Genomic DNA, 67308 nt, shown 5'->3' with positions numbered 1-67308 from the left:
TCAAAGGGAAGCTTGCTCCTCCGTTAATGATTGTTCTCCAAGTGTATTGTTTAGTAACTGGGACCCACACAGGGTCTGCATGGGGTCTGACGGGCTCAGGTCTAGAAGACACCTCACTAACTACGCCTCCATGTAAGCGAGGTCCCAGCAAACACTGGTTAAGGCACGTCTCGGAGGAACACACCCTCTCTGCTTCTATTTTCAGAAAATTAATGAACGACTTCAGTTATGGCAAAGCAGCCCTGTAGAGCAAGGGTCAGTTCGCTCTTTTAATCAAGAAGCTTTGCCAAATATTTACTAAAATAGGGCAGAGTCCTTGTAAAAGTATAAATAGTTTTGTTTCTTATTTAAAATAAAAAGGTCCCCAGCACCTTATATGGTCCGCTCCTTTGATAGCGTTCAAGTGTTTCTATAGCAGGGTTTCATTGTGGCCTCTGCTGAGAGAAAAAAAAAAGAAAGAAACAAAATCATAGCATAAGGTCTGAGAAAAGGGATGCTTTGTGGTTAAAAAAAGAAAGAAGGAAAGGGGAGGAGGAAAGAAAGAAAATTGCAGACTAGGCTGAGGAGTAGCGTCGTCTGTGGAGGACGGAGCGGTGTCCACTCACGAGGGCTCAGTTAGGTGGTCCTGCAGTTGGCTCCTTTGTGACAGAGTCTTGATTATTCTGTTGTCCCTGGGTGTGACTCAGGGCTCCATGCTCCTCTTAAAGTGATGGAACGGTACAGTTTTAAATGAGGGTTCTGAAGGGTCTGGGAGAGACCTTCTTGCTCCCAAGGAGAATGAAGAAGGAGCAGATGACTCTTTCCATGGGGGTGTCGCCATGGTGGGGTCTCCACACTCTTCCTTTCTGGAGAGAAAGAAGGCTGGGCAAGGTGATTGTGGGAAGCGTTGAGAACAAAGCCCCGGCTTCACATTGGAAGCCCACCTGGCTTTTCCTTTCTTGCTCTGTGAAGAGATAACTTTCCTTAACTCAGTTTGAGTAAGTTATTCCAGCTGCCGGCAGCCTCTGAGCTGACCTAACACAGCTTCCACATGCACAGGAAGACTTGCCGTCCGCTCTTCTGTTACACCACATTGGAAACTGCACCCTTCATTTTGTCAGAAAGGCTTCTGAAAGGATAATGTTTCCTTAAATACCACAACCAAAAACTAATCTGTGGTCGATAGGTGTAAATGGTGACTCTCTGAATGTTACAGCCTGTTTTACTGTCATTGCTCAAATAGCACACATGTTTCCTGGGCTGTTGGGTGGGTCCACTCACACACGCTCATGTATGCCACTTTTAACCAGGAATATCAGGGCAGCTAGTGAGGGCCAGGGTTGGTGGCACAAAACTAGGATAATGGACCTTACTAGTTTTATCATGAGGCAGACCTCTGAGTAAAGCCTTGGAAACAAGTTACAGATACCCCGTCTGCTTGCCACTCCCAGTCCCCAAACTGAGATCTTATTAAAGTATCAATAACATATCAATAATCTAGGCTGTGCTTCTCCAGTGTTAACTTGACCTTAGGTTGCCCGTCTGCAGTGAGAGTCAGCCAAGGTGACAAGTAGCAGATAGACCTTTTACATTAGAATTCATTGTTTCCCCTTCATTGAATGTCTTTATGTAAAATATTCCAGAACCAATAAAAGGAACCAGGAAGAAATCTATTTGTTTCCTTTTTAAAGACCTATCTTATTTTTCATTATGTGTGCATGCTTATGTGGGATGTGGGCATATGCATTTGAGTGTGATTTCCTTCAGATGCCAGAAAAAGAGTGTCATATGCCCCTAGAGCTGGTAGGACAAGTGTTTGTCTGCCATCCAACACGGGTGTTGGGAACCAAACCGTGGTCTTCTTCGTCTCCGGTTCTTGGCCACGTTAACAGTATCAGGTATGGGTTCCATCTCTTTGGGCAGACCTTAAACCCAAGTTTTAAAAAGAGGTTGGAAATTCCCCTATCATACGCCATTGCATGGGCATATCTTGCAAGCAGGAAGTTACAGCTCACAGTGGGATCGCTGAGGCTAGACAGCCCAGCAGGGATTCTTCTATCATGCTGCCTGAAGGACATATCAATGAAATGACTCCTCGTGACATATGACTCGGGGATCTACGAAGAAAGGGGGTGAGGGGGAGTGTGTAAGAGACAGAGGTGAGAGTGATTTTAAGGAAGCAGCGTTTTCCAGACAGAAGAGAGCAGATTGACATAGGAGCTCACAGAAACTCTGTCAGCATGCCCAAGACCTGCCCAAGCTCGAGCCAGACAAAATCCCAGCACACAGGAGGAGAGGTGGGCACAGTGTCTCACCCCACCTAGAAAACTATTTTAAAAAATGATACCTGAAAAGAGAGAGAAAAGTTAGTTTCCCTAACTGAGTGACACTGAACTGATAACCACACTGCAGGGTGGACCCCATGCTCAGGAGCAGTTGGACAATATAACGGATTCCATGACTTTAATGTTTCCTCTTCCTCTTCCTCCTCTTCCTCTTCCTCCTCTTCCTCTTCCTCTTCCTCCTCTTCCTCTTCCTCTTCTTCCTCCTCCTTCTCCTCCTCCTTCCTGCTTCTTCTGCTGCTTCTTTTTCCTCCTCCTCCTCCTCCTCTTCCTCCTCCTCCTCCTCTTCCTCCTCCTCCTCCTCCTCCTCCTCTTTTGTAAGAGGGAAAGAATGTGAAGCTAGATGGGTAGGCAGCAGGGAGAGGTGGGAGACAGAAAAGAATATGACACACGCACTGAATGAAATTCTTAGAGAATAATAAAAATTAAAGCATCAGTAATGGCGGACCATGCTCCTGTTCTCTGCGTCTCTGATGAGTGAAGCGTTAGGGTCTCAGCTCTTCTTTAGATGATCCTGGATGTATGCCAGGACTAATGTTCTGGATTGGACAGTCAGTTCCGGTTTTAACTTTCCCAGAGCCTCTATATTGTTTCTGCAATGTTTGCACCACTTGTGTTGCCATTAAAAGTGAGCACATGTTTCAGGTGTCTCTCCAGACCCTTCCGAACCCTGGCCAACACCAGTCTTCCTTTTCTTTTTCCAGACAGGGATCTCTCTGTGCTGCCAAGGCAGGCCTTGGGCTTAGATTACTCTTGCCTCGATATCCCTAGTAATGGGATTACCGACGACGACACACGCACCTCTCTTTCTTTAGTTTCAGGCATCCTGACAGCTGTAGGAAATTTCTCATGGTGATTTTGATTTGCATTTCCCCGACTGTTACTGACAATGGATGGGTTTTCATACACCTGATGGTCACTCAGTACATCTTTTTTGGAGAAATGGCATTTCAAGCACTTAGCCTATTTTTAAACTAGTCAGTAGATTTTTTTTTCTTTTCTCATTGAGTTGTTTGAATTGCTCATATATTTTGGAAATTAACTCCTTGTTGGGCCTATGGCTTTTTAAATTTTAACATCTGTATCTGTGCAGGCAAGTGCAGTGAGTGCCCAGCTTCCTTCTGGATACTCGTATGTACGCCCGTAGACAAATGCCTCTCATTCTTATGCAGTGAAGCTTCTTCTCGAGAAGGTTCGGTGATGGACACAGAAGCACATGGCTGGTTGGGTGCTGAGGACAAGTGACAGCTCAGTCCTGAATAGGATTTCCATACCACCCTCTCTCCAAAGCTAAGGAAGGATGCAGAAGACAGTGGAAAGACCATAAGCTAGAGAAGTGGAGAAGGGCTGAGAGGTGGCATCTTGCAAGCATGACTCGGCCTGTTCAACCCTGGCCTCACAGCACCTTAGCCCCCTGTGAAGGGCCTGCACAAGACTGAACCAGTCAGCAGTCAATCGCAGACCAAGGAGGGATCCCTACGGCCCTACTCATCCCTGCTGAGCTATTGGCTCTTAACAGACTCAACGGTGTATCCACCAATGAACCCGTCAGGCTTTGAGGAATAGTTTACACGCAGTGGCCACAAAGCAACACGAATGTGGGAAAGGATTTGTAAGGAGGAAGGGGAGAGGAACATGGGTGGGAGGGAGGTAAAGGTGACCGCAGTCAATGCACTCTATACATGCATGAAACTGTCATACAACAAACGTATAAAGGATTTCTAAATCAAAACCAACAACCCCAAGCCTCACAAATCATACACCAAACGCCCGTGCTCCTGTAACCAAAGCAGAAAGAGTCCCAGGTTGCAGTGACATTTTGGCACACGTGACCACAATCTCTGGCGAACACTATTCAGAAAGAATTACTGCCCCATAAATGGAAGGCGGCACTGAGAGTCCTTTCCCTTCTCCTCCATCCCGGAAAGTTACAGTGCCTTCCTTGTGTGCTGCTCTGCCCAGGATGACATACACACTTCGCCCCTTAGCACACACACCCTGACCCCAGTTTCACGACTTCTGGGACTCTGCCCTTTAATGTGAAATCCAACCCCAGGACTCATGAGCTATGCTCTCCTGGGCTTTTGCCTATTGCTTACAGCAGAGGGAAAGTGGGTTAGAGCCACTTCTGCTGTGGTGATCACGTTCTCCAGGGCAGCCTCCAGTTGGTAAAAGTGCTTTCCCGAATGTTATCTCAGGAGAAATTCTTAATCCTGGTAGGGCTCTATAGACACGAAGAGCAGGAGAGATGTAAAAGCTCAAATTACTTTCTCAAGTTCATAGTCTGATGTAAGGCTGGCCTCTTTACTCCAAATGTTCTGTTTTGGTTTTGGTCCCTGACCCCTCTCTTGTCTCGCAGAAGCACAAGACCAATATCTGGTGGCTAAGAGCATCGGTTACATCCAGTTCTGCCACTTATTAGCATGGTGACCTCAGGAACGTTGCTAAGCCTCGGGGCCTGACTTGGCTTTCCTGCCTAGAGAACAGAAATGGTAACATCGACGTCATTGGGTTTGGAGTTAAGTGTGTTGGTGCAGGAAGAGCATTAATCACAGTGCTTAACACGAGGTGTGGAACTCAGTGCTCCTTAGTGTAGAGCGGCTGTCAAAAGAAAACGGCCTCAGCTAAGAACTTGGAATGGGAACCTCACACTTTTGTTGTTGATTGTGTTGATTTAAAATGGCTCATGAGCTTGTTTTCTGTCTCCCCCAATCAAAGCAATTGGGGCACAATAAGAAAAGTCCTAAAAACCATTCTATATGTTCTCCATTGCCTGGGGTACAGGCAGGGGTGTGTGTGTGTGTGTGTGTGTGTGTGTGTGTGTGTGTGTGTGTGTATCTTTGTCTATGTGTGTGGGTCTATCTGTCTTTGTGTGTGTATACATCTTAGTCTATGTGTGTGTGTACATGTGCATTTGTGTGTGTATCTGTGTCTGTGTGTCTGTGTGTGTCTATGTGTGTGTATATATATATATATATGTATATATATACATCTTTGTCTATGTGTGTGCATGGCATGTGCATTCGCTTGTGTATCTGTGTGTATCTCTGTCTGTGTGTGCATATATGTGTGTGTGCATATCTGTGTGTGTCTCTGTGTATCTGTCTGTCTGTGTCTATCTGTTTGTGTATGTATCTGTGTGTATCTGTGTCTGTGTGTGTCTGTGTCTGTGTGTGTCTATCTGTGTGTGTATCTGTGTCTGTGTGTGTGTTTACATGTGTGTGTGTGTGTGTGTGTGTGTGTGTTCCTTCAGCGTCTAGGGAGATGGATGTTGGGGGTGAAGGGTTTCAGTATCAAATTTATCATAATTTCCTTCAAGTTAACGTTTACCTCACATCCAAGCCAAACAGTTAGCAGTGCAGATTAAAACGCAAAGGACAATTGGACATCGCCACAACTCTCTTGGAAAGTGGAAAAGCCCACGGACAAAGCTGCTGTTGATTTCATGGACTTAGTTCTTGCATGGCAACAATATGACTGGTAGACAGATTTCTTGAGTTCGTGGGATTTGTTTAACATGCTGCAGGGAAAACAGTAATCATCATAAATACTTTGGAGGGACAAACAAGTCAGCTATAATACTCCAGCACCTGAAGGAATGTTAGTAAGACAGAAAGCCAGCTAGTGCAGGACATTTAGAGTGACCTCAAGGCTGGGGGCAGAGCCACTTCAAGGGCCCCTGGTCCTCAGTCCCAGTGCCTTTAAAGGAAACGGACTATTTGCTAAAGTTGCCACACAGAAAGAAATAAACAGGCGTTAGTAAAGATTCCTTCACAAGGCCACAGCGATCACCAAGGCCTGGCTGAAGACCCAGGTCCTTCTTGCCCAAGAGAAGCATGGCTGAGTCCCCAGAAGTCAACGCTGTGCGCTGTTTCAGAGCTCACCTCTTACTGGGCTGGTGTGTGATGTTGCGTGTAAGGGGCGGGGCTCTGCTGGGGGCGGGGCTCTGCTGGGGCGGGGCTCTGCTGGGGGGGGGCTCTGCTGGGGGCGGGGGCTCTGCTGGGGGCGGGGCTCTGCTGGAGCCCCTTCAGTTCCATCTTTCCTGACCACACCTACCTTCCCCACCTCTAAAAGCTCAGGCCCAGAATGGGTTCTAGGACCCTAGTGTGACTCCCTCCTTTCTCCCAGTGGCGGAGTTTGCTTTGGACACTATCCTTGTTCCTTTTTACCTCTTCTGGTAACATGGAGTCCCATGTAGCTCCTGTGTTCGAGGACAGCCACATTTTAAAAGGTTCTCGCGACCCTCTTAAGACATAAGTAGGTGGGACAGACTGACTGAGCCCCATTTAGACTCATTCATTCTTTCAACCTTATCCTACAGAAGGCTACAGGGTCACTTTAAACAATACTCCCGTTGAAAGAAATCCTAACTTCACCCAAACGAATGCCCCATTGAATTCAAAGTTCTGCGTACTATGCTGGGGAGATGGTGCTTGATGCACAAGCATAAGGATTTGTCTTCCACTCCCTGTGCCCTCAATAAAAACCCAGATGTGATAGCATGCACTTGGAATGCTATCACCAGGGAAGAGACAAGCACATCCCTGTACCTCACTGCACTTCACCCCTGGCCTACACACACACACACACACACACACACACACACACACACAAAACACACACACACACAAACACACAAACACACACACACACCACAACACAACACAAACACAAACACCACACACACACAAAAAACACAAACAAAAACAAACACACCCCACACACCCCAAAAAAAAAAACACCACAAACCCCACACAACCAACACACCACACACACACCACACACACACACACAAACCACACCACACACACACCACACACACACACCACACAAACACACCACACACACATACACATACCATACACCACACACATAGACACACACCAACACACCACACCACACACACACCACACACACACACCACTCGCACCCACACACACACACACACACCACACACACACCACAAACACCACCCCCCACAAACCCCCCCTATACACCTCCCACACGCACCACACACACACACACACTCACCACACACTCACCACACACTCACCACACACTCACCACACACTCACACACACACACACACACACCACACACCACACCACACATACACACCACACACACACATACACACTCATACACACCACACACACTCACACACTCATAGCACACACACACACATACTCATAGCACACACACATTCATACACATATACTCACAACAGGTACCTGTAGTATGGCTTCCTCCCTTTGGTTTAATACACTAATGTCTTCAGTAGTGCTTCTGAAAGTCAGTCCAATAAGAGCTGCATAATTGCCTGAGGTATAAGATCCTCCCCCTGGCCTAATGGCTCAGAAGCCCTGGTGGTGGGTCCAGAAATGGGTGTTTCACGGATTGATCCTGATCCCCACCAAAGCTGCCCGTGAACAGTGAGACTCCCCAATAAGTATTACCCACTCAGTTCCTGAGGACTTACTGAGGACTAGTTATGCACCAGGAATGCTCTCTGCTCTGGAAACACGGGGTGGGGTAAGTAGACACACAGAGAGGCACACTTCCCGCCTGAGGTTGGCAAATGACACGGTAAAGAGACAACTGCTGTGGTCTGAATACAAAATGTGCTCTCAGGGGGTCACGGACTGAAGAAAGCTTGGTCCCTGATGCAGTGTACAGAGGCAGGACTTCTGAGGAGTGAGTGGGTCAGGACTCTGGTTTAATCAGTGGATTAATCCATTCATAGATCCATAATTGTTTGTTTGCTTTTGAGACAGATTCTCTTATAGCCAGCTTGCTATGTGGTGAAGCCTAAACTTCTGATTTTCCCGGCTCTACCTGCCAATGCTGGGATTATAGGCCTTTGCTACCCTGTCCTGACTTATGCAGGGCTGGGAATCAAACCCCGGCTTTGTGTTCACTAGAAGGGCACTTTACCAGCTGAGCCCCAACCAGGTCCTAGATTCATAGTCACATGGGCCACCCAGAGAGGTGAGAAAGATAAAGTCTGGTTAGAGAAAGCAGACCACTGGAGGTAAACTTTGAAGGGCGGATCTTGTCCTTGGCTCTTCCCGATTCCTCTGTGTGCTTCCTGGCAGTCATGGGATGGATTTTACATGCTATTCCCACAATCGTACTCTGCCCAGTGATGTGGGAAGCAACCATGGACTCAAATAACTCCAGCAGCCCTTAAGTTGGTTCTCTCAGGTAATTCTCCATAGTATCAGGAAGTAACAAGAGAAGCCGTTCCAGTATGAGGCAGCGGAGAGTACTATGAGCAAAATAAAAAGATTCGAGAGTGGAGACCACAAGACCACCTTGCTTCCTGGAAGGATAACTGAGCGATGACTATCAGGTAGTAACGGGCAAGCACCCGCACAAAAAGAACAGCCCGTGCAAAGGCCCCAAGACTGGGAAGATGACTGGCGGGCTTGAAACGTGGAGAGCAGGAGGGTGTTGGGGAGCGGAGAGGGGGCAGAGGCGTACAGCTATGAGAAAGGAGAGCTTGTGGTCCACAGAAAGCCTTCAGAGGACTCTCCTCCTCCTCTAGGGTCATAAACCGCCAAGGTGTGCTCTACACAGAGGAGGCACATCTGGGTAGAACAGGCTCTGCCTGCTGTGTGCTCCGCCTGCTCTGTCCACCCCACCCCCACCCCGCCCCACCTTCTCCTGTTCTCACCCAGGTCTGTGGCTGCTAAGTGACCTTGGTTCAAGTTATGAAGAGTCCCTTCAGGACACATAACCTGCCATCTCTAGCCTTTGTCCACCGATGAGGCACGAAGTACTGCTGTACCAGGAAGAGTTTGCGAGCCCCACAAGACCAGCCGGGAGCCAACTCAGTTACCCCCGCGCTAGGGTCTCTTTATTTACAAGCTGGAGTCTGGGCTTACTCAACACCAACGCACATCCGGTTTGGTGAAGCAGCCCTGAACTCTCATCGGGACAAGTTTTATAGGAAATGGCAAGCAAGGGGTGGAGGTTCCTAGCCTGGCAAGCATCTATTGGAGGTTGGGGTGGGGGTTGGGAGGGCGCTATTGTGGCCTTTAGCATAATTGACTGGTGCTGGGAACCAAACCATAAACTCGACTTCTGGCCTCTTCTCAGGCTGCCAGGAAGATGGCAGGCATTCAGATTCAAGCGTTTAGCTGTTTTCCCCCTGACGCTTCAGTGTGGAGCTTATTCCTTGGCGTCCTCGTTATCGGTCCGAATGAGCTGAAGCGAGGATACCCGCCTATGCCTTCATCCGACAGGCGACGGAAACGTGCTTCCCAAAAGCAGCCTACAATCTTTCAAAACAAGAAGAGTGTTTTGCTGGGAGAAACCGGCAGGGAAAAACTCCCTCGGTACTACGAAAACTTTGGTCTAGGCATCAAGACGCCTAAGGAGGCCATTGAGGGCACCTACATAGACAAGAAATGCCCCTTCACTGGTAATGTCTCCATCCAAGGTCGGATCCTGTCTGGTGTCCTGACAAAAATGAAGATGCAGAGGACCATTGTCATCCGCTGGGACATTACATCCGAAAGTACAACCGCTTTGAGAAGCCTCACAAGAACATGTCTGTTTTCTTCCTGATTGGTGGTTGTTAGGAAGTAAAGTGTCAGGTGCAACCTTGTAACCCACGGGGTGCAGATTTGCTGGGGAACAACCTGGAAACTTGTGCTAGACACAGGCTTGTTGGGGGTAACCCGGAATCTGGTGCTAGGTAACCAGCCTATTAGTCAACTCGAGTTCAACCTTAGGTTCTCTAAGATGGAGTCTGAACCCACAAGATCTGGTCTCTAAGTACCATCTCATTCAGTTCTGAGGCAGGCTGGGTATTCCTGGTGTACTCCTGAGAGACCTGTACCTTAGGAATTCCACAGCTTAGAAACTGGCGAGGTGGGCTAATTTTAATCGGATCTCTGGTTTTTAATCAACATCTCCCACCATCTTCCCTGGGCCCACCACCAAGCTTCCCGGCAGCCTTGCAGGAAAATGAAGCATGAGAAGAAAGAAGAGTTCAAAAGGAAAGGGGGAGCTGGATTTATGACAGCCAGGAACGGTTAAAGCAAACAGGCATCTCACAGAGCCCTGCTTCTTTTCAGATGAACCCGAGACACGGTTTTACTAAGCTCCTGTGTACTCCACTGTGAGTCGCACAAGCCCAGAAGAGCTACCTAACCGCACGGACTCAAACCCATACAATTTCAGCCTGTTTGCTTGCTCTGCCTCAGCGGGCTCCGACCACAGCTACATCCCGCCCTATTAACCACAGCTCAAAGTCGCTTCCAAACCTGCTTGTTTTTCCTTTCTTCAAGCTGTACTTTCTGCTTTTAGGGAATTATCTCCCTAAAATTGGGAAGCAGCGCCTCTGGTTATTCTGTTATCCAGGAGGTTGCAGAGAGCCCCTACCAGAGGCCACCTACCTCCTCACATGGCTCAGGACATGGCTGTGTGAATGTATGTGTGTGCATGTGTGTGTGTGCATGCATGTGTGAATGTGTGTGTGTATGCACATGTGTGTGCATGAATGTGTGAATGTGTGTGCACGTGTGTGCACATGTGTGTGCATGCATGTGTGAATGTGTGTATGCACATGTGTGTGCATGCATGTGTGAATGTGTGTGCAAGTGTGTATGCACATGTGTGAATGTGTGTATGCACATGTGTGTGCATGCATGTGTGTGCATGTGCACATGTGTGAATGTGTGTGTGTGCACATGTGTGTGCATGCATGTGTGAGTGTGTGTGTGTGTGTGTGTGTGTGTGTGTGTGCCTGTGTACGACAAAGGACAACCTTGGTGTCAGTCGTCAGTACACTAACCACCTTGTTTATTGAGACAGGAAGTTCTGGGGTCCACCACTCAGGTTAGACTGATAGGTCATCGAGACCCTGGGCTATGGGTTTCTGCCTCAAGAGTACACACTGGCTTTTTTGTTGTTGTTGTTGTTGTTGTTTGTTTTTAATGTTTTTGGACCTTGGGCGCTCATGTTTGCAGCCTGTTACCAACTGAAAGTCCAAGGTAACTTTTGTATAGCATTCTGTGGGTAGCCATAGTCAGCCAGAGGCTGTCTAATCCAAAGCATGGAAGATGAGCTGATAGTTTAAAATTTTAAAATAAACAGGAGCTTTTAATTGGTAAATTAACATAACGAGCAGAAAGATCACCAGGAAGTCTTCCCTTTTACTAACACGGGAAAGTAGATTATTGGTCATCCAATCGCCCCCCCTAAATCTAATCCCTCAAATTCCGAATTAAATAAACTGCAGACATTTGTGCTAAACTCACCCAGATGTCAGCAGGATTTATAATTGCTTGACAGCTGGTCTGAGAGCGCTCTTTCTTTATTATTATTATTTTTTAATCTATTAAAGAAGAAAAAGGTGAGGGAGGAGCGGGTGGGAACCCAGCTGACTTGGAGCCAGCTGTGTTTCCTCTTCAGGAAGGGCCGCCGAGGAGGCCATAGCTTGTTTAATCTCAGAAATGTAAACAGAAGGAAGCCTGTCACAATTAAGCTAGAATTCAAGCACTAATTAAGTCTGATGTCCTGTAACGGAGATTTAGATTTAGTAAATATTGATCCCAAGTGGTTCTCCATTTTTTTACACGTCTCAAATTAATCTTAATGTAAACCAAAGTACACGTAATCTCCTTACAGTAAAAGCCGCCCCTATCTATATGCAAAGGGACAGAGATTGGAAACCACAAAGATTACATTTCCCAGGAATATATGTGAAAGACCACAGCCTTGGAACAGACTTATCTGTATTTCTGCCAGATTGCTGGGGGCTGCTCAGAACACATGAGAGCAACAGAAGATTGTTTTAAAGAAATCCTGCGCACCATTAAACACAGAGAGACAGGGGAAGGGGGAGGGGGAGGGGGAGAGGGCGAGGTGGGGAGGGGAAGGTACATGAACCAAGCCAATGTGTTACAGACACCAGGGGCTTCAGATCTACTAGACTAACTGGGATTGTGTGTTACAAAGATCTGAAGACAGCCGGCCAGTGGTGGCAGGCACTGTGCCTTCAGTCACAGCACTGAGAGGCAGGAGCAGGCAAATTTGAGTTCAAGGCCACCCTGGTTTACAGAGAGAGTTCCCAGACAGCCTGGACCTCACAGAGAAGCCCCTGACTTGAAAAATCAATATACGGGGGCTGAAGAGATGGCTCAGGGGTTAAGAGTACTGATTGCTCTTGCCAAGGTTCTGAGTTCAATTCCCAGCAACCACATGGTGGCTCACAACCATCTGTAGTGGGAGCTGATGCCTTCTTCTGGTGTGTCTGAAGACAGCAACAGTGTACTTACATAAAACATAAATATATATACATATATGACAGAAAAGGGACTTTTTAATGCCGTTAAAGGAGTCAGTGGTTGTCTGGTTTATTTCGGGACTGTCTTTGCCACATTAAAAGTAGAAAATTGTTGTCAAAGGTACTACACAGCTTTCTTTATTTACAGACACGATGGGCCTATACTATCTCCTTAAGGTTTTATTATTTTTAAAAATCGTCGACACCAGAGAGGCAAAGCGGGAAAGAGTCACTGGAAATACATATGTGATTTGTATGACAGACATTTTGTCATGCTAAATGGAATGGCTAGATCAAAAAATAACTTTAGTGATGAAATGTATAGCACCTTAAATTTTATATGAGAACCAAAAGAGCTCTGCCCCTGTTCCCCTGTTCTGGACAGGGCTAGCCCTGGGCACATTAGTATCATCCTGAGCTACTTAAATGATGACACACGAGCCAGCCTGGGCATGGATGAGCAAGTGAAGGAGCTTGGTACACAACTTGACCACCCGAGGCTGATACACAGAACACACCTTGGAAGGAAGGACCATGGCACACACAGCCGGTGGCTGGGTCTGTTTCTGTGAGTCCCTTACACAGAGGACAGTGTGGAAGACTCAGTGCTACATCTGTGCTGTGTAGCTGTCAGCTCCGTGCCAGTCCCTCACCTGAGAGGAAGGAATCCCACTTAAGAGCATGTCTCCGTAAGATACAGGCAAGGCTTTGGTGCGTTTACCTTGATCCTCGATGAAAGGGAGAGGGTCCAGCACATTGTGGGTGGTGACCTGTGAACTGGAGGTCCTGGGTTCTCTCCAAGAAAGCAGGCCAGGAAGCAGCACCCTCCATAGCATCCACTTGTCTCCAGGTGCCTGCCCTGTGTGAGTTCCTGTCCCGACTTCCTTCACTGATGGACTGTGATGGAAATGTGAGCCAGCCGGCTAAGTCCTTTCCTCCCAAGCTGCCTTTGGTGTTTCACGGCAGCAGGAGAACCCCTTATTAAAGGGAGGAGCCGTGGGTCTCCACACCGGGTGGGATGGATAAAGGAACTACAGGTGATTCCAAGTTTTGGGTTTGGGCAATCATGGATGGTAGAGTCTCTTCCTGAAATGGAGATCTCTGGGAGAAACAGTTGAGAAGGTGATTACAAAAGCATCTAGTGGGCGTCCGGGGACTGAAGTTATGCATCCCAGTGGGGCGTCCAATAAGCATTCGAATATGCGTTCTGGAAGCTGAAGGAAGCTCAGGGCTGAAAGAGAACAAAAAGATTTCCTGACAGAGGAGGGGCAGGCCTGATGTGAGCCCCTTGGAGGAAAATCAAGAGAAGAGACACTCGATTAGAGGCTCACTTACAATATAGTTTTAATCTTATTTTATTGTTCGTGTTTGCATATGGGTGTCAATGTGAGTATACGAAAGCAGGTGCCCTGGGTTCTGAAAAGGTTGTCGGATTGTCGGAACCCCTGGATCTAGAGCGCAGGTGGTTCTGTGTAGGGAGAATCGTTACCTGTCAGTAAAACAGCTTATGGCCAGTGAGCTGTGGCAGGGGAAATGGGAGGTGGGACATCTGGCAGGGATAAAGAGAATTCTGGGAAAAAGTCAGAGACCAGAGAGATTGGCCCTGGAATGCTGAGGAGAGGAGAGGAGAGGAGAGGGAGGGAGGGAAGGAGAGATAAGGAGGGGGAGGGAGAGGGAGGGAGAGAAAAGGTAGGGGAGGGGGAGGGAGGGGAAGAGGGGAGAGAGGAGAGGGGAGAGAGGGGAGGGCAGGGCAGGGGGGGGGAGGGGGGAGGGGAGGAGAGGAGAGGAGACCAGCCACACAGCTGAATTCAGGTTAGAATAAAAGGGATAAATGAGTTATGAGCTAGTAGGAGAACAAGCTGAAGCTATGGCCTAGGCATTCACTAATAAATAAGAACTCCGAGATAGAGTCTTTATTTCTGGGAACTAAGTGGTGAGAAGGAAAAGCGGGAAGTAACCGTTATGAACGACTTCGACGTGGATGCTGGGAACCAAACTCGGATGCTGTGCAAGAACAGGACACACCGTTAACTGCTGAGCCTCCTCTCCAGCACCTACAAAATCTTTATCACTTCGTTTGCACTTGTGGATTCCCAGAATAGAAAATGTACCCACGTTAAACACGAGCATTCCAGGGCCATGATACGAGCTTGAGTAATTGGTCCTGGGTTATTTTTAAACTTTACAAATTAAGAGTTTACTGTAGCAGTGTTTTCATATCCAGTTTAGAGTCAGACACCTAGGATTTACATGCTAGTTACACCAGTTAACTAGCTGGGTGATCTCATGCAAATCAAATCAGTTACACAAACCCCTGTGTATTTTAAGGTCAAACACCTGGGTCGATTCCTAGCGCTCATATCTCCTAAGAGGAAGCCCTAGTTAAGAGAATAATGCATGTTCTTCTCCCAGATGTTCAGATCGGGTGAGATGTGACAGACAAGCTAAGGTGTAGTGAGAAGACTGGGGTAAGCCAAGATCTCCTTCAGACACTTGAGCCTTCCAAGCAGCAGAAGTCAGACCCAGCCTGAGCTTCCGTGTTTCGGACCTGTTTCTTTGCTCACGAAGGACATGGACTCCTGAGGACAGAACGTTGGTGCCATCGTAGTCCCTTCCTGCCCTTGCAGGGATCAGCCTTCCCCACCGCCTGCCTCTCACCCGCCTGGCTCTCCCCTCCCCACAGGAGTCTGACTGGACTTGGTTCAGGGTAGCACTTGGTTCTTCACAGGCTGCTGTTTCTCTGAATAAGCAGCTTCAGTTCAGCCACGAAGGTTGCCATAGCAACCCAAAGGCACCCTGTTAGGTCCGGCTCTGACTACTGGGCTCAGATGCTGCTGGGTCACCCGGATACACAACCAGCCACTTGGCCCAGAGACCCTGAGCTCAAAGGCTCTGAGAAGATCAGGGTTGAAATCCCTGTCTTCATGGCCAGCTCCGGTCTAGGGCATCACACGTAATTCATAGGTGTAGACTCCCTCCCGAAAGACACAGGCTGCTGTCCTTGCTGGATCTGACTGCTTGGGCCACCGGCCTAATTCCCGCTGGATCCTGAAACATCTCTTTCTAGTCATCACAGCACGGCGGCTGGGAAAGCCAAAGTGTGGAACCTGAGCAGGGACATCGTGTACTTCCTGCCTTACGCTTCTCTCTCTGGCAGCGCCATCTGGATCCAGAGGCCAAGAGCAGAGCTCGGTTGCTAAGCATGGACTCAGCCGGTGTTGGGGATGCGAGGCAGCGGTGATCCACAGAGCCAGGCGAGGCGTTGGTGATGCACGGCCCCAGGAATTTACAGCTTGGGGAGGAGAGCCGCAGCAAAACTCTGCAAAGGCGAGCTGCTGCCCACCGAAGGCAGCAGAGATCCCCTCTAACAGAGCCTCTAACTGCCTTCTAAATGGATTGCATTGGTTACTATTGGGCAGATGACTGTCTTCCTTACCAGGTTTATTTTTACTTCTGATTCTGGTCTTGCTACTTTCCCACCCCGTGCTTGAAAAGTCAGGAGTGCGGCCTCCCTGTGTGCGGAGGAACTTGGGCCAAGCCTTGCCTCTCTACCATCAGACAAGGCCAACAAAGATCTGCTCCTGGGTGGAGCTTGAGGAGAAGCAAAGGTGGGTTTATTTCAGAGATAGGCTTAAACTTCGACCCCCTCTTCTCTTGCGCTGGCCTCTCCCCGGGCTCAGCGTCGGATTTTATACTGACAATTTGAGTTCTCGTTCTTTAAAGGGGGTAGAGAGAACATGGCGTGAGGCCTCGCTAAAGGTAGCCCAACCCGTTAAAGGACAGGCAAGTTATTTTGCTAACCCATCCCGGGTGGCTGGGAACTGAGCTAGGAATCCACACAGGGCATGGTCTCCTGTCAATAGCACCCAGAGCAATGACCGAGCACCATTTAGCCCAGGGCTCAGAACCCCAGAGAGAGGTTTGGAACACTTTAAAAGTAAGGGAGTCGCTAAAGCAGAGTGCTTTACAGCGGACTATTGGAGCAACAGGTTCACAGAAAGCAAGGCTGTGGGGCTAGTGATACAACTCGGCTGGTAGAGTGTCTGCCCAGCACGCACAAAGTTCAGTCTTCCAGTACCACACTGAACTAGGCAAGAAGGTGCCTATAGTCCCAGAACTCAGAAGGTAGAGGCAGGATGATCAGGAGTTCAAAGTCATCCTCAGATACGTAGCTAGCTTGAGGGCAGCCTAGGATACATAGGAGACCCACTCCCAGGAAACAAGACCAAAATCAGGCTATGGGGTGGTGCTGAACACCCACCCACCACTCAGGAACCTCTGCCATGTCCCCAGGAGACCTCTTCACCAGGAAGACTTATGTTTCAGGTCCTCTGTTCTTTCTGCACCCTTACTTGTCCCTGCCGTGGCTGTTTCTGCGGTTTCTGTATAATCCCAGTCATTTCCCCAGGATGCTTGCCAAGTTCCTAGCTCCATGTTACCTGAGTGGGGACCAGGGAATGTAAATAATATATATAGGTTCTGAACAACACTGTAAATGCTTTACAGACCATGTGTTCCAGGGAGTAGCTGAGCCGTAAAATCGAAATTAAAGCAACGTGTTTACAGAAACGTGCCAATTATAAAACTCTCTGCTTTCTAAATGTAGCTTTTGTGATATGGGACTTCGGGTCCTCAGAGGGTGGCTCAGAGCTGGGAGAGGCAGGGGGAGGGGGCCTCTGGTCGCCTTCTGTGAGTGCCTCAGCAAAACATCTTGGTTCCACTCTCCGCAGCACCCAGGAGTGACTCTCTTCGTGGGCAGTCGGTCCTCCCTGACTCTGCAGTGACTTGGAGATGACCCTTCCTATGTGCCCTTCCCAGGGTCAGGCAAGTGCCTCCCTCTGAGTGACTAGCACACTGCTGTCAACATCCTTCTCAGGATGCAGGTTATAAATGAGAACGGGGGAGCTCGCCCGCGGCCATGGTGTCCACCCCTCACCCCATCTAACAGGAAAGGTTTCTCTTCACGGACACGCTCACAGGAAATGCCCTTAGGTTCACCGTTGCCAGAACTGGGAAAGGCAACCTTTCTCCTTCCTTCCTCTTCTTCCCTCCTTCCTGATTCTGCGTTTCCTCCCAGTGCTCTATTTCCTGCTCTGCGCTCTCATTCTGTCCTGGCTTGGCTCTGCTAGTAGTGTAAAAAAACAGGTCAGAGGGCACTCTCATACCAACGCTGGCCAGAACAGGAGAAGGGGCTCTAAGAGAGAGAGAAAGAGAAAGAACAGAGAGACAGAGACAGAGAGAGACAAAGAAGCAGAGAGGAGAGAAGAGGAAAGAGACAAAGACAGACAGAGACAGAGAGAGACAGAGAGACAGACAAAGACAGAGAAATGAGAGGAAAGGAGAGGAGACGGAGGGAGGGAGAGGGAGAGGAAGAGAGAGAGACCTGATTTCAGTTCTCAGCACCCAACAGCCTGTAACTCTGGCTCCAGGGGATCCCACACCCTCTTCTGGTCTCTGCAGGAACCTGCACTTATGTACATATTCACACACACACACACACACACACACACACACACACACACACACACACATGCACGTGCGCACATATACACATAATTTGAAAAGAAATGACACAGTAACGCTACAGGCATCTATTTAGTGCCTTGACGTAATTTAGTTGTCTCTCAAGGGTCTCCACTGATGGTGTGAGAGCTGATGGAACCTTAAAGAGAGGTGAGGCCCAATGGGAGGTCCATCACGGATGTATCTGCCCATCTTCCCTGGAAAACACAAGAGGGTTAGTGTAAAAGCTGGAGGCTGGCTTCATTTAGTTCCTGGCTTTTTATCTACAAATGTGAACACATGTCCCCCAAGTCCCCTGCCATCTCCACGGGCGATGACAAGATGTAGCTGAAAGGATCCTCATCAGACAGACCGGTCAGTACAGGTGCCATGCCCTTGATGCTCCAAAACGGAACTAAATAAACCTCTCGTCTTCTCAAAGTTAACTGCCTTGAGTATTTCGTCATAGCAACAAAAATCCACTAAGAGTCCTGGCATTTAATAGCGCTAGGCTGGGAAGTCTCTTGTACTGGTTCAGAGCCTCGGTTGCTCCCAGGATGTTCATCTCTACTCTCCGATGGAAGGAGACCACACCAGGAAGCAAATCCCTATGAAGAGATTAATGATTAACAACAAGTGTTACTAATAACACTTTACAGGGTGTGCTGTTTGAAATCTATACAATGTCTCCACTTAAGCTTTTCCCTCTGTACCACTGTACAGGAAACTGAGAAGACCAAAGCACAGATAGGTATTTAATTCATGGGTTGCACATCTAATTCCCAGTGGCACTAGGATCCTTATTCAGATTCATCAGAGAGAGAAAACGGGGGAAGGGGAAGGAAGGGAGGGGAAGGGGAGGGAGGGGAGGGGAGGGAGGGCAGGGGAAGGAGAGGAGGGAGGGAGAGAGAGAGAGAGAGAGAGAGAGAGAGAGAGAGAGAGAGAGAGAGAGAGAACCTATGCATTATTCTAAAATCAAGGTTTCATGGAGTAGAGGACTAGCATAGTTACTAAAGCTAAGGACCACTGACATTGGAGAGCCTAAAGTCCTCGGTGGAGTCTACAATCCGTATTCACGTCCCCTGGCATATGGGACGATCGCATCCCTTCAGATACGTTTCCCGTCCTCCGTGTTTACATCAGAAGGTAGAAGAACTCAACACGGTGATTACCCTGTATGGCCATGATGGTCATGAGGCAGTAACAGGGATAAAGACTGTCTCAGAAGGGATGGTGGCATGAGGCAGAGATGAGACGCTTGGCCCTCAGAGGAATGGCATGAGATGTGATCTAAGATCACACCCATGAAGCGGCCTCCACCCCAGACACCTCCAGCCTAGATCAGGTGCCTGCAGACGCTTCCCTTGCTGTTGTGCGCACCGTTTGTTTTGTGGGTCCGTGTGAGAGAGTGAGTGTTGGTGAGTCAGTCGGGGTGCTGTGTGAGGTAGCTTGGGGGTCTAGAGGGTGAGTTCACGGTGGGTGGGAGAGCGGGGGCCTGGATCTGCTTTCAGGACTGTGTCTTGGTGAGTTGACAACGTCTTCAGTGATAATGTACTGTGCTCCCCTAGGATCTGTGAGGATTAGGTGGGTTAATGTATGGAATCACTACAGAGACTTCATTATAATACGTCTCAAAAGTATAAACCTTAATTTTTTTTGATGTCTTTATATAGTAGAGTTGCTTCTAAAATTGCGGGGGCAATTTTCCAACACCCCCGCTCACTTGCAGGACGCTTGGAAATGTCTACAGGCATTTTGGTTGTTACCAGTGGAGGGTGGCTACCTCTGGCTTCTCATGGGTAGAGGGCAGGCCTACAACGCCCAGAACAGATGCAGCACTCAGGGGTCCTCTAACCCAGAACGGCAATGGTTCTGAGGTTCTTCAAAACGAGCTACGTGGAGGTCGCCTCCTAGGCAGCTTCGAATCCCATCAGCTTGACGGGGATCTCCACACGCCACTCCCTTTCCACCCCCTGGCTACCCAAGTTGAAAGCTGTCATTTCCCAAACAATCCGCTTCACACCTTCGCCTCCTGGAGACCCACCACTGACGTCCTGTCCTAGTCCTCGTAGCAAAGGACAGATGAAAATACGAGTAAACAGCCACACGGCTTCCCACAGAAACGCTGCCCCATTGTGAGCCAAACGCTGGTCAAGCGCGAGGCTGGGGACTCGTGCCCAAGCACATTCCTCCACCAGACGTCTCCTCGGCACTCCATGTCTTTGACAAAGACCGTTTTTCCCCTTTTATTCTTTGAGAAAACATCCCGGACATGTAGGATAAAGGTCACCCCATCAGGCAGAACAGTAACCGGCTGAATTTATGACTCTGCCCCAAGCCCCAGGAAGCCAAAGTGCCAATAGGGCGCACGGGCAAGCATAAGAGGAGATTGTGGTGTGAGGGTAGCAATGCAGAGAACACCGAGACCCCTGCCCTCCGTGCGGCCAAAGGGCTCTGCCCGCTGTCTGTGAGACCATTGTTAAGGTCCCGAGGGTGTCCTGTGAGCGTCAAAGGAAAGTTCACATTTCCATGGAAGACCCAGGGGCCACGGAGAGAAGTCAGGCGAGTCTGTGGGTCTTCTGTCTGCCTCCTCTTTGTCAGAACCCATACATGGCCCTGTTTCAGCCTGGTGGGTATCTGCATGTGTTCCTGGGTGGAGAGCGTCTTGTGCAGCTGGCCCCTGAGTAATGACTCCGGCCTTCTGAACCACGTCTCTAACAGGGCTGCCTTCTGCTCTCAATTTCCAATCTGGCAATAGAAACTGCACATCCATCTCAAGTCTGGAGAGTTAAGGGCGTTGCCATGGCATTTCTCTCCCTTCCCACATGTCTCGGCCACAGGGGAAAGGTTTTGGCTGCGTTTTTTCTATGATGCAAATTCATGACTGAGGTCAATACCAGTCTAGGGCCTACAACATAGTAGGTGTTATTTTCCAACTTTTTATTATGGAAAATTACTAGTACTTGGAAAGGGACGGAATGCACGAGGAAAGTTTCAAACTCCAGAAAAAAGGTGGCACTGCCTACAGTTAAGGACTCATGGCCGGCACTCCTTCATAGCCCCCGACTTGCTTCCTCTCCCGTCTGCATGATTTTGAAGCAAGTCACCCATTCCTCCTAAGTTTTATATGAGACTCTAAAAGAGGTCTCCTCTTGAAACATAGGTACAATGTGATTACCCGTTGTGGTAAATATTAAATGGCTCTCTACCATCCCTCGACAGTGCCAGCTCGGGTGGGCCACATGGCCTCTGCAGGGTAATGTCATCTTAAAGAGCAAAGAGTCTCAACCTGACTTGCCACCTCATGCTTCGGCTCCTCTCTGAGCCCAGCAGCAGCTGCCCTCTCGCAACTCTCTTGCTGTGGACCCTGCTCACATCCCCAGCATCCGCCCCCTGTGGTTATAGTCACAACTCCCAGTTATCTGTTAAAGTCAAAACTCAATAAGCTTATAATTTAGCAATTGGATTTATATCTTAAATTCTTAATCCACAAAACATCCACATAATAAATTCACAACCATTGTTAATGATATAAACCATCTAGATAAGACAAATTGTCCTTTAAAAATCCATCCCTTAAGAAATATTCATAACTACCTGTGGCCACTTAAAGCCACAAGGATCTGGGTCACCCCCCCCCCCGGAGCTGAGGACCGAACCCAGGGTCTTGCACTTGCTAGGCAAGCGCTCTACCACTGAGCTGACCCAACCCCGGGTCTTTCTTCTCTACCGCCATCTTGGTTCTTCTTTTTCTTCTCTCCTGCTTTATAAAACTCTGTCCCCACCTTACTTTTTCACTGCCCAATCACAGGCCTTGCCTTATCTTGTGCCTGCCTTCGCCTGCATAGAGACATCAACTATATAGTTCTACATCTAAAGACTAATTATAAACCCATAGTCTCATAAAATCTCAGTTCAAACTTTAAATCAGTTAAATGTTGTGATTTAAAGACAAAAACAAAAACAAAAAAACCCCAAACCCTCCTCATTCGTTCTTATTTTCTGTGCTTCTGTCCCTCCCTCTGTCCCCCCCTCCATTCCTACAGTATCATTTTAATATTCTTTATCTTCGACTTTTCTATAGAAAAGCTGGATCTTTTCGAAAGGAGAAAATTTAAAGTTGTATATGAGTGTTGTGCACACATCTATGTCTGTGTAACATGTGTTGTGTACAGTGTGCACGCCAGAGAAGGTTATGAGATCGCCTGGGACTGGAGGCTTTTGCAGTGGGTCCTCCTAACATCTGTCCAGCCCTGGGCCAGTTGGATCTTGATCTATACCTCTGCTCTTATTATCTCTGGAGATCCTGCTGCAACGTGCTGATGTGTCCCTCCATCAGCACGAAACACATGGCCTCTCCCTTTTGCAACACCTGCAACCCTGGAGGGTCACATGCCCTAGATGTACTGACTCTTGGAAGGTGAAAATCATGATAGTTTTCTAGCTGGATCTTTACTCCTTCATTTTGAGCTGCAGACCTTAGAAGATGAGAAGAGAAATGTCTCACCCACCCTTGGCCACCCTTGGCGATTGTTCTTCGAGGAGAGGTAGGATAAATGCTGGCAGTTTTGTTGGTTTGTTTGTTTTGCTCTGCTTTTTACTAATTAGTAGCATATTTAAAAAAAATAGATTCCTATAAATGACAAATAGTTTTCTTCTTACAACTGTCTCAGACTCAAGATGTGAACTTGTTTTTCTCTATCACAGTGGGTGTTGTATTGGCAGATGGATTCTCCTTGGCCAGAGAGAATGTGTTTAGCCCTTCAACACAATCCTCACCGACTTTCTCGTAATCTAGTGTGACAAAACACCAGTTTCAGGGTCGTCTCGTACATTCCCTGCTCTAAATGTGGGATTGTATTTCTCTGGAGTTCTTTCTTATTTCAGCTAAAGAAAGCGGTGTCTAGAAGTCGCCGTGGACCCTTGTCTTTTCCGTGGGCTGAGCCGGAAGCATGCTTAGCCCTCACCATAAAGCTTGAGTTCACACTGATGATGAACAGTTTCAATCCTGCATCTTCTCTCTCTCTCTTGTAATCGAGAAGATGGTGCTCAAAGACACCAGCGCTGATACATCTCCGCATAATTACGCAATTGTTCTAAACACCCATACGCCCCTCTTGGAGAACAAAGGACCAACACTTGCACAATCTAACAATACAATTCCTGCAAAGTGGTCTTTGTAAGTGTCTCCTCTTGTCCCTGGGATTGAACCCAGGGCCTTACCCATGGGGAGCTTCTACCAATGGCTACTTTCTATTTGGAAATAAGGTCTTATGAAGGTCTCCAGGCAGCACTTGGACTTGCCATCCCCTCCTGACTCAGCCTCCCATGTAGCTGGAGTTGCAGGCCAGGACCAAGAGACCAAGCCTTGTTCCTGCTGTCTTTGTTGACAGAGGCACCCAGCAAGGCCTGGAGGCAAGTTGCAGTACCCTGGAACCTCTCCTCTCAGTATGCTGTGATATGTTAATCAGATGTAGGCTCAACTGCTTCTGTTAATTTTTCATTGTGCTTTTTAAAAATGTAAGTTGGCGGGAGGGGCTGGAGAGATGGCTCAGTGGTTAGGAGAACCTGCTGCTCTGTCAGAATTTGGTTCCCAGAACTCAATATCCTGCGGCTCATACCTGCTGCAGCTCCAGCTCCAGGGGCTCTAGTGCCCTCTTCTGGCCTCTGTTGGCACTACATGCAATGGGCACAGACACACAAATATGAAATAAACTGTTTTTAAAGATTCAGTGTGTGTGTTTGTGTGTGTGTGTGTGTGTGTGTGTGTGTGTGTGTGTATAAGAGAGACAGAGAACAGGAATGAAGACCAGGTGTTGAGAACAGAACTCAGGGCCTCTGGAAAAGCAACACAGTCATCTCTGAAACCCCTTCAGTACAATATTTTCAAAGTTAAGTGTCTGGTGATCACGTGAAACTTTACTGATTCTAAAGTCGAATTGCAGAATGCAGCTATAAAGGAGTCTAATCCCGTTCTTATCTCACGAACCCGTTTCCTTCTCTTACAGCTAGTCATTTTTAATTTTGTAGTTGACGTTTCTGGGTTTCGGTTTTAAAGCATTACACAACACATGCCACTCCCTTCCCATGCCTGTGCACGCACTCAGTGTTTTTTTTTTTTTTTTTTTTTTTTGCAGTTGGTCCCCAGCCCCAACGCACTCAGTGTTTTGCGGTTGGTCCTTTTGGATTAGGCCCTACAGGTTGCTCCACATGGATGTACTGACAGTTCCTGGTCGTTTTTAGCGTCTGCATGTACAATAGTTACTCACTGGGTTCCACTTAAACGCTTTGTACGAGATTAGATCATTGGACTGTAAAAATGCTGGTAATTTTTTTTCTGCAAAAAAGGCTTGCTTGTACGTTAAAATTTGTACTTGAATTCTCTCTCTCTCTCTCTCTCTCTCTCTCTCTCTCTCTCTCTCTCTGCCAAAATAAGAGACTTGTAGCTATTCTCAAAATTATGGATTTGAGTTCGATTCCTGGAAATGGCCTTACTGGATACAGATTCCCCCCCCCCCTTAATTACTGCCTTGAAGAAAGCTTACAACACTCTTCCCCACGTAATTGCGATATAATTATTAAAACCATGAAATTAGCACCGCACGATGCTACTTCTAATCCTGGGCTCCGGTTGGCTTTCCTCACCACCCCTCCAAAGGACAGGGACTCCACACAATGCCACAGCGTCACATCCCTCGGTGTCTGTCATTTTAAAACAGTTCTCCTGCTTTGGCCTTCATGACCTTGATATATTTGGTGATTAAAAATCAAGTTAATTGGGGTTGGGGATTTAGCTCAAGGGGTAGAACACTTGCCTAGGAACCCCAAGGCCCGGGGTTCGGTCCCCCACCCCCAAAAAAAAAAACAAAAAAAAAAAAAAAAAAATCGAGTCAATTATTTTGTTGTACCGTATGTTCCTCAACTTGTGTTTATATTCAGTTTTTATTAAGATGAGTAGTATTAATTCTGACTATGTTAGTATTAGTCCCAGGACGTTGGTGGAGAGGGCGGAGCAGGATGAAGAGAAAGAAATATCTAGAAGAGAGAGGCCCGTTCTCTTCGTAAATGTGCTTATCTCACTGCACACAAAGGAAGGGGACCTCTTGAACAGAGAGCTCTGGTCTGGGAAAGGAAGCCAATTCCCCCGGAAGCCCTGTAAGATAAGAAATCTGGGGCTCTGTAAACTCATTGGCTTCCGTGTCTTTTTACCATCCTCCTTAGCTTCCTCCTTAGTTCCAGTCAGATCATTCGGGGTTAGGGGAGAGGTTAAATCCCTTAGGCTGAACCTTGGAAATGGGACTGGTCAAGACAGCTGCTTAAGAAACTGGGCTGCTCGAGGCTCAGGTGTGGTGACTCCTTTGCAAGCCCTTGAATGGCAGCAGTGCTGCCACAGGGTTAAGAACACGCCTTTTGGGGAGGAGGTGTGGAAACTCGCCTTTCTCCTGCTATGTGCTGGTGATCCCTCATCTCCCTCATCCCCCTGGTACAGGACCACCCTCCTCCCCGCCCTTCCCCCATTGGCATTCGATGCCCCCTGAGCAGGAGCTGAGTTTTTATTAGAGCAATCAAGAGGAATGGGGTGTCCCTATTTAGATCATGCTCCTAGGGCAGGAAACGGGTAGGTGAGGGCTCAGGTTGATGTGGGGGGCGTCAGGAGCAGCTGCAGCATCTGGAAGGAGGGCGGGTGTCTGTGCTTCCACTCAAAGACTTTCAATTTGTCTCTGAACCCTTTCATCGCAATGGAGTTTAGCGGGAGAAGAAAGAGAAAGGCAAACAGGAAGTTAAAGAATTTGCGATTGATTTCCCAGGCCAGGATGCTGCAGGAGGCAGCAGAGGAGCCCAAGGCCGCATTCTCAGGAGTCCCTGAGGCCCTAAGGCAGCCAGGCAGGGCCTGGAGACTCCATGCCTGAGCCCACCCGGCCCAGCAGCTCCTTGAGGAAGACAGCAATTTACTTGAACTGCATCGCTAAGGGGCAACAAACTCCATGCCCTTTGTTCAGCCCAGGAGTTTGTACAGCCTGACAAAGGTAACATAGTTTGGTTTTCCCGAAGGAGCGATGCCCATGGCGTCTGTGTATTTAAAGCCTAACCGCCCCAAACTGACTGAGGCCTTTGCAACTGCGCAGGCGCTTCAGTCCACTCATCAAGGAAAACTCAGAGCGTTCTTCACACAGCGGCTTCTGAGACACTGAAATGTTCAGAAGTCAATATTTGCTTATAGGAACTCTGCTTGCTCTCCCCCACACTTCACCCGTGGGTCTCTAAAACTCCTTTCTGTCTAGCTTAGGGAGCAATAGTCGCCTCCCCTCCCCTTGTTTGTACTGAGCATTTTTTTGACCCTCTTGTGCCGGCTATCCAGGTAAAGCTGGCTCTCTCCGAGGTTTCATTTATTATTTTATGAGTAAGACAGATGAAAACACGTCGTCAGAGTGGCTCGTGGGTTTTGTCAAAAGGCTTTAATTTGAAAGCCCTCCTTGCCTTGTAAGGAGCCCTTTGAAAGACGATCCTTTTGAGACCCTGTGGTTCCAGAGGAAGTACTCAGCTTTAAGGGGAAATGCTCGCTCTGTCCCCTGGTCCCACAAGTGGATATGTGTCACAAACACACACATACACACCCTTTCACTGGACCCTTCCGCTTCCTGACCCAGCAATCAGATAATTTGGTGAAGGAAATGTTAAAGTAGTATCAAGCTGAACTGAGGAAAGTGGATTCTTTCTGTGCCTGCCTGGGTTCTTCGGGAACCAGGATTACCTTCCGGCCTCTACCAGCCTGTTACTAGGGAACAGCCCAGTCTTTGACCTTCTGAGGAGTAAGGTTGAGGATCAGAGGCAGCCAGTTCGATAGCTGACACACTGTAAGTTCAGACAGCTTTTACTAGCAGAGGGGTACACACTCATCTATTATACTCACTGAGCCCAGGACCTAGCAACATGAGGGCAAGTACTAAAATCCATCAAATCTGTCAGATATTATAATCTTATCTACTTAAAGGAAATCTTGCTAAGAAAGAGAAAGGGGGAGTCGGGGATGGGGGTGTGTAGAGAAGTCAAGTGGTGGGACCCCAGAAGGCATGTAGAGGCAAAGACATTAGTGGGTCAGGTTTATAATCCTGAGGAAGGGAGACGGAGACAGATAGATAGATTCCAGGGAAACACTGGCCCGCCAGGCTAGCCTTTTAGTCCTTGAATTCCAGGAGGGGGGGAGGGAGGGGGAGGGAGAGGGAGGGAGGGGAGAGAGAGAGAGAGAGAGAGAGAGAGAGAGAGAGAGAGAGAGATTGAGATTGTGCCTCAGGATCTATTGTCACTCTAGAGGCAGTGCCACCTAGGAGAATGGAGCCGACAAGTGAGACAGACTAAAGTCTCATGTGGTAGCCATCTTTTTTTTTTCTTTTTAAGATTTATTTATTTATTTTATGCATATGAGTACACTGTAGCTGTCTTCACACACACCAGAAGAGGGCATCAGATCCCATTACAGATGGTTGTGAATTGGTTGCCGGGAATTGAACTCAGGACCTCTGGAAGAGCAGTCGGTGCTCTTAACCGCTGAGCCGTCTCTCCAGCCCATGTGATGGCCATCTTTACTCGAAACATCAGACAATTCACACTGCGAGGGTTAAGAACGCCATGTGAGTAAAGTTCTCATGAGTTCAAGCTGCCTGCAGTCACAAGGACAAGCTGCAGTCATCACAAGGACAAGCTGCTCATGGCAAACACGTACTTTTCTATAGATTCATATTAAAAGATTTAAACCTTTAATTAAATAACTCCAGCAAGCAAAAACAAGTAATCTGAAGTAAACTCACTCCTATCTGCTACACTTGGGTGGAGTACAAAAATACATTCCAACAACAATTCCATGTCTGGAGAAACTGAGGTCACAAGACTCTTGTCTTGGAGTGTTCTCACAAGCAACCAGAATTCTCCTCATGCGACTCTGTTCTTGGACCGTGTTCCACAAGTACCAACACCCAATTTGGAAAAAAATAAATTCCTACCCAATACAACAAAGTAGGAGATGCTAAAACAGCGTCTTAGAATGTGCAGGACCAATCACAAAGCCAGGTAGAAATCACTGAGAGACGTCAAAATGACTGACCCAGAGTCAGGAGCAAATAGGTGGACTTCGTGCAGGGGGTGACTGTTGAACAAGACTAAAATATGAACAGGATTTAGGCTCAGGGGACCAAGCACTTTCCATGCAGACTTGAGCTCTAGAGTTTGGATCCCTAGAACTCACATAAAGCCAGATGTGGAAGAATATACCACTAATCCCAACACACTAATGCAAAAGGTAACCCACAGGAGAAGCCCTGTTAGCTTGCTATCCAGCTAGGCTGGCATATGTAGCAAGGACAAGGAACTCTACCCAAGACAAAGTGGACAGTGAGTGGTGACACCCAAGGCTGTCCTTTACCCCAACATGTGTGCCCTGGAATGCAGGCACACACACACACACACACACACACACACACACACACACACACACATTGTCATCATCATCATCATCACCATCATCATCATCATCATCATCATCATCATCATCATGCACATAATAAAAATGAGTAGGATCTGCACTTAAGAGGACAGGGCATGGTAGGCTGAGGGGCTGTGTTTACAAGAGGACACTGCTAATCTTATGTGGGGCTTCATCTATCTGTCTCAATATTTACTAAATACAAGAAACAATGTTACTTCTGTTTAACAAATCAGGGACCCAGATTTAAACCTTGCTGGAGGCCATCCAGCTGCTCATAAGAAGCTGTGGTGTGGTCTTGGTGCAGTCCTATAGGCCATCGTCAGAGCTGTGCTGGCCAATATGGTGGCTACTAGCCACAGGCTCCTGGACATGTAGCCCACACAAATGGCCACAAGAGAAATGCAGAGCTGAGTTGAAAGACTTTGCGAACAGAAAAAGAAAAGGTAGAGCAGGCTGCTAAGGTAACCCACTAGGTAAAGTAAATTCTGTCCCCAGGAACCATATCCCTAGGTTCACTCACTGGTCAGGCAGCCTAGCCGACTGGGAAGATCCAGACTCACAAAGGGTAGAGAGCATCTGAAGACCGACAGGAGGCCTCCACGCCCAGACGTTCACATGTTCAACGGCACACACCCACGTGAACATGCACGAATACACAAACATGTGAAATATCTCACTAGCAATGTTTATATTAATTTTGTGTTAAAATGGTAATACATTAGATACATTGAGTAAAATGCGTATGATCAAAGCTATTTTCAAATGTTTCAGTCTTTTACCTTTTTGTAACTGGGTTACAAGAAAAATTACAAAGTATACCTATGGCATATTTCTTTGAGACCACACTGTTGAAGCCACCAGGCTCTGAAGCAGCAGTGAGGGTGGCCAGTCCTGGGGACAAGGACATAAATGTCTGCCGTCCTCGTTGCATTCTGCCTGTGGACTCTGTGCTGTGCTCTGTCATGTGCTATGCCTTGCTGTTACTCAGCTCCTGAGAGTAGCTCTCCTGACCAGGCAGCTTGGAGTCAGAGCCTGCCTTTCCACTTCAGAGCAGCGAATGACTGTGGGTGTGATTTTGGTTGTGATGCCACAGGTCTGTTTCTGAGCATCGTTACCTGCATCGGGGAATTCAAAGGTGCATTTTTCCAAAGGGCTGAAGAGTAGAATGTTAGGAATCTCTGGCACTGGGGCAAGGCCTGGAGGAAGTAACGTCCGCCCTAAGCCAGGCCCCTCGTGGCTGGTTTCCTTCCACATTAGGCTTTGAGGGCACCTGTACTGGCAAGCGTCTGACCACAGCCCAAGTCCTGAGCTGGGAGGAAGCCTCCAGAAGCCTCCAAACCCCGACCTGCCTGCTTTGCAGTCCCCATGCCTTCTCCCCAGCTGCACACGGTCTGGCTTTCATCAGCTTTTCTCACCTCTGAACATCAGTGCCTTCAGGCTCCCCGTGGCTGGTTTGCTTTCATTGTCTCTTGCAGACCAGCTCAGCTGAGTTAATCACCTTTTCAGCCTCTCTAACTTCCTCAAGTAAAATGCATCCTCTTTGTCTTGTTTCAGAGCTGAGATCCCTGCTTGGTGATGGGCTCTGTGGGGACTGTAGAAAACAGCTATACTATCTGAGCATCTGTGACACACACACACACACACAGACACACACACACACACACACACACACACACACACACACACACACACACACACACACACACACGGGGATCACCTTGCCACAGTAGAACACCCCTCCCTGTTCAAACCTCCAGGGATGCTGGTTCTGCCTGTCTGTTAAGTCGCAGGATTAGAAGAGGAAATTGGTTACAGTTTTTCCATTTTGTTTTGTTTGTTTGTATTTGTTTCTCTAACGTCTGATAGAGCTGTTAGATGAGAATACCACACAGGAGAGAAATAGTGATAACTCCCTGGCCTGACTCTGCAGTGAGGCACCGCTCACTGTGGGAAGAGAACACTGGCTTTGCTCATAGCTCTTTAAAATAAATTATTTAATGTACTTGGGTGTTTGTCTGGCACTGTGTGCGTGCCTGGTGCCAGGAGAGTCCAGATGCAGGTGTTGAATCCCCTGGGACTGGGGTGACAGATGGCTGTGAGCCATAGTGTGGTTTCTGAGGCTCAAACCCAGATCCTCTGGAACTGCAGTCAGCAGTTGTAACCACTGACTCATCTCTCCAGCCTTGCGCAAAGGCTCAGAACCTGCACGACTGAATCACCTGGCAGTGGTGTCTCAGGCTCTGGCATTTGATGCAGGGGTTGGTGCATGGGGATTGGGGGAGGTTCTGCCACAACCTAGGGTTTTTCCCTTTATTACCTGCTTCCATCAACTGTCTCATAAAATGCAGTGGCTTACTACTACTATTACTATTCTACTACTACTACTACTACTACTACTACTACTGCTACTACCACCACCACCACCACTACTACTACTACTACTACTACTATTCTACTACTACTACTACTACTGCTACTACCCACCACCACCACTACTACTACTACTACTATTACTATTCTACTACTACTACTACTACTACTACTACTACTGCTACTACCACCACCACTACTACTACTACTACTACTACTACTACTGCTACTACTACACTACTACTACTACTACACTACTACCACCACCACTACCACCACTACCACCACCACCACTACTACTACTACTACTACTACTACTACTACTACTACTACTACTACTGCTTCTACACTACTATTACTATTATTATCTTGTCATTGTTTTATGAGACAGGCTGTCACACTGCAACCCAGGTTGGTCTAGACATCAACATGAAACTTTGGTCACCTTGACAGTTTTCTTGCCTCAGGCTGCTAAATACAAGCCAGAACATCCACACCCTACTGTGTTCATTTGTGTCAATCCCCTGCCTCAGCCTTTCAAGTGCTAGAATTGAAGGCCTTGAATAGGGTCACCATACCTAGCAGAAGAAGGGGATTGTTTTCTTTTTTCTTTTTTTCACAGTGGGGTATGGGGAGGGGTGTTAAACCCAAGCCCTCATGAATACTGGGCAAGCATTCTACCTCTGAGCCATACCCACAGCCCAGTTTGCACTATACCCCAGAGCTCGGTGTATTAGACTTCCCTCATTTCCACGTGGCTCGATGCCTGCCTTTCAGGCTGGCCACTATCGGCTCTGTTGTGGCAGCATCTAGGGACTCACATCCTATCTGCCTTTCCTGAGGCTGATTATGACCATGGTGACTAGGAGTGGGCTGGCATCTTGGGCATGACAGGAGAACCTGGAGGGCACCTGGAGGGCTTGTCTGCCAGAGGTCAGGGTTCCTCACTTGCCGGTGGTGTTGTCCAGGCCACTTGCTTCATCCCTCAGAGGCTGTCGTGTTTGTTCTTCCTCCGCTGACCCTGCCTCACCCAGGTAACATTGCCTCAGTATAGGAAGAAATGGTTGACCTCCCAGACCCACCGTTACTTCCTCCAAGGAGCCTGCCCCATTGCCTGAGATATAATTTCACACAAAAACTCACTTACTTTCTTACAGTTTGAAGGCAGACAGGTTAACAGGATGATCTCTATTTTCCTCCTGATTGTGCTTTTGTGGTTAGAACTTGGGTTTTGCACAACAGAGAGAGGGAAACCTGCTCTCTGCCTAGAAACAGATATGGAATCTGCCCAGTAGTGAACACACGTGGAAACGAACTGTGGAATGGGTGCCTGGTGGCTGACTCCCTTCCCATTTTATTTTTATTTTATATAAATAGGTGTTTTGCCCCATGTATGTCTGTGCACTAAATGTGTGCAATGCTCAAGGTTGCCAGAAAGGAGCATCAGATCTCCCAGGACTGTGAAACCCCCCTGTGGGTGCTGGGAACTGAACTTGAGTGTTCACAACCAATGCTCATGACTGCTCATCCACCTCTCCAGCCTGTGACGGTCGCTTCTGTTATGGTGCCTTCCTTCTTCTCTTCCGTTCCTGTCAGCTGCTCTCACATCTCTTCCTTGAGAGAAGCATGGTCTACAGGCACAGGAAGCCACTGACGGGAGGTGTAATAAGGACCTTTCATGTTTCAAAGGTTCCTAAGGAGTCATGAAAGATCTATGCATTGATGTTTTCAGGGGACCAAATTCCTATACAGACTGGGAGGGAGCTCATCGAGTGCTCCCCTTGGTGTTGAGGTAGGCAATAATGATCTCAGGCAGCCCCTGTCCTCATGAGTGAACCAGTGCCCAGGCAAGGACCGGAGGGCGCAGACTGACCTACTTGCACCTTTCTTATCTGTCACATGAGAACACAGAATTCTAATTTCCTTCTGGAAGACGCTCTCCTCAAGACAGAAAGGAGCTCCTTCCAAACACCGAAGAACCATCGCTTCTCTACTTCCAACTTCCAGAGCTAGAATATACATTTCTGCTGCTTGTAAATTACCCACTCTTGGGTATTGGGGGGCAGTGTTGTTACAGCACATGGCCTCTGACGGATCTTCAAAGTGGCAGAGAACATCAGCTGGAAGCTTAGTGGAGCACATGGCAGTAATCGGTGTGTCGCTCTGCCTGTCTTGCTCCTGGGGAGTAGAACTCAAGCTAGCCTTTCTTTTTGAATTATGTGAAGCTCTCAGTTTGGGATAAGTCATTAGACAAGGCAGGATCCAGGACAGGGACACTTGGTTTCTCTGACCCTACAGTGTGATGGATCAGCCAAGGGAAGTTAAGTCACTTGCTGTGTGAAGAAACCAAGTGTGACTGTATCTGTGAACGCATGGTTTTGTGAACTGGTCCTACTGTACACATCTAGGGTGCTCATATGTATAAACAACTGGAAGACAGGTGGTTTCATCCCTGGCTTACAGATGTCAGTTGGTGAAGGAGCAGATCCTAATGATCAAGTCTGGGCTTGGGGGTTCTGAGAGTCACAGAGTCAAAAGCAGGCAGCAGAATGCATTTGAAATCTATTTTGTGTTTGTAGTGAGAAGTGAGAATGGTTGTTCTTGGGGAGGGGGCAGCTAGAGCAAAGGAGAGGCAGAGGGACTGGAGAGATGGCTCCAGAATTAGGAACACTGGATGCTTTCCTGAGGACTCAGATTGATTGGCCAGAACCCACATAGCAACTCACCATCAGCAACTCCAGTCCCAGGGGAGATCTGATGCCCTCTTCTGTCCACGTTGGGCATTACATGCACATGGTGCACAAACGTGCCTGTAGGCAAACATCCACAGAAATAAAAACAATATGAGAGAGAGAGAGAGGAAGAAGAAGAAGAAGAAGAAGAAGAAGAAGAAGAAGAAGAAGAAGAAGAAGAAGAAGAAGAAGAGGAGGAGGAAGAAGAGGAGGAGGAGGAAGAGGAGGAGGAGGGGAGGAGGAGGAGGAAGAGGAAGAGGAAGAGGGAAGGGGGAAAGGGAGGGGAAAAAAAAAGGAAGGAGGAAGGAGGAAGGAGGGAGAGAGACTGAGCTGAAGCAGTTTGCCCTGAGTGGTTCTTCTGCGTATCCCAAGGACTCACTCACCACCTTCCCTCTGTGTCCTCCATGCTTCTAGGGACCCAGACAGTTCTTACCTGAGGGGAAAGGAAGGAAATCATGGATCCAGCAATGACTCACATGATTTTCAACTAGGAGGCAGCTTAGATGCATCTGTGTATAGATCTGAAGACAAACTGAAGCCCTGTAGTGTCCCTGCTGAGGCTGCTCCAGGGGAAAGAGGAGCCCATCCATTAACACTTGAGCAATGTGTTTGTTCTTTTTTTCACTGGTATGAGGATATGTACTCCCCCAACGTCTGTGCATTCAGGGTGCTACAAATACAGGATCCGTTACTTTCTCTGCCAAGGTAGCTGGGCTGGGGACCAAACTGGCCCAAACTGGCTCAAACTGGCCTACAAGCTTACTGTTTCTCATTTAAAAAAAGTTTATACATACATACATACATATCAGAAGAGGGCATCAGATCCCATTACAGATGGTTGTGAGCCACCATGTGGTTGCTGGGAATTGAACTCAGGACCTCTGGAAGAACAGTCAGTGCTCTTAACCACTGAGCCATCTCTCCGGCCCTCTTACAGTATTTCTGCCTCATCTTCAGCACATATTCCTGGACCTTGAGAGGAGTGTTTTAAAGAAAAAAAAAATACATTTAGGACTGAGTATTCTAAAATCTCTCCAGTTCCCAGGTTTTCTCATTTATCTAATTTTATTTCATTTTCTCGTTTATTTCATTTTCTCATTTTATTTCAAGGACAGCCAAACTTGGGTCTTCAAAACAGGCTTATGTGTGCGGAGAGCGTCGATGAGGGCTGCCAAAGTCAGTGCCACCGTTAGACTATGCCGTCTTCAGAACAATTTCCCAGGCTTTGAAACAACTACAGATGGATTGCCAAGGTGTCTCAGAGGGAAGGGAGTTGGAATGGTATTAGCTAGGAAGTTGTATGTTGATATGATAAAAGGAATTTCCTAGGAATCCCGATCTCCCCAATATTTTTAGCAGTGTGGTTGAGTTCCTCCCATGATTGTCGAGCATACCATGAATTTTAGCAAACCTTCGTATTAATAAATCAATTGAACACGGATTCTTGTCAGTTCACTCCTTTACTACGTTTGTGCTCTGTACTGTTCTTTCTGCCCCATCTGCTGTGCCAACTCTATCTAGATTCCCTTACACGGGTCAGACTGGGCTTCTCCTGAGGCAGAGGTGGGTGTAGGATAAACCGAGTTTCTTGGAGAAGGAAGTGACTATGAAAAATGCTTCTTGTGAGATACGTGAGGAAACTCCACTTCATACACTTCCCTGGAAGATCCTAGTAGATTCAGGCCACAAAACTGTATACATTATGGCTAAGCGCCCTTTTTTTTTTTTTTTCTTTTTTTTTTGGAGCTGGGGACCAACCCAGGGCCTTCCACTTCCTAGGTAGCGTTCTACCACTGAGCTAAATCCCAGCCCCGGCGCATCCTTCAAAAACCATTTCCCTCTGTGTTCTCACTCTCCTCTAAGTCCAGAGGTCAACAACGTAAGGGACTGTAGACCCCTGAGTCACCACTGGAAGGAGTCACCTCCATGCCCCCCAGGGATGCTTGTGGCCTGGGGGTTATTCATTATAGCCTAGACTTGGCTTCCCACAGTGTGGCATAATTCTTTTTTTTTTTTTTATTATTAACTTGAATATTTCTTAAACATTTAGTGTTATTCCCTTTCCCGGTTTCGGGCAAACATCCCTCCCCCCTCCCCTTCCCCTTATGGGTGTTCCCCTCCCCACCCTCCCCCCATTGCAGCCCTCCCCAACAGTCTAGTTCACTGGGAGTTCAGTCCAGGACCTAGGGCTTCCCTTCCACTGGTGCATTACTAGGATATTTTAGCAAACCTATGAGGTCAGAGTCCAGGGTCAGTCCATGTATCTTCAGGTAGTGGCTTAGTCCCTGGAAGCTCTGGTTGCTTGGCATTGTTTTACATATGGGGTCTCGAGCTCCTTCAAGCTCTTCCAGTTCTTTCTCTGATTCCTTCAACGGGGGTCCTTTCTCCCCAGTTCAGTGGTTTGCTGCTGGCATTCTCTGTATTTGCTGTATTCTGGCTGTGTCTCTCAGGAGCGATCTACATCCGGCTCCTGTCGGCTCTCCTTGATCCATCTTGTCTAATTGGGTGGCTGTAGGATAAACATGTGGGGCAGGCTCTGAATTGTTCCTTCAGTCTCTGTTTTAATCTTTGCCTCTCTCTTCCCTGCCAAGGGGTATTCTTGTTCCCCTTTTAAAGAAGGAGTGAAGCATTCACATTTTGATCATCCGCTTGAGTTTCCTAGTTGTTCAGGCATCTAGGGTAATTCAAGCATTTGGGCTAATAGCCACTTTAAAATGAGTGCATACCATGTATGTCTTTCTGTGTTCTTAGCTCACTCTAATGATATTTTCCAGTTCCAACCATTTGCCTCAACATAAAGTCGTTTGTTTTGATAGGAGTACTATTCCATTGTGTAGATGTACCACATTTTCTGTATCCATTCACCTGTTGAAGGGCATCTGGTTCTTTCCAGCTTCTGGCTATTATAAATAAAGCCTGAACATAGTGGGGTATCTTTTATATGTTAGGGCATCTTTTGGGTATAAGTGTGGCATAATTCTTAACTGTGGGATCTCTAAGTTTAATATTGAAGAAGACAGTGATAGGTCAGGCAAAATGAACTCTTCTCCACCGGAAGAAAAAAATGATACATTAAACAATAACAAGAACAACAACAACAATAGCAATAACAACAACAACAATGACAATGATAACAACAATAACAATGATAACAATAACAACAATGACAATAACAACAATAGCAACAACAATAACAACAACAACCATGACAATAATGACAACAATAATAACAACAACGACAATAACAATAATAACAACAACGACAATAATAATAACAATAACAACAAAGCAATAACAGCAATAACAACACAGAACACACCCAGACACCAGGGTTCCACACGGAGAGGTTTAATGAAAGAAGAGTAGAAGCAGAAAGGCGGCCAGCCATGGGCACGTGGAGGGGGCTTGGGGTGAGGAAGGGGGCAAGAGCAGTGAAAAGCAAAGAGCAAGAGGAGTTAAGAGAGGGTAAGAGGGAGGAGGGGCAAGCAGCCCCTTATGTAGTCAGGCACAGCTGCTGTTGCTAGGCGACCGTGGGGCGGAGCATACCTGGCTGTTGCCAGGCAGCTGTGGGGGTGGAGCTTAAACGGAATACCAACAGCAATCAAGTTCTCCGAGAAGCCAGCTTTCGACCTGAGTGTGGGCATGGCCTCGGCATTCAGCGAGGTGGAGGTTACAGAAGCGTTTCAGGTATTCGATCACACTGTGAACCCTGAGATTGTGTCACTTACTAAAAACAACTGTTTCTAGCTGTGGTGTGGCTCAGCCTTAGCACACACCTGGAATCAAATTCTGCTTGAGTACTGCAAGCGGAATTCAGTAAGGTCAACCACAGGTCAAGAGGCAGAGCAAGCAAGCAGTGGACAGGGAGTGAGCATAGGATGATTAAGAAAAACCATAGAGGAAGAGGGAGTCAGGAGGACAGTGGACGGGAGGGACGTTCCCTTTGAAGGATGTTGTTTGAGGCAGCGTTGAGAGGCAGGGATTCCTGGTAGGATGGGTCAGCTGAGATAGAAAGTGCTTTCTCTGCCTCTCTGGGACAGCAGGCTTTCACCCCAGCATCCGACGAAATGGAACTATCGAGGTCTTGTTAAAAGACCACACAGAAGTTTCTAGGAAAATTCCAATTCACAACCTGGAACGCCTCAAGACTGAAGGAAGGAATGGATGGATGTCCTTATAATGGATCTGTAGAACTGGAGATGGCCCAGTGGCTAAGAGCACTGGCTGCACTTCCCAGGGGACCTGAGCTCAGTCCTCAGCACCTATATGAGACAGTTCACAACCTCCTGTAACCCCAGCTCCAGGTGGTCTCAACTTCTGACCACTGAGGCCATCACATACATACCACACCCTCACACATAAACACAAATCAACTTTAAAGAAAAGGAGCATCTAGTTCTCTATTCTCTCAAGTTCACGATTTAAATGAGGTAAAATAGAAGAAAAGAAAGAGAAAGTTGAGGTCTTTTTAGTCTCAGGGCTTTAGACTTGGATTTTCCCACCTGAGGAAGGCTGTCCTTAAACATGCCCCTACTCGCCTGTTGCTTGCTTGGAGAAATCCTGCTGATAACTCTGCCAAAGCTTCTCTCTTGAGCCCTTAGTAATAACAACTGGAATCAGTCCAACTCTCCATGCATGCTTCTCAGCGTTTTTCCTTCTTTCTTTTTTTTTTTTTTTTTCCGGAGCTGGGGACCGAACCCAGGGCCTTGCGCTTGCTAGGCAAGCGCTCTACCACTGAGCTAAATCCCCAACCCCTTTCATTTTTTTTTTTAAGCGGTTTTTCTTGTTAATGGATTTTCTTTGTTTTGTAACTGACCCCCTCCAGCACTAGGATGGGGGAAGGGTACTTCATTCCCTGTGTCTCTCACACCCACAGCAGCAGGGGGAGCTCCATAAATGCTTACTGAATAAATGAAGGAGGGTGAGAAGCAAGTGTTTTTATTTGAGACAGAATGGCACAGCCAAGGCTGGGACCGGTCTGAAGGAAGAGCTATGAAGGCAGCCCTGTTTGCGTGAAGGGTCAGTCAGCGTCTGTGGCTTGACACCTGAAACTTACCTGCTTTCAAAGGTTATGCTACAGCAAGTCTGTTTCCGGAAAGTTGTTTCTTTAGACTTGACAAAATCCCAGGGTCATGAGTGAGCCTTTTGTTATGTGTGTGTTGGGGCCGTTGTTTGGCTGTGGGTATTATTTGGTTACTGCTACTGTTGGATATGAGGTTCTACTGTGTAACTTGGGTGGCTTCCAACTCAGGATCCTCCTGCCTCATCACCCCAAGTTCTGGAATTATTAGCAACCACACCCAGATTAAATAGATTCCATCTAGTGGAACCTGTGTGTGCGCTAAACCTTTGCATTGTAATAATTCTAAGGGTGTGTGATATCTTATATACAGTGTTTGCTACAGAAGCTTCCAGAAGCTAGTTCAGTTTTCTTTCTTTTCTTTTTTTTTTTTTTTTAGATTTATTCATTTATTATATATAAGCACACCGTAACTGTCTTCAGACACACCAGAAGAGGGCATCGGATCCCATTACAGATGGTTGTGAGCCACCATGTGGTTGCTGGGAATTGAACTCAGGACCTCTGGAAGAGCAGTCGATGCTCTTAACCACTGAGCCATCTCTCCAGCCCAAGAAACTGCCTTTATTTATTTATCTTTTTTTTCCTTTTTTTTTCTGGAGCTGGGGACCGAACCCAGGGCCTTGCGCTTGCTAGGCAAGCGCTCTACCACTGAGCTAAATCCCCAACCCTGCTAGTTCAGTTTTCAAAAGAGACGAAGTCTTAGGCTTGAACCTGCAGAACTTGACCCGACATCTCCAGTTACTCTCGTTTCCGACCTGAGTTACCAAGAACTCATAGCGTGTGGCAGGAGACTCTGCTCTGGGACCTGTATTCAGATGAATGGTTAAAATGTCAGTTTGAACATGAGAGCAAAAACGGAGGAGGGAGATCCTGAAGGCGCCCGCTATGGCTTTGCCAATTTGACACAGCCTGGCGTCATCTGAGAGGAGAAAACTTGAGGAAGTTGCAGCTCAAAGACGCCTGTGGTCATGTTTGGGGGAGGTGTCTTATTAGACGATGTGGGGAGGGCCCAGCCCACTGTGGGCTGCCCTACACCTAGGCTGGTGGTCTGGGCTGTACAAAAAAGCAAGCTAAGTGTGAGAGAGTTGGCCGGAATGTTGTGTTCTCTCCTCACGGTTTCTGCCCTCCAGTTCCTGCTTCAGTTTTGGTCCTCTAAGAATAAACTTTGCTGATCATAAAACAAGAACTTCTTGGGAGGACTGAGGGACTCGCACAACCCTGTCTTCAGTAATAAATAGGACAGGCAACAACGGAGTGCCGGCTATGTGCCAACCATCCTACTAAGAGCTCCACGGACACTTCATGTAATTTCTTACAACGTGTCAGTAAGGAAAACAGTGCTGATCTCTAGTCCGAAAATGGAGGCCATGTATAGGAATTCAAGTAACTACAATCTCTCCAACTTTAGTATTTTAATTTCCCGTTTGGAATGCTATGTCGCCCCCCTCTTCCCAAACCCCGACACACATATTATGCTTTTAGAGTAGTGGGGGGGAGGGGATATCAGCATGGAATAAGAAATAGGCATATTTAGGGTGGTAGGAAAAAGAGCATGCCCCAGGGTCTGAGTCCTGCTCCGTTTCTGCATAAAGCATTAGCTTGGCTCCTGTTACCTTGTAAACGTAGCTTTCATCTCCTCAGATGAGATGTAGAGAGGAGAGAGAGGAGGAGGGAGAGGGGAGAGGAGGAGGAGAGGAGAGGGAGGAGGGAGGAGAGGAGAGAGAGGGGAGGGGGAGGGGAGGGAAGGAGGGAGGAGGGGGAAGGAGAGGGAAGGGGGGGAGGGGGAGGAGAGAGCTGTACCCAAGCTTTACACACACACACACACACACACACACACACACACACACACACACACACACACACACACACACGCTTGGACTGAGCCCAGAGCATTTCTATTTAACTATCCCTAGGCCTAGGCCCAGGCCTGGAAGCCTCTAGCCTCCGTACCATCTCATCTTCGGCAAGGCTGGACCTTGAAGGCTTCAGCTTCCAGCCTCTGGCTGCAAACCTAGGCCTAGAATGTTCCAGCCTCTGACTGGGACTCACCGCTGAGCAAGCTCACCTTTCTTAGTTCTTTCTGAACTCTGGTTGGCTGGTTCGACTCCGCTGTGCTGGCTCAAGCTCCTCTCAAAGCTGACTGGTTCAAACTGGCTTCTCTCGGTTTCCCACTGAATTGTTCTGCTTGGAAAGTGTGCTTCTGAACCTCCACGTACTGAACTGCACTGACGGTACGGACTGAAAGGAATGGCATGAACTCAACTGCACTCGACTACACTCATTTCTGCCCCTCTCCCCTCTCCCTCTCCCCACTCCCCCCCTCTCCCCTCTCCCTCTCCCTCTCTCCCCTCCCCTCTCCCTTCTCCCTTCTCCCTTCTCCCTTCTCCCGACACCCCTCTTAAGTAGCCTCTCTTTCCTGTCCTCATGAGAGTTGGGCGTACACTATCTCTGACTCATTCTGTCAAACATTTCTCTGATTTATCACTTTGTTGGGCCCCTCATTTAGGCGCCATTGTTTGGGGTTAAAGGTATATACTAAGGGTGGTGTGTCTGTATCTCTGGGGAGATCACACTGACCTAGGTTTTTGAATATGAGCCCTTACCAGAGTAGCCATGTCCCTGGATTAAAATTCCTCTACATGAGCTTCTTCTCTCTACTTGCTGGCCTATAAGTAGAACCCACCCTTGCGGTCCCGAAACATCTTTCTCAAACAACCGAAAGGTGATAGGTTCTAATTTAGGTTGCCTAAATGGTCTTAGTGTTTTAACTTGTAGAATGCCACCATATAACCAATGTATAATCACAGTAAAAATCCACAACCCATCTGCATGACAGGAAATAGAAGTCATTCTGTATACTGTGCTCTGTCCCTGTAAGGATGGACATGGGGAATCATATTTCTTTATCAACACTATGGAGGCGGTATGGGGTAGCCCGGAAAAGAAGCCGGTTTGGGATCTCACTGGCAGCCTCTGTGGAAGGCAGCTGGTACAATCTGGCAGCCAAGATGAGCTGTGTATGTCCTCCCACACTCCCCAACATCTTCACTGTCTGGCGTAAATAACAAAGCTTTGAGATACTTCTTTGCTACTTTCTGAGTGGAAAGCATGTATTAACTTCACGTGAGGTTTAACTCCATGTATAGTTTAACCAACGTAGAAAGCAGTCTAGTGTGGCCACCTTCCCATAAAAGGCAGAGGTGAGTCAGAGTAAGTTTCAGGCACAGGGCTAGGGCCTTTGGGACAGGGAGACTGTGTAGCTCAAAGGTGCTGAGTAGCCTTGGTCTTGAGGAAGCTCTGTGGATGACGGGCGGAACCACAGAGATGATTCAAAACACAGAGTCCTGGCCACTGCAGTAGACATCATGTATAGAGTGGTGTGTGTCTGACTTGTTCTGAGAAGGAGAAAGACTTCTATGTGCACAAAGTTGTGAAGGCCTGATAAAACTGCGCTGTGGGTTACAAACATCGATTTCCATAAGGCATCAGATGTCTGAGGCAATCACACTAGACTTTAAACCCTGTCTGTGTCATGTAGACCCTAAAGCCTCAGCTGTGTGCTCACAGTGGGGACAACTCAGTTATGATTATAAAAACAGACTGAGGTCACATTCGTTAGTTAGTGCTCCCCTGACCGCAGAGTAGGTCACATCAGTTAGTGCTGAGCACAGTCCCCTGACTGCACAGTAGACCACATCAGTTAGTTAGTGCTGAGCACAGTCCCTGACTGCACAGTAGGTCACATCAGTTAGTGCTGAGCACAGTTCCCTGACTGCACAGTAGGTCACATCAGTTAGTGCTGAGCACAGTTCCCTGACTGCACAGTAGGCCACATCAGTTAGTTAGTGCTGAGCACAGTCCCTGACTGCACAGTAGGTCACATCAGTTAGTGCTGAGCACAGTCCCTGACTGCACGGTAGGTCACATCAGTTAGTTAGTGCTGAGCACAGTCCCTGACTGCACAGTAGGTCACATCAGTTAGTTAGTGCTGAGCACAGTCCCTGACTGCACAGTAGGTCACATCAGTTAGTTAGTGCTGAGCACAGTCCCTGACTGCACAGTAGGTCACATCAGTTAGTTAGTGCTGAGCACAGTCCCTGACTGCACAGTAGGTCACATCAGTTAGTTAGTGCTGAGCACAGTCCCTGACTGCACAGTAAGACCGAGCAGGTGAGGAACACTGAGCAAGGCTGCCGATTCCCTCAGGCCTGGCTTGTGTTCCCAGGTGAATAGAAGAATCAGACAGGAGGCTGGGACACGCCCTTAGGGAGCCAGCTAAAAGTTGGGAACAGGATAGAATGCTAAAACATTAAGAACTAGAGTATTAAAAGAAGCAGGACTGGAGAGATGGCTCAAGAGGTTAAGTAGAAGACTGGGACTCAGTTCCCACATCACGAGGGTGGAGGGTGTATGGATGAACATGGATGTGTGGACGAGAGCCACAGGGTGTGACTGGCAGGTGCAGGTAGCTGCCCAGAGGCTCCGGACACTCCCCATGGCCCTCCTAAATATACTTGAGAACGCACAGTTCAGTGTTCAGGCAGATGTCTGCCTACTGTGAGAAGTGACAGAGACACAGGCTCTCCCAACGCCATGCCTCCATTTAGGGGTGAGAGGAACCAGAGTGAAGCTGTTCGAACTTCATTTCCCCTCCTTAGTTTCCATTCCTCCTACGTCCTTACTAGAAAGGGGACCATAGCTCAGGCTGCCCCGGTTTAAACTCGTCACTAAGTAGGCGACGATTCTTACGCTGTGCTGGATCTGACACAGTTGATCTATGTGAGGCCTCGGTTCTGCATTTCCAACTCCAGAGTGATGCCGTTTGCCTGAGGACTGTGCTTTCAGGAGATGTTCCAGTGAGTGTGAAAGGTGTCAGCTGCACATCAAAACAACGTTGACTGACGTGTTTTCTTTTATTGTTCGAAGATGCTATGGTGCTAGAGATTGAGTCTCTAAATAGCATGTTCCACTGAGAAGACACATTCCCAGACCACGTGCTTTTGTTTATTAGCTGTATTTTTTCACCTTGCATTTTCTTCATCTTTAAAAAGTTTTATCGGGGCTGGAGAGATGGCTCAGTGGTTAAGAGCACCCGACTACTCTTCCAGAGGTCCTGAGTTCAATTCCCAGCAACCACATGGTGGCTCACAACCATCTGTAAAGAGATCCGATGCCCTCTTCTGGTGTCTCTGAAGACAGCTACAGTGTACTTATATATAATAAATGAATAAATCTTTAAAAAATGTTTTATTTAATATTTATACACCCAATTCCCTTTCCGTATCCCTCACCACTTCCCTCCCAACTTCATTCTCTCTCTCTCTCTCTCTCTCTCTCTCTCTCTCTCTCTCTCTCTCTCTCTGTCTGTCTCTACACACACACACACACACACACACACAGGAGTATATTTGGTGCTGCCTGTGTGTGCATGGATGGGGCCAATATCTCAGGGCTCACATCCTGAAGAAAACTGACTCCCTCCCCCAGCAGGTATGGAGTGTGACTAGTACTAGTGGCTGGGAGGGAAGAGAATTTATAGCCCCACCCCCCACCCCCATGCCTGGATACTTCCGTTTTCAACGCAGGCTTTCCTTATGCACACACTGGCCCAGAACTCAGAACAACCCTCCTGACTCAGCACCCCGAGTGCCGAGGTTTATACAAATGTATCACCTGGCTAAAATAAGCAGATTCAATTAATTAAAGTAATAATTCGTCACGGACTGGAAGGCACATTGTTCATTTGGTATGCCTCTGTGGCTTGGAAAAACTGCGCTGAACTTAACCGCCTTCATCAGGCCTCCCTCACCTTTTCCACCAAACTTCTCTTTGGGTTGGAGGGGTGCACACAATCCACTTCTTAACATCGGGAAACATGACAACAGCTGGGTGCTAAGAAACTGGGGCCGTGGGGTTGGGGATTTAGCTTAGTGGTAGAGTGCTTGCCTACCAAACGCAAGGCCCTGGGTTTGGTCCCCAGCTCCGGAAAAGAAAGAAACTGGGGCCGAGGGGTTAAGAGGCTCAGTCACAGTGTTTTGCAGGGGCTACAGCAAGGGTAGAGCTATCCAGGGAGCTGAAAGTAGCAGGGGGGTGGGGGGCAGACCAAAGGGTAAGCCCTAACAGAGGCCTCCCGAAAGCGACATCCGGTTTTTAAATTGCAGAAAAAAAGATGCCTCTATTTGACAAAAGCTCACAAGGCATCGTCCCTAGCAGCTTCACAAAAACCAGATCTAGCCTGCCCTCCAGCCGCCTAAGGCACTATCCCAACTCTCCCAGCTGCAGATAGGGGAAATCCCCACGTGTGTGACTTTTGATCTTTCTTGCTCAACCTATGAGCTGCTTCAGTGTTCCAAGTCCCTCCCTCCTCCCTGGCATCCCCAGGGCTGCCCCGCACAGACTGAAGGGAAAGGCGAGAATAAGGAGCCAAGTACCAGGGGTCTGTGCCTAGAACGGAGTTTCTGCCTGCTCCAGAGCAGGGTCAAGTGGAAGGCACAAATGGGGGTTCTGAGAGAGAGGAAGGGCAGGGAGAAGGCTGCCCAGCTGCAAGACACAGAACCGGGAACAACCCTATCTTTGCTTCATTGACAAAGGAGAATGAGGGACTGGAGCCAGGCTGGCTTAAACTGAGTGTAGAAAAGCCATTTTGTAATTCACAGCCCTCGGGGCGCGCGATGGAAACGCTGGCAAAGCAGCTGGGCCGGCGCGCACACTCCAGGAAACAGGACTATGAGTCGTGAGATGATTGGAGGCTCTGTGGTTGTGGACCGGTTGCCCAGAGCCTCGGGGTCTTCCGGGATGTGGTAGGAATAAGAAGAGACCCCCTCCAGCCCCTGTGGTTCCAGTGTTCTGGAGATACCTGCAAGCACACCTGCACCTAGCTCTCTGGCAGTGGAGGCAGTGTGGGCTTCAACCGCTTCCTGGACTGGATCTGACCAGTTAGGCATTACAACCATGAATTCTAGAAGATTTCCAGAAGATATCAAGGGCCTCTAGGGCATTGATGTCCACCAGGGAGGGGCACAAAGCCCAAGTCAGTTGGTAGACAAGGAACGGAGTTTCTGCCTGCTTCAGAGCAGGGTCAAGTGAAAGGCACAACTAGGGATTAAAGGGGGGTGAGCTCTCTGCTCAGCACAGCCGATCTTGGCTCCTGTTGGCCACCTAATCCCTTTAATCGATACAGAATATTGAAGACCTGTCTCCTCAGATGCTATAAGAACCTCAAAGAAAAGATGACATCGTCCTGTTGGCTGATGATAGATTTCTTATCAGTGTTGCTAGGTGCATTTCTTCTACCCAAGTAACCAGAGAAAGGCCTTACTATCTACCACCGACCCGCTATGGTCATATAATAAATTAGGTAGCAGAGATGGAACCATCTCTGGGGCCCAGGAAGAACGACGTGGGTGCTGGTATATGAATAGGGCATGAACGAGCAGAGGGAATGGGAAGGCATCGTAGCAGGCAACGAACGGTTACCCAGTCAAGGACAGAGATGAACATGGTGGGCTGAGGGTGGCCAGCCTGTTTGGAGGTCACCAGGTGCTCCGCAGAGGCAGCTGGGGTGTGAGGAGAGGCTGGTGGCAGGACACCACAGTGCTTGGAGGCTCTTCGTGGAAGGACACTAACGAAAGCCGCTATTCCTCTGTAGTTCTAAAAAACCGGATGCAGGAGAAATCTGGGCTCTATCTGAAAGTTTTGAGGCATCCCGGGGCCAAGGAATGCCACAAAAATCACACCACACTACAGATCTTATGCAAGAGATTTGTTGGGGAGAGTGGGGAGGGGAGGAGTATGACACTCAAAATGGCTGCCTCTGAGTGAGAATGGAGACGGAGACAGGTCGTGACGGCGGGCTTTATAGGGAGTGTGGAGCATGCGCATAGCAGAAAATACGGCAACTGAGACCTGACCGCGAATTGACCTTTGGTGACGGAGGGCCCGATGGTGCAGAGTCAATGAAGGCTAAGTGGGAAGCTCTGAGGAACCTGTTTCCAGATTGTGGTCACCGGACTTTGGATGGTTCTCAGTATGCCCAACCATACCCTTGCAAGAAATATGGGAGTTACTCATCTTTTTTTCTTCTTCTTTTTTTGGAAAACAAAATAACAGCAACGACTACATGAGAAAGTTTCCGGTCTTTTAGGAAGAACACAGCTGGTGCTGAGGAGTTCCTTAGTTAAGCAAAAAGGAGCTTCCTCCACTGGCAGACCACAAGATTCCCCTTGAAATCAAAGCATCCAGGATCTGCTGAAAGGCAAGGACGTTTGTTCATACCACCTCCCTGTTCTTCTCTATCCAGAGCTCCTACCAATGCAATGTGCGTGGAAGAGAGTTAATGAAGACGGGCAAATCGGAAGAGAAGAAGTAAAACTCCATTGTCGTATCTGCAGAAAAGCCTAAGGAGTCTACAAAAACCTACCAGAACCAGCAAGCAAGCTCAGCAAGGTCACAGGATATTCCATTAACAACCAATGGCCACCAGGCCTGGTGGCCCACGCCTTCAGTCTCAGCACCGAGGAGGCAAAGGCAGGAGAATTTCTGTGAGCATGAGGCCAACCTGGGCTTCATAGCAAGTCCCAGGATATATAGAGCTCCATAATAGAGAGACCCTGTCTCAACAAAACAAAACCATGATGATGAGGAGGAGGAAGAGGAGGAAGAGGAGGAGGGGGAGGAGGGGAGGAAGAGGAGAGGGAGGGAGGGGAAGAAGGGGAGGAGGGGGAGAGGGAGGGGGAGGAAACCAAGAAAAATTTTATTCATAGTAGCATAAAAGGTGTAGGGAGCCGTATTGGATTTGGGCCTGGCCGCTTTGTGACTGTATAGCTCAAGGTGGCTACGTGACTCTGGGCTGTATGGCCACAGATGCTCACCCCTAAGATGGCTGCTGTAAGATTATGAGATTGTTGGACAAAAGCCTCTCCCAGGAAGATTCAGGGAACAATCACAGGATGTTTCAGCCTGAGCAAAGCTAGTGCCCTGCCCTGAGCAGATTCCTGAGAAGGGCTCGACCTTTTCAAAGAATATGTCCCCGGAAGACTGCTGCCTCTTTGTTTAAGGAGGATATCTTGCAGTTTAGTGATTCACCTTTAAATGCTGTACATTCCTCTCAATAAACGAGACCTTGACAACAGAACCTTGCTTGGTCTCCTCCTCCCCCCCGTGACCCTCAGGTAGCGCCTCTTCAGGACCCTGAATAACTGGACCTGCTGGACGGGAACAATATGGGTCCTAAAATATGGTCCTAAAAATAGGACTGATATTTATCTAGCATGCATGTATGTATATCACATGCATGTGATGCCTGTGGATGTCAGGAGAGAGCATCAGATGTCCCGAAACTGGAGTTACAGATGGTTATGAGCAATAAACGGAACTAAGCCCAGGTCCTCTGCAAGAGCAACAAGCGCTCTTAACTGCTAAGCCATGTCTCCACTCAGGACCGATTTTTATCAAAAAGAAATGTAAAAGCCACACACTGAAAACTTCAAAACATTGCTGAGAAACTGAAAAGGGTCTGAGCAAACAGAACAAGCCCCTGAGTTGCACATAGATTACAGCCCGCAAAAGCGTTAGGGTAGCAATCGTTGCCAAACCTATCGGAGCAGACATGTAATTCCAGGCTGAGTCGAGAAGACTGTAAGATCAAGTCCAGGCAGGGACCCTGTCTTAAGAAACAAAGGAGCAAAACAGAAGGCTGAAGATACAGCTCAGGGGTCGGGCATGTGCCTGGTGCTAGGTTCAATCCTCAGTGATCAGGAAAAGCAGAGTCCAAATACTGATCTGTCACATTAGTGTGTAGCAGACGGCGTTACTCTGCTTACGTGCTCGTGTTGACAGGTTGGTTCTTTATGTGGAAATGCAAAGAACATAACAGGAACAATCATGACCAGAAGTTTGGAAGATTGGCAATCAAGTCGCAGCAATCAGGGGAGTGCAGTGCTGACCTAATAATAAAAACGTAGATCAATACAACAGAGCCCACCTCAGACACTGACATTCAAGACGGCGACCTGACTGTGACAAACCAATGTGCTTTCAGTAAAGGAAGCTATGCACCACTGTTGCCTTCACACAGGTCAACTCAGAAGACAAGGTACTCTGGCTAGGCTGGCAGAAGCTATTAGGACCAATTATAATGAAAGATATGTCGAGATCCACTGCCACTGGGGAGGCAATATCCTGGGTCCTAAGTCTGTGGTTCGCATTTGCCAAGCTGGAAAAGGCAGAGGCTAAAGAACTCGCCACTAAACTGGGTTAAATGTACACTAAGTTTTCTGTACATAAATGTAATTACAAAGTTTAAAAAAATAACTTTTTTCAGGAAAATGGGTGTAACCGGAGTTTATTGTATTAAATGAAAAATCAAGACTCAGAAAAACAAATACTGGATGTTTTACTCGATAGGAGAAGCTAGATTTTAAATTATGTAGATATATATACATATTTATATATTTATATCATATATGTATATATACACAAGTGTGTGGATATATGTGCATATATATGTACAAGTGTTTATATGTATGTGTACATATATATATATATTATATGTGCATGTGTATAAGACAAAGTCTAACAATTCAATCTGATAAGTTGATTAAGAAATGACCAGGATTTGAACGGCTACCTCAGCAAAGCAGACCTATGACCTGAAAAGACCATCGGCATCATAATTTACCAAGGAAATACAAATTAAAGCCTCTCTCCACCGCTGGAATACCACAGCCAAAGACTGACCCTTTCAAGTTTGGGCAAGAACTCAAAGAAACCGGAACCATAAAATGGTATATTTAATCTAGATAATAGTTTGGCAACTTCTTAAGATGTTAAATATATTCACCACGTGACCCAGAAGTTCCCCTCCTAAGTATGTAGGGTATGAAGACAGAGAATTACAGAGAGGCTGTGTGCAAAGTTCAGAGCCGTTGGAAGGGGACGGAAGGGAAACTGTGGTCGGGATAGAATAAGTGAGAAAAGAAAAAACAATAAATAAAATAAATACATAAAAATTTCATAGCCGTACAGTTTAATAGTTCACATTGTAAATGATTTAAATATCTGCCAACCTCTATACACAAACAAAATATAGATTAGCCATACCATGAGCTACTGAGTGATAGATCTTAGGGTTCAACTCCATCTTAGAGAACCTAGGGTTGAACTCAAGTTAACTAACAAACTGGCACCTCAAGTTGCTCCCCAACAAATCTGCACCCCCAGGTTACAAGCCTGCCCCTTGACACTTCACTTCCTAAGAACCGCCAATCAAGAAGAAAACAGAAGTTAAGTTTATGGCTTGACTCCCAGCTCTATCCAATTATGTTAAAGGCCACAATGGCCGCCAATCAGATGTGTGCCAGTCTAGAACCCCCCTTCTCGTCTCTAAAATGCTTGCCTTAAACTAAGCTTACTGCTGTACCCTCCCGTTCTACTGTGTTAGAAACTTTACTGCATTGAACTTCGAGCTTGAGTAAAGAGACCCTAATGTGATTGCATCGGCACTGGCTCCTTGGTGGTCTTTTTGGGGTTCATGAGCGTCTCTTGGCACAACACTACTATTTAGAAATAAAGATGGAATGATACATTCAACATGAGTGAACTTCATGTCACGTATTTGGTCGTATTGATTCCCGCCATCTCGGAACACGCAGAAGTAAGAGGAAACGCCCAGGACAGCAAGGGCAAGAGCAGAGACTGACATAGGATAAGGGAAGCGTTGGGGTGGTAAGTGTCCTAAACTTGGATATTACTATTGTGCTGGCTGTACCACCATAGACCTTTACTTAAACATCACCCACCCAGCCTTATAATGGGTGAACGTGATAAATAGATTATACTTCAATAAAGGTATTAACACATAGAGCAGAAAAATCCTGGAGGCTTTTGGGGGACAATGGTTTGTCCGTGCGTGCATGCGTGTGTGCATGCGTGCATGTGTGCATGTGTGCGTGTGTGTGTGTGTGCGTGTGTGTGTGTGTGTGTGTGTGTGTGTGTGTGTGTGTGTGTGTGTGTTGCTCATAGGAGAAAACACCCATGGGAGTTAGATGTGAACCTGAGTGCATTGGGAAACATAGGTTTTCTGAGTCTGTGTATGGCTCTACCATATGCTAACCAGATGAGTTCCGTGACTTCTCAAACCTGCTTTGCACTTCGTGTAAATCTAGAGTAGTGAGCTTTGATGGCAGGGCAGGGCTAACCCCAGACAAAACACCACAGAAGGCACTCGCTGGGGGGGATTCTGAACTGATAAGTTCTACAAAAACTCGAGGCATTGTCCTAAACATAGACTCGTGGGCTCTCTGGAGGGTATTGTAGCAGAATTCCGAGATACTCTCTCACTGTCCGTAGGGGCCTTATTCATGAGGGACACACACACACACACACACACACACATACACACACACACACACACAGAGTCACAGACCATGATTTCCAGTACTGATGTTGCCAGGATGGCTTCATGTGAGTGTACCACAGTTTCCTCTCCGAGTCCCCAAGGTTGACCCCTCCTCCACGATGGGTAGTCAAAAGAAGTCAGAAATGTCCTGTGTAATGTGATAATGACACAAACACAGGGTGGGGACGGGGATGGGGACCAGCTGAGCACTATGTCTATGGGCTGGAATACAAGAAGAGTAGCCTAGCGGGAGGCCATGGAAAATTTCACAGCCCCAACCTGGCATTGGGAGCTGAGCTGGAAAGTTGGGAACACAGGATGTTACTGAAAATGGGCAAGGCTGCTGCTACCTGAGGCCTTGGCAGGCTTCACCCCCTGCCAGTCACAGGAGGATGTTGGGTCATCAGGAAATAGGGATTTGAAATAATCCCACAGGAAGGTGTGAACAACAGAAGTAACTGGGGGCAGGGGAGCCCAGCAGGCTCTCAAAGATGGCATTGTGGTAGATTCCCCCACCTACCCCCAACTCCAGTAACACATCCTGCGGGGGTGAGGGGTGCTTAGGGGAGGGCAACTCTCTCCTGGCTCCGGATACTGGCAGCCAGCCTCCCGTGTAGCTGCTTTAGTGGACACTTGCTATTTATTTTGGATTCCCGGTACACACTTTTACTTTTTTCTTGTAAGCTCACTTGGATTGTTTTGGGAGGAATTTCCCCCTCCCAGTACAGTCTCAGTCAATACAGGCATACTGCCCTCCTCTGGCCGGTTACGGTCTCTCTTGGAACACCAAATAAGGATGAGTCATGGCCACACGGGGGAAAAGCTCGCTGAAGCCCTGACTCCAAAGCCTTCATCCAACCTAATTTCTAACGCTGGAACCCCAACCCTCCTCCAGCTTCCTAGCTGTTTTTCTCATCTGTGACCCCCCTGACCCTAGTTTATTAAGCTGTTTAACTAAAGAGGGCTGCTCTCTCTCGGTCTATTCTGTTACGAAGAACAGAACAGAAGGTGCCATTTTCATGGATGTGTAAGGAGAAAGCGTCTGCCTCTAGCTACCCACCTTTGAGCTTTCTGGCTATGTGAATGAATGCAGGTGAGTCTGAAGCCTTCCGGGTGTCAATTTCTGCTATAAAATAGGAATATGATTGCTTTTCAAGATTATGCGTATTTCTTCCTCACTGGCCTGGAAACCTGTGAAGAACCGAAGGAGAGACACAAACGCAATGGACCTATCCTTCACGGGTCATACGTTCTCAGCACTGAAGAGAGACACGGGAAACATGTTTGGTAGTGTTACCAGAGAAGCTCCAGTCACTGCAGGAGTTAACAATAGTCCCCGAAGAATCTGGGAGGGAAATCTGGTGACCTTTCCCTCCACCTTCAGGATGTGTCTTTCTTGTCAACCACTCTGCGTGTTGTAAGCATGCTCTCTTCATCGCCAACCTCTTGCGCCCACATATTTGAACCTGTGAATTAGGACACGCCACAAACTTTCTGATTTCATGCAGCGCCTGCCTGTTGAACGTGAGACCTAGATTCAAACCCACTCCTTCTCACAGCTGGGCCAGTTGGTGGGGACGGTGGTCCTTAACCTGAGCATAAGGAGAGGCCGCAGTTCACTGGCCCAGGAAAGGCACAGGGAGGCACTAACATCTTTAGAATCGACTGCTTCTCAAGCTAACAAGGTCAACACTGGTAAAGCTGTAGTTAGAATCCAACCAGAGTACAGGGTACTGACTAGCACTCTGCTGAGAGCTTTGGCTGTGAGTCTGTCTGTGCCAGGACCTCTTATCTGGGGAAGTGAGTTTACATCCAAGGAGTATTGAAGGCTATATACACATCGTTCTCCTCAACTCCTCCCCTGCCTCCAACTGAGCAGGGAGCCTGGTTGTGCTGCGAATCACCCCCCTTTGTCAGAAAGCTGTAGGAAGGGACAGCCAACAGGCCAACTCAGTAACATAGGCTCGAACTCCCCTCAGATCCGCCATCATGGTCATAGTCCTAATAACAAATGCACCCCTGACGATCTGACTCAATGTCCCCATAAGCCCTCCAGCCAATACCTTTCAAAAAGAAGAGGTGCGACCTCAATCTACTAGGTCAACAGTTCTCAACCTGTGGGTCTCAACGCCTTTGAGGGGGTCGAACGACCTTTCACAGGGTTCACATAGCAGATATCTTGCGTATCATGCATTTACATTATGGTTCATAACAATGGCAAAATTAGTGGCAATGAGAATAAATTTACGGCTGGGGCCACCACATGAGGAGTTGCGTCAAAGGGTCGCAGTGTCGGGAAGGTTAAGAACTGCTGCTCTGGGTATTTCTCTAGCATCAGGTCTCAGAAGTGAGGAACCAGAGTCAGCTCTCCAGGAAAAGCAGTCTTGGTTGACTTGCCATAATCCTGGCACGCTGGAGTCCGTTCGACATTCAGTTCCTGATTCATAGTCTTGGGACACGTTTAGACTTCTCCTTGAGAGTGGAGATTCCAGACTGTTCCTCTATCATGTTATCAAATCCTAGGGAATACACCCCTGGTAAACATACAAAACCACAAGAACCAGAGGAGAGCAAGGCTCTGTATTGATTATTGGGGACAGACAAAAGGACAGCAAGTGGCAGGTACTCTAGAATTCTGACAGAGTGGGAACACTGACACATGTTGTCACACAATATAATTTATAACAGATAATTTGTCACACAAAAGACCACAGTAAACAAATTTGTCTATGGAGTGGGTCCAATCGACATCTCTGAAAAGAAGTTCCTCTTTCCTCCCCACAGATCTCCAAAGATGGAGGTGCCTTGTCCCCCAGACACTTGTATGAATCAACAGCAAAAGGATCTTCTAGTCACAAGGGCTAGAAACATGACAGTTCGTTTCTGTTTCCCTCTTCCCCTGAAGTCCACATCTTGTGCCTCACAGGGTCCTTAAATTCTCTCTCCTCCACCTCATCCAGAAACAACAGTGTAGCCTTCCTGATAAACGGGAAAACTTGTATCATTTTCCTGGTTAGGGTTCCTGGGATGTCGCAGAACACCATCCGTGGAGCTGAAACCCAAACTCCTTGGCTAGCACCTGACATCTTTTGAGTTAGACTCAACTCCCATTTCCTTGCTCAAGTCTTGGTCCCCTACGTAGGAACATGTTAACCATTGTTCCCATTGTATTTTAACGCCCTAGTGACCCATTAGGGACCTCAAAGTATTCTACTAATTAATCCATAGGTCCTAATGCACACCTTTCTAAACAGCCAGTGCAGAGCCCATGTCTTCCAGCACTGGGACAGGGCTCTCACTGCCCAGTCACTTCCTCTAATCACCCTAGGGCTTTAGTGCATTCCTAGGCCTTTGAGCTTGCCCGCCACAGCAGCTCAGCCTTGCCTGTCTCCTACCCATTCCATCTTCTTGCCCATCCCTTCACGTGCCGGCCTCTTCTGCAACATACAAAAGATTTAAGGTCCTGGAAAGGAAGGGATAGTGGAAAGGTCACAGCAAACAGCTCCAAGCAAAGCAAGCTTTGCGCCAACCACTAATCACCGAATGTCAGCCGTAGGCAAAATACTGTGCTGGATCCTAGGTGGGCAGAGAGAGGAATCTGAGATCTAAAGACTAACACTAGCTATCAACTGCTCAAGGATGACAAGCATATAAACCATGATGCTGCCTCCAGGCAAGATTAAGAGGCTATGTTCCTAAAGGACAAAGTACTAAGGCTTTCTGACCACAGACATTAAGCCGAAATGGTACGGCGTGCCTGTAACCATAGTGGGAATAGAAGGCTGGGAGACAGCTCAGTCTACAGCCCATGCCCTGATCCCTAGAACCCATGGAAGAAAGGCTGAGTGTAAGCCAGCCGTGGCAGCACAGACCTCTAATCCCAGGATTCAGACAGAGAAAGGAACACACAGATCTCAGTGGGTTTGAAGTCAGCCTGGTCTACGGGGTGAGTTCTAGCCCAATCAGAGCCACATGGTAAAACCCTGCTCCCCCTGCCCTCAAATCAATAAATGCATTTCCATTTGCCAGGTGTGGTGGTGCACACCAGCACGCCCAGCACTTGGAAGGCAGAGGCAAGTGGACCTCTGTGTTCAAGACCAGTCTGGTCTACAGAGAGCGTTATAGGTCAGCCAACAATCTATAGTGATACTGTCTAAAAAGAAATAAATGGGTAAATAAATTGGTAATAGCACCAATAGAAAGATTGATTATAGATAGGTAAATAGACGACAGACAGACAGACAGATATAGTGAGTGCCTTGTAATCTCAGCACTGGGGAACAGAGACAAGCAGTTACCTTGCCAGTCATCCTAACCCACTCAGCCAATTCAAAGTCAATGACAGACCCTACCTCTAAAGGGGGGAAGGGAATGTCCCTGGAGGACTAAGATTGTCTGACTTCTCCTTATACATGTACACGAGTATGTGCACAAAGAACAGGGAAAATGAAATTCTCTGAAATTTATACTCAGAGAAAACTAAAAAGCTAAAGGCCAACTTCATCATATGCTGGGAAATACACACACACACACGCGCGTGTGCGCATGCGCACACACACACACACACACTCGTGCACATGCACATACACACATGCACACACATGTGCACACACACTCTCTCTCACACGCACACACATGCTTACACATGGAAGGGACACAGTGTTCTCACTGCCACCTACTGCATGCATCCCAGCTGCCAGTTCTAACATCTGCCATCCCTTAAATGTGCCACAGAGCATCAGGCTTGAGGGCTCGCGCAATATTGCTAAGCCTCTATTGGACCAAAAGTACAAATGGTATCTGAGGAGAGAAGTCACCACAGTATCCTTATATCATCACATATTATGAACACTACAGATGCCGACTAGGCAGAAACTTCTGAAAGTCCATGTGCGCAAGGAGAAAGTTCTCCAGATTTCTCAATGGCAGGGCTAAGGCCAGAGTTCTTGGCTGATAACATTGCTATACAAGGAGAGTTTGCTGCAACGTTTCTCAGCTTAAGAGTGCAGGCCTGCGGCCACGCTCTTACAACATAGTTGGATTCATCTCACATTGTGGTGAGGAGAGAGTGGGAGGAATTTAAACATTCTTAACTTTGCTTGGATTACCAAAACAATCCCTCTTTATTGAGTGCACCAAGGTGCATCTCGTGATCTGTCCGGGGCAAAAGGCAGGTTGGGATCTGATGGGGGAGGCAGTGGTTTTTGTCCCTTATTTCACAGGGGCTGGGGCAGAGGTTGCGGTGAAGATGTACAGAAAGGGGAGGCTGAAGAAGGGAATTAGGAAGGAAGCAGATGGCAGAGAGGAAAGACCCTGGGGATGCTTTGAACGTCCTTGCTGGAGCTTACCATGGAAATACAGTCAGCCATGCCACCGGCCACTAACAGGATGGTGGGCATATTGGAGGGAGAGAATGAGCCCGACAAACTTCAGGAGCAGCTTTCCTCCTTCCAGCTCCGAAGGTGGGGGCAGGGAAGCGGCCAGCATTTCTGCTCACACCCAAAGACTTAGAAAGATTTGCGAGGCGTCTCACTACCCTTAACACACAGCTTCGTTTCCAGAAGTCAGCTGTCTCTTAGCTTAATGATTGGCCTCCACTGCTGGGTTAGAGAGCTTAGAACCCTCTATTTAGAGGCAGAGAGCGACGGGCGTGCGCGGGCATACACACACACACACACACACACACACACACACACACAATGCCTTTATTCCTGAAGTTATTGTCAGCATTTACAGTCAAACTGGACAGGGGGTCCCTTGACCAGGTCCTTATAATCATCAAGGGCAGGACATCCGATATAATCTCGCACTCATCTACAAATGGGCTGCCCTAGACGGAAGAGCTGAGGATGTATCTTTTGAAGGGTTTCTCTTGGTCAAGTCTGTTGTGCTCAACTTTGTTTGTTTCTCATAGCTAACGGTCTAGACTAACATGGGTGTGGGGCATATTTTTATTTCACACAAACATCTTCTTATGGCCTCCATAAACTCCTGCTTTGCAGGTGATGTTCAATTTCCTACAAAATCTGTGATTAATCCTCCATTCAGTCGCTGAAAATCTAAGCCAGCATCAAGCCTATTAGGCAACCCCTATTGCATCTTACCTGACTGAGCGTATATTCTATGGTAGCATGCTGTGTGCTGAACCTCAGCGACACAAAGGCATGCACATTAGATAGATACAGCCCGGTTATCCATCAGAGCCCCAATCTTAGACAATAGACGGGAGGGACTGGTAATGCAGACCTGAATGAAGTCCTTCTCCTATTGTGGGAGCAAAGCAATCCCTTCCTCTGGGGTTCTGTGTCTTGTGCCAAAGGAGAGACCATAAGTAAGCCAGGATGTTTGAGAAGGCAATGTTTGAACAGGGCACAGTGTGTTCACAAGCGGGGGACTGGGCAGGAAAGGTGGTACCACTTTGGTGATACCCGAAGGATGAAGTCAGGTGCCGTGCCGTCTTACTGGCAGCCAGCCAGGCGCAGGCGGCTGAGGGGAAGTGCTTCAAATAGGGATCTGCAAAAGCCCAGAGAAGGAACAGAGGTGAGAAGCGGTGGGTAGAGCATGGTTAAACCACCAGGAGCTCGGTTCGTCTGTGAGAGCCCATGTTTTGTTTTTATGCCTTCCAAGTCTTACTGATACCCAAGCGTCCCAGGCAGCCGCCTCACGGAACATGCCGAAGGAATGTCTGCCATCTGGTGGCCAGAGGCGATGTCACAGCGCACAGCTCCAGGGTCATAGCATCCGGGTTCTGTTACTCAGTGAGTTAAGAAGTCTGATACAGCTGGCCCTGGTGGCCGGTACCTACAACCTCTGCGCCAGGGAGGCAGAGAGAGGATCAGGAGTTCCAGGCCGGTTTCGGTTACGCGAGCTCCCGTGTAAACTTAAACGAACAACAAGGGGGCTTGGACGTGAACCAGAAGTTGAGCTTGCTCTTGCAGGGGTCGTGGGTTTCATTCTCAGCACCCACATCGGAGCTCAAGCCATACTTAACCCCAGTTCCAGGTAGTCTGACACCTTCTGCAGCAAACTGGCATGCACACGGTGAACACGCATGCAGGCAAAACATCCATACATGTAAAATTTAAAAATTAAAAAAAAAGGAAAAAATCCAACTATAAACAGAATACCCCGATGTGCGTTATTCTTTTGTTATCATTGTTACTGACTTATTTTACTTTTATTTATGTGTTTGGGTATCTGCATGTGACTTCAGGTGCCCATGGAGGTGCCTAGCGTGGGTGCTGGGAACTGAATTTGAATCCTCTGCAAAAGCATTGACTGTTCTTAACCTGCTGAGCCACTCCCCTCTCCCCGCCAGCCCCTCAGATGTACTTCACAGAAAAGTTCAGGAAAAATATGCAGGAATGTTCTCAAGAAATACAACCACGTCTGAGAGAAGACATGGAGGAAGGGGAGGGGAGGGAAGAGGGGACCCACTGCATCTCTGTTCTGATGCTGTATTTAGGGGCCACCTTTACCCCTCCAGACTGCAGGCACATAAACCCCGCTTTGCAGCTGAGACTCCTTTCGGTCTTGGCTCACCCCCCTTACTTCATGCTCCTCCAGTCAAAAGTTTCTTTCACAGCCGATGAAGGGTAAGCAAGGAGGCACTAAAATGTTACCTGGTTGTGCTGTTCATACTTCTAAATGTGAATATCTGAGACCCCCACTCAATGCCCAGACGCTCAGAGATACCCGTCCCTCAGTCCCCAGCACAGAGGGACTTAGAAGCTCGTGTTCCGAGGGACGTACTTTTAAAATTAAGAAGCCGGAACGCATTTCTAACAACGTATATTGCTCCCGGTTGATGGATACAATTTTATAAGTGCAATTTGGACACAGCAATGTTGGGCTTCTCAGAACAAACAAGTTTTGGGAACTGACGTGATACTTTTAGAATTGGAGCTATCTTTAACCCCCTACCTCCACCCTCCCCCCAAAAAATGAAACTCAAAAGCCTCCAGAAGTAGGGTCCTTCCTGCATGTATATATCAAGCGGGGACATTTTTGCCTTTCTGTGGTATTTTATAGGCACTGGCATTTTTTTAAAAATGCTGTGACATTTGACACATGAGCAAGAGCTGAAAAATGAGACTATAGGAGAATTACGAAAACTGTGCTCACTGGTCTCTTGCACAAGGCTGCAAAGGGTTACTGTGGATAAACTGTCCACCAGCTGTTTCTCCTCTGCCGAGGTCAATGTTCTGGGAACAAAGTTCCAATGGCTTGGAGGGAAGAGATTAGTACCAAGATGGATGGGACCTCGGGGGAGCTGGGAGGCCTCAGGACAGACAGTTCACCACGGGCAAACAGTATAACCCTTTAGATGTCTAAGAATTAAAGAGACTATCTTTAGACTGGGATCGTTCTGGTGGGTCTTGGAAATCCCTTCACGGGGTCAAGTTCCCAGGCAACTCTAAAGTTTCGGCTGACGACTGGTGTCTCTTTAGTGGTAAGAAATGTAAAGAAATGAAAGTGTAGTCTCCTCCTCCAAGAGACCTATACTTCACTGCAGGTCCCGGAGGAAGTCACAGACGTCCCGGGGAATAGAAACTTCGTAGTCCCTTTGGCCTATCCTGAACTGAAGCACCATGCTGGAGTCCTGCCTCCATTCCAGTTGCGTTTTTATGAGTTGGGGATGGGGCTGCGGGGAGACTCTTGGAAAGTTATGCAGGAGCTTTTTCATCTTTCCGTCCTTCTAGTTTCTTGTCTAAATCATAGGGCTGTCTGCAGAAAAGCTAGAGGCGATGCACACAAAGCGTGGATGTGTCCTTATAAAGCAAGCACTGTGAGCATGGTGGCACAGCCTGTAACCCCAGCCCTTGGAAAGAGGAGGCAGATCAAGGGTATCCTTGGTTACATGGAAGACTAAAGGCCAACCTGGGCTACACGAGACTGTTTTAAAAACAAATCTAAGCAGAAAACAAAACAGACACTCTTGTTTGGAGAGGTTTCTGACTGATTGAGCGGATTATACAATTTTAAAAACAATTTTATACAATTTAAAACAATTTTAAAAAGTCCATGAATTTGAAGGAGAGCAAGGAGGTGTATGTGGGAGGTCTTGGAGAGAGGAAAAGGAAGGGAGAAATTAGGAAATTTTATTATAACCTCAAAAAATGAAAAATAATTTTTAGGAAATAAAAAGGTTAGTTTACAGTCTGGTAATATTGCCAAGAACATAAATAAATTAACAAGTGAACATTCTTTCATGTTGTTTGTCAAGCTTCTAACTCCACCTGCGGCAGGCACCTGCCTTCTCTGTGTATTCCATGTGCAGCAGGCACCTGTCTTCTCCATGTAACTCCACCTGCAGCAGGCACCTGTCTTCTCTGTGTAACTCCACCTGTAGCAGGCACCTGTCTTCTCCATGTAACTCCACCTGCAGCAGGCACCTGTCTTCTCTGTGTAACTCCACCTGTAGCAGGCACCTGTCTTCTCCATGTAACTCCACCTGCAGCAGGCGCCTGTCTTCTCTGTGTATTCCATGTGCAGCAGGCACCTGTCTTCTCCATGTAACTCCACCTGTAGCAGGCACCTGTCTTCTCCATGTTTGGGACAAATGAAGGGATGCTTTCTCAGCAGGAGGTGTAGAATGTTAGTGTTCTTGATTTTAACATAAACTTATGTTTCCTTTCTATGAATAAGCATCTGATATGAATGTTTAATTATGGGATTTTTTTAATTAAAATGAAAAAAAAAAAGTGCTGTGGCTCAAGGGTTAAGGCAGTGGTGTCCATGACTGATATTCAGTTTCCAGAACCCAACTGCTGAAGACTGTCCTCTGTCATCACACAGAACCACATAAATAAATACATGCAAATAAATAAGTACATATAACAATAATTATTTTTAAAGGTAAGTATCAGACAGACAGCTCAGTAATTTAACAGTGTACTACATGCTTTTAATCCCAGCACTCGGGAGGCAGAGGCAGGTAGATCTCTCAATTTGAGGCCAGCCTGGTCCAAAGAGTAAACTCCAGGACAGCCAGGGCTATACAGAGAAACCCTGTCTTGAAAAACAAAACAAAACAAAAAATAAAATAAAATTTAAAAAAAATGTGCCACTGGTCCAGAGGACCTGGGTTCATGACCAGCACCCACGGACCAGCCCCCACGTCGAGTGGTCCTATAACTGCCTGCAGCTTCAGGCCCAGGGTTTCCAATGACCTCTCTTGGACTCTGCAGGCACTGCAGCTCACCCACGCTCTAGACACACACAGAGACTGGGTGAAGTGACACACTCCTTTAATCCCAGCACTGTGGAGGGAGAGTCAGGGACAGTCTCTAGGAGTTGGGGACCAGTCTGGTCAAGAAAGTGAGTTTCAGAACATCCAGGGCTATGTAGAGACCCTGTCTCAAAAACAAACAAACAAACGACTCCCCACTACACACACAAATACACACAGGTACCAGTAAAACACCAGGCATTTATTTCACTCCTCTTAGAGAACAGTGCATGTTAAGGAAACATTGGCAATACTGACCACTCATACACCTCCACACACAGCACGACTAGTTTTGTTTTGTTTTTGTTGTTGTTTTTTTTTGTTTTGTTTTTTATCTTTATTAACTTGAGTATTTCTTATTTACATTTCGATTGTTATTCCCTTTCCCGGTTTCCGGGCCAACATCCCCCTAACCCCTCCACCTCCCCTTCTATATGGGTGTTTTCTGACCATCCTCCCCCCATTACCACCCTCCCCCCAACAATCACGTTCACTGGGGGTTCAGTCTTGGCAGGACCAAGGACTTCCCCTTCCACTGGTGCTCTTACTAGGCTATTCATTGCTACCTATGAGGTTGGAGCCCAGGGTCAGTCCATGTATAGTCTTTGGGTAGTGGCTTAGTCCCTGGAAGCTCTGGTTGGTTGACATTGTTGTTCATATGGGGTCTCGAGCCCCTTCAAGCTCTTCCAGTCCTTTCTCTGATTCCCTCAATGGGGGTCTCTGTTCTCAGTTCAGTGGTTTGCTGCTGGCATTCACCTATGTATTTGCTGTATTCTGGGTGTGTCTCTCAGGAGAGATCTACATCCGGTTCCTGTCAGCCTGCACTTCTTTGCTTCATCCATCTTATCTAATTGGGTGGCTGTATATGTATGGGCCACATGTGGGGCAGGCTCTGAATGGGTGTTCCTTCTGCCTCTGTTCTAAACTTTGCCTCCCTATTCCCTGCCAAGGGTATTCTTGTTCCCCTTTTAAAGGAGTGAAGCATTCGCATTTTGGTCATCCTTCTTGAGTTTCATATGTTCTGTGCATCTAGGGTAATTCAAGCATTTGGGCTAATAGCCACTTATCAATGAGTGCATACCATGTGTGTTTTTCTGTGACTGGGTTACCTCATTCAGACTAGTTTTGTTTTTTAAGCAGAACGTTTGGTTATAGGAAGATGGGAACCAGCAACACACCATGAGAAGTAAGGGAACCGCCTTTCAGTATGTGGTGTCTAGAGCTGTGTGGAGGTGCTGGGGAAGGGGGTGGGGAGGGAAAGTCTGGGGAGCCATCTTGAAGACTGAGTTAAAGCCACGCACGGCATGGGGCTGTGGAGCCATCTAGCTGCTTGTAAGTCACTTCCTTGGTCTTGTCCAGTTGTCATTTCTACAGCACGTGCCGTAGTCTTCAGTGAAGTCACAGAAGGAATCTACACTAAAGGCAAACACGTCATTAGAGGCACGCAGAAGCACAGCACAGTGACCTCGTGACGCAGTGAGCATGCGCACTACTTCAGATTAGAAATAAGCCGACCGGCAGTCCTTGCGCCTTCCAGCTTGTGCTCCTCACCCACAGCTTACGGTATCTAGCGTGTACCCTTTGGTTTCGGGGTGTTCCATCCTCTCGGTTTCCTGCTAGTGACTGGCATTGTCTGATCTACCAACAGAGGACGAGGTTATTAATTTTCTATCTTCTTTCACGTGTTGGGATTAAATTTTCTTTTAAATATTATTAAATGTATATGAGTATACTGCAGCTGTCTTCAGACACACCGGAAGATGGCATCCGATCCCATTACAGATGGTTGTGAGCCACCATGTGGTTGCTGGGAATTAAACTCATAACCTCTTAACCACTGAGCCATCTCTCCAGCATGGGATTAAATTTCCTAGTGGAAGACTATTAAATTCTTGTTTTATTAATTTTTTATGTGTGAGAGATCTGCCTGCCTGCCTGTAGGTGCACACGTGTTTCTGGTGTGCACCATACAGACAGAGGAGGTATTAGATCCCCTGGGACTGGAGTTAGGGATGGCTATAAACCATGCGTGTGATCCTGGGTCCTCTGCAAGGGCCACCAATGTTCTTACCCACTGAGCCATCTCTGTAGCTGTCGTTTTTCTTAAAGCACTGCCTCAGTGGAGTCTGAGGTGGTATCTGCTGTGGCCAAGATCGGTGGTGTCACCCTGGAAAGGTTACTCTGCTCACAGGGCATGCTTAAAAAGAAGTGCAGGACCATCCCTGTCGTAGTCATCGTTTTTACCTCACGAAGGTTAGGAAATACTTTTCAAACAGGTTTGACTGCTAATCATCCTTTTAAACTCTTTCCTGTCAGGTGTCAATGCCTAAAGCACTAAAAACAGAGTTCCAGGTCAATTTTACCTGTTTAACTAATTTTCCTTCCTCTGGAAACACAAGGTCATATCAAGCTAATGTTCCCACGCACAGGGTCTGCAGCTTTCCTGGTCCCCGTACAGATTGTCAGTCTGCATTTGCTAAGGACACATGCTTCCCTTGAGGCGTCTAGGGTCGTTCTGATGACGACCTCACTGTGTAGTGCCGTGCATCAGCTACTTCTGATGGCTCGTCCGGAACCGGCAGCCTACCCTTCAAGGAGAGGTGGCAGTTCAGACACACACACACACACACACACACACACACACACACACACACACACACACACGCATTGACAAAAGCAGCAAACAGCCACGTCGACTTTAAGAAGACGGGAAAGTTCTTGAAACAAGACTTGACACAACTGTCTGGAGGAGAGCTCTTTAAAGACCACAGAGGACAAGCACCCGCATGGGCGGAAGCAACCCATCTGCAGACACGGGCAGACAGTTAGACCCGCCAAGTTTGGCCACTTTTTTTTTTTTTTTTTTTTTTAAGACAAATAACTTTACAGTGACATGTCGGGTTGCAATTTCATAAACAACAGAAAATACTAAGACCTAAGCCTACAAGCTTTGTGGGTTTCAAGACCTTACGCAAGCAATCGTCTGACATCTGTAACACAAATTCATTCCTACAGTGCTGACACCAGAAACTAAGGGATTACTTGATGAGTTTTGTTAGAATTTTGAAACAAACTCAGTTGGATTCTTTAGGATAACAATCCTCGGGCCACTGTTTTCTATTTGGGTCTTTTAAGGAAAGATACTCTTCTCCTTATTAGGGAAAGCCTCATTAGAAAGGCTGAGGCACAGCCTGCCTCAAAACCACTACTTGTAGCTTATGTTAATAGTTCTAAACAAAGGCCTAGTAAGCGAAAACCTCAGCCATCTCTAGTTTCAGCAGTAAGGGTTTTTAAAAAGCTAACCAGGAAGAGTTGTCAAACATTGCAGAAACTTTTAGAATTGGAGAACAACATGGTGCTTGGAGACAGTCTTGTTTATGAAGCCCGGGCTACGCTTGAGGTCCAAAGTCCTGCGTTACTATGCCCAACATAACCTTCATCTTTCTCTAGAAATGCCTATTTTGCCTCATTATTGCAGGGAAGTATCTACCATTATAAAATGACTTAGGTAAAGCATTTGCCACTTAAGCTGGAGGAATTGAGTTCTGATCCTGAGGGCCCACATACAAAACTGGGATCTGTTGTGTCAGTACTGGGAAGGGAGAGGCAAGCAAATCCCTGGGGCTTGCCGGGCAGCCAGTGGCCTAGCTGTGTTGGTGAGCTCAAGGCTCAATGAGAGACCCTGTCACAGAAGTTAAAGCTGTTGAGAAAGATACCTGATGGCTCCTCCTACTCGACCCCTGTGTGTGTGTGTGTGTGAGAGAGAGAGAGAGAGAGAGAGAGAGAGAGAGAGAGAGAGAGAGAGAGACTGATATAAACCGATTCCTTATTAATTTCAATTAACATGGTGAGGACGTTTCCCCAAAACTGATGCAACATTCTCTAAAGGGACTAAAATTTCCTGAAAACCAACTTATAATACTAACTTTGTTAACATTACCTTTATCTTCAACTCCTGCATATCAATCAAGTCCTGACCTAAAGGACCTTAAAACAAGTCCAAATTCTAAAATTTCCCGAGGCTGTTGCTCTGTTTTGGTAAATTCTTTTACCCTCTTCCTGATAGTCAACTTCTGAGTCAACACTTGTAGCTGCATTAAGATTGCTGAGACTGTGTGTGTGGGTGTACGGTGGGAGTGGGTTACGGTGTGTGGGTATAGTGTGTGTGGGTGTATGTGTGGGTGTATGGGTGTGGGTATAAGGTGTGTATGGGTGTACTGTGTGTTGGTATACGGTGTGTGTGGGTGTGCTGTGTGGGTGTACGGTGTGTGTGGGTGTAGTGTGTGTGGGGGTGTACAGTGTGTGTATACTGTGTATGGGGTATACGGTGTGGGTGTACTGTGTGTGTGGGTATACAGTGTGTGTGTGGGTATACAGTGTGTGTGTGGGTGTAGAGTGTGTGTGTACGGTGTGCAGGTGTACGGTGTGTGCAGGTGTACGGTGTGTGCAGGTGTACGGTGTGTACAGGTGTACAGTACATGTGGGTGTTCATCCTCCCTAGCTCAGCTCAGCCAGGTCTCTGCTTGAGCAGCTACTGTCCTGTGTAAGTGGAGGAGGGCCACTCAGTAGTCTCAGGGGGAGTCCAACTAATTTTAATTTATTTATAAACAAGGTCTCAATATAGCCCTCAATAGCCTGGCTTTGAACTCAAGAGATTGGTCTGCCTTTGCCTGCTGAGAATAAAGGTGTGCACCACCACATCTGGCTGGAAAAAAACAAAACAAAAAAAGGAAGTAAAAAGCTGTATTTTATTCTCTTCCCCCTCTTCTTTGGCTCTCCATGCTCCATGGTTCAAGTACCATGCAGACTATAGACACATACCATGTGCGCCTGGCTGAAGTTATTATTCTTTAAATGAGGATTCTGACATAAGAATCTAAAAGTTTTATTATTAAATACATATCCCAAAACATTCAAGTTTTAAAAAATTACAGCATAAGACAAAGCATGTATACACACAAATATACACGTCAAATAGATCCATGAGACACATTTATTTACCCACATTCACAGCAGTAACGTGAACACTCAGAGACCGCTCCCTATAGTCTGTGACCCCTGGGAAGCCTGGTACGCTATTCTGGACACAGAGTTTAGAACATAAGTAAAGCACAAATTGCTGTACCAAGCCTTTTGTGCTTTGTCCCTTAGTGTCTTTTTCTCAACTACCTAAGACCCATTCCTCTTGACCAAATCAACTTAAACAGAAATGCAGATGCTCCTGGCAGGCAGGCAGGCAGGCAGGCAGGCAGGCAGGCAGGCAGGCAGGACAGACAGACAGACATATAAATACATGTAGCACTTAGTGAAGCACCCAGAAACTCTGTAATAAGCACCGTGTAATTTACAATGACTATGTTAGGCAGTGACAAACATTTCTGCAATAATTGTTCACTTGTGCACCTGTCCGCCACCAACAGCCAATTCCCACGTGCACACGGTGTAGAGCACACACTGCCTTGGAAACTGTTTTCACTCACTTCTCCCTGTCGCATTATTAGCTGTCTGACCTGGACCCCTATATCAGGCTAAGTGGGTTACTCCTGAGGCAGGGAAAACCAGGACACTAAGCCACTGAGTCAACTTGGTGGTTTCACTCCAAGATCTTGCTAAGGATCCCCCAGGATCTTCAGAATTCTTAATCTGTTTACAATCTGACAACTTACTCTTTCTACCCTGGACTCGGACACAAACAACCCATGGTTATCTACCCCACATCACACCGCACGGCGACAACAGTGAGTGGAAAGCCACATCAGCACACATCTTTAAAGAACGGATGGACCAAGGCCGCTTCTGCTGTTATCCTGGAGGCTGGGTTTAGATCCAGAAGTTTATCAAGCAGGTCATAGGCTTCATCAGGTACCGAGTCCCAGCCCTCTGGGTTGGCAGTTC

The 67308-nt window shown here is 47.4% G+C and overlaps 2 protein-coding genes across 3 annotated transcripts in view; one reads left to right on the top strand and one right to left on the bottom strand.

The window, feature by feature from the left end:
- The first annotated feature begins 9434 nt into the window (after positions 1–9434).
- Positions 9435–37449, top strand: LOC116912686 (40S ribosomal protein S11-like). The gene is made up of 2 exons (XM_032916821.1): positions 9435–9843; positions 37301–37449. The coding sequence occupies exons 1-2, from the start codon at positions 9435–9437 to the stop codon at positions 37447–37449; spliced, it is 558 nt and encodes a 185-aa protein (XP_032772712.1).
- Positions 37450–66719: 29270 nt separating this feature from the next.
- Cdc7 (cell division cycle 7) overlaps positions 66720–67308 on the bottom strand; it is a 20370-nt gene continuing 19781 nt past the window's right edge. For both annotated transcript variants that reach the window (XM_032916693.1, XM_032916694.1), the window contains one exon: positions 66720–67308. This exon is cut by the window's right edge and continues 249 nt beyond it. In XM_032916693.1, coding sequence (XP_032772584.1) covers positions 67169–67308 — 140 coding nt within the window. In that variant the 3' untranslated portion in view covers positions 66720–67168.

The sequence above is a fragment of the Rattus rattus genome, chromosome 11 (genome assembly GCF_011064425.1).
Source record: "Rattus rattus isolate New Zealand chromosome 11, Rrattus_CSIRO_v1, whole genome shotgun sequence".
NCBI lineage: Eukaryota > Metazoa > Chordata > Mammalia > Rodentia > Muridae > Rattus > Rattus rattus.
Note: the sequence above shows the minus strand (reverse complement) of the source record. Positions and strands in the feature narration are given on the sequence as shown.

Excerpts from the sequence above, each read along its gene's own strand:
- LOC116912686 (XM_032916821.1), top strand. The coding sequence starts at position 9,435 with ATGGCAGGCATTCAGATTCAAGCGTTTAGCTGTTTTCCCCCTGACGCT. Across the intron at positions 9,844-37,300 it reads CTGGGACATTACATCCGAAA|CAATCAAGTTCTCCGAGAAG; the intron begins GTACAACCGCTT and ends GAATACCAACAG.